Here is a 72,089-nt window from a genome sequence, read left to right on the forward strand (position 1 = left end):
CAAAAATAAGAAAGTAACGCGTCGAAACTTAAAAGGAACTAAAAACTAAGAATTAAAAGTTGCGTCTAAAAATATTAAAGCTTAAAAGAAATACTATATCCCAAATGGCAATAACTTAAAAAGGTACTAAAATATAAAAACGGCGTCGCAAAATTCTAAAGCATCTAATCTTAGTCTAAAGAAAAAGCACTTAAGGGATTTTACGGCAATGCCTAAAAATCTAGAAATAAAAATAACTATGGCAAAAATTAAGTTTAAAACTAAGTACGAGCGATAAAATACAAATATTACGCTAAACAAATAAAAAGATACAAAATATAAAAATAATCTTAAAGTTGTAAAAAGTACAATTTTTATAAAAATATTATTTTTATATTATTATTTTTATAAAAGTATTAATTTTATAATTTATAAAACTAATTAAACTTAAAAATACAAATTAAATAAATAAAACTAAACTAATTAATATTAATTAACTAATAAACCCTAATTAGGTTTTTAATAATAATAATTAAAATATACTCCGTAATTAATGCAGTTGCAGAGTCAAACCTGGCGTGTCAGTTGGCTTCATACGATCACATGGTTTTAAGGCACCCGGCTCATGCGATCGCATGGGTCTGGGTTCTAGGTTTTTTTTTTTTTTTAATTTTATATTGTTTTTCTAAAAATTATATACAATTATATTTTTACAAATATATATTAAAAATATAGCGTTTCACCGATTCCCCGGCAGCGGCGCCAAAAACTTGATGTTACGCGAGGGGTATATGAAATAGCTTATATTTTACTAGGAAATACTATTAAATACGATACAATTTTACATAAGATATTTATTTATTTATAGAATTGATATACCTAAACCTTGCTACAACACTATAGGCAGTGTACCTAATCGTAGAGTAGTATAGTTTTTAGTAAGTCCGGTTCGTTCCACAGGAAGACGACTTATTTTACACTATATTTTTAAACAATTATATTTGTACAAAATATATTATACATAGTAATAATATATAAAAGGGGGTTTACCGTTTAATGACCGGTTTGTCGATTTTTAAAACTTTAGTCGCAGTTAAAACCGAATGTAAAATATTAAATAAATAAAAGACTTAATTTAAAGCGTAAAGTAAATAACGATAATGAAATTGCGATAAATAAAAGTGCGATAAAATAAACTTGCGATAATTAAAAAGTACGATAATTAAAAGTGCAATTAAATACAATGACAATAAATAAAAGTGCGATAATTAAAAGTGCAATTAAATATGAAATAAAGGAATTATGCTTATTTAAACTTCCATAATCATGATGTTTGACGTGTTGATTTTAGTTTTATGCCTATGGGTTAATTGTTCTTTGTCCTGGATTATTTAATATGTCCGTCTGGTTTTTGTCCATAACAGTCCATCAGTCATAAATATAAAGTGCGAGTGTCCTCGTCAAATTATCCTTATACCCGAAGTCAAATATTCCAACTAATTGGGGACTTAAACTGTAACAAGGTTTTATTACTTTGTTTAATTATTACACCAGGATATCGACTGCGTGTAACCCAAGGTTTTAATACTTTGTTAACAATTACGCCAAGTGTCCTTGTACATAATTTCACCCCTGTTTTAATAATTCCATAGACTATTAATCCATTCCCGTGTCCGGTTAAATGAACGATTATTCGTACATATAAATATCCGCCCATCGTGTTCGATCAAGTGTATGTGGTTATTTATAGGTACATCCAATTGTAAATCTTTATATTAAAATTAACAAACTATCATTTAGTTAAACAAATATAAAGCCCATTAATAGCCCATAGTCTAATTTCCACAAGTGTCGTTCTTTTGTTCAAACCCCAATTATGGTACAAAGTCTAATTACCCAATTTTGGTATTTTAGCCCAACATCATGATTACTTCGTCTTAAATAAGCATAATAATAACTTAAGTACGAGACATTAATTTAAAAAGGAGAACATAGCTTACATTGATTATTTATCGCGTAGTGTTACACGGACAGAGCTTCGACTTCAAAACCCGTAAAATAACTTTTACATAACCCAAACTAATCTAATATAAAACTAAACTAATATATAATATATATATATATATATATATATATATATATATATATATATATATATATATATATATATATATATATATATATATATATATATATATATATTACTTATGGAGTATTATTATTATTATATTTATTATTCGTCGAATAAGCTGGCTATTTATAGAACCTGACCAACTTTTTCGGGCCATGCGATCGTATGGGATATGTGCCTTCTGGCCATGCGATCGCATGGCCGCCTGGGACAGCTCACATTTTTTTGTTTTCTTATTTACCGACGTTTTTATTTAATAATATAATATATAAATAATTTATATAATTATTTAAATATTATATTATATTCTTGTGCATAGTAGACTCATAATTTTTGGTCCGTTGCGTCGGCCGTTGATAGTTGGCTCAGGTCCCAGTTCCAGATTTTTGAACGTCCTTTCATATAATTTAATATCTTGTACTTTACGTTCCGCAACTTGTACTCTTGTCATTTTTAGATGTTTCTCATCAATAATTTGAACCACTTGGATTGTATCTTGTACATTTGAGCTTTTTGGACATTTTCGTCTTCAAATCTTCGTTTTCGCCTTTTATCTTCGCACTTATTTAGTTAAACGATTACAACTTAAAAATAGAATAATTACAACTAAAAACTTTACATATTGGAAGGATATTGATACTAAATATATGTTCATTTGGTGCACTATCAGTTTTGTTCAAAGACCCTCCCCTTGTTGTTGTCCCACTTACGCTTCTCACTACTACCCGATTCGGATTTAACCTTTTCTGGTTCTTTGCTGGTGATTTGGTTCATCAGGGTATGCGCCATGTGCATAGCTTCCGGGACATCAGCTGGTTTTGAAGAGGTGACATTTCCTTGGATGGACTTGGGAAGTCCCCACCAATACCATTCCATGCGCTTAAATTCCGGGGTAACCATCGTGGGAAACATCAAAGCTAGTTCCAAGTACCTTCGGTTATAACCGTCGAGATCGGTTCCCACAACCTTCAAATCCCAGAACTCAGCCTCCATTTTCTGTATCTCTGTCCTGGGGCAATACTCTTCAATCATGGCCCCCTTAAATTCCTCCCACGGGGTAGCATACGTCTCATCAATACCCTTAGCTTGAGCAAGTGTGTTCCACCAGGTTAAGGCGCCGTCCGACAGCGTACATGAGGCATACTTGGTTTTGTTCATCTCTGAACAGTTGCTTACACGGAACACAACTTCTAATTTCTCAAACCACCTTGTAAGTCCAACTGGCCCCTCAGTACCACTAAAATTGTGGGGCTTGCAGCTTTAGAATTCCTTGTATGTGCAACCGTTATGATTGTGTTGGATAATCGGTGGAGCTTGGGGGTTTATTTTCGCTATAGCTGCGGCTACCCGTTCGGCTATCATTTCTTCAATCTGTGCTGCTGTGGGCGTTGATCTTCCATTGGCCATTGATCTTCTAAACAAAATTTTGACTCAAGTCAAAATCCAGCATTCAAATAATAATAATAATAATAATAATAATAATACAGTATATGGTAACCACCATGGAATCAACACAACACATGTTAATTAAGTAATGCAACTAGATACAGATACCACAAAATCATCATACAATAACGTAAATGGAACATTGTACAAAAATTAAACAACCCAAAGTTCCATTCATTAATAAAAAGTTGCATACATTCGCATAAGATTCGTACAATACATGAGTGAAACATGAAACTACAAACGGGATTACATAAAGAAACCTAATACAAAAGCCCTATGGTGATGGTGGGTAAAGGATATCAATCATGTGGGACACCTGGTCCTCGAGCTCAGTTACCCGAGCACGGAGGGTATCCACCTCCCTTGTCAGTTCCTCGACAGAGGGATAGGCTGGTGGAGCAGGCGGTGCTGATGATGCAGGTGGTGCCGGTGGTGCCGATGATGTTGGTGGAGCTGGTGGTGCAGACGGTCCAGCACCAGAAGTAGATGCTGCGTAACGGGGAGCCTTACGTATGAATGGATCAGCAGGATACGTCACAAGCCGCTTACGGGAGGTAACTCTAACCAGTGTTGTAAAAGACGGCCGCAACGGGCGCCGCAATGGACGCCGCAACGGATTTGCCTTAGTATTGTTGCAACGGGCCTTGAAACGGCAAAAAAGACGGTCAACGCTTAAAAAATGGTCAACAACGCTAAAAAAGGGGAAAAACGGTCAAAGACGGAAAAAACGGTCAAAGACGGAAAAAAACGGAAAAAGGGTCAAAAACGGAAAAAAACAGTCAACTTTATATTTATATGTATAGAAATATATATATTTTTATATATTTATTTATAATTCAACGTTAGTCAACATCCGTTTCGACCCCGTTTTTTCCGTTGCAACATTTTGAGGTCGCTAACGTTTCAGCCCCGTCTCACGTCCTTTTCAACCTTGACTCTAACCTTCAGTCCATGTGCGTTAACGAACGACCTAACTCCGTTAATCCCTGGAATAACGGTGCCGTCAAAATGATACCGCTTCTTCGGCGGGGTAGAGGGTGGCTGCACGGGTGCCTCCTCAGGGTCCTTGTCGGAATCATCGTCGAAATCCTCATCGCTGGAATCGTCGGATGATGAGTCCTCAGAATCATTGGAAGGTGGATGTGCTCGGCCAGTAGTCATCAGTCGGTATCTGCCGGGTGGAATTGGCATGACACGTCCATCAGGAAGGCGTCTAGCCCAATGACCAGGCACATTCCAGAAAGGAACGTCCCCATATTCCCCAGGAATCACAGCACCACCGGAATGGTGCTGTGGCTCCGAGGGTCCTGGGATGAGTGGAGCTGGAATCTCCGGTGGATCCTCATGTCCGTCCGAGATGATCACTGGGTCGGGTGCATGGCTACTGTCTCTAGAGGACGAAGCGCCAGAGTCGCTGCAGGGTAAGGAGGACGGGATCTGTGTGTCGGCAGCAGTAGCAGGTGAGGTGACGGATGAGTCTGAGTCGCTCTCCAAAATAATAACGGGCAGGATATCCAACATTTGAACAAGGAAAAATAACTTTTTCCATGTCAGTAAGTCATATAGCAAGCACGTATTAGGCAAAGTAACTACGACAGTCTAGATCATCTATAGCAGTAAGTAGCATGGCAATAATGACAAGTATCATGCAATCGAAAGCAGATGGTAGCATGCAATAGTGAAATCATGTAGTAGCACACGGCATATAGCAGTAAAAGTATGCAGCAGCATGCAGCAAGTTCCGCAGAAACAAGTAAACTAGCAAGTTGTAGATTAGTCCTATTAGTGAATCCTACTCGGTCGGGTCTAGACTCGCTAATGCAACCTAATTCCCTACAACCAATGCTCTGATACCAAATGTGACGCCCCGTACAAAATCAACTTGTACGGATCATCAACGACAGGATCATTACAAGGTCAAACACTATATGTTGTTTTAAAAGAAGTTTGCATTCATAAGAAAAGGTGATGTCTTAACCAACATCAAATATTTTACAACGAAAGTATGCTTCTATGAATAGAAGCAATTAATGATAGTACGTGAACCAATGGTCGTTATGAATACATTGTTCAAAAGTAATAAAGTTTGAATGCAAAATAAACGTTTCATACGAAGACATCTCTAATAAGCGCAGCGAGAGTCTACAAATCATGACAACTACAGCAGAAGCAACCAAACCTTAAGCACCTGAGAAAAACATGCTTAAAAACGTCAACACAAAGGTTGGTGAGCTATAGTTTAACGTAACAGTAATGTAAGGTAGGCTACGAGATTTCAGTGTTTCAAAACAGTATGAAAAGTATATGTATAACCGTGGGCACTTGGTAACTAACTTAACGTAAATAACACCCCCTAAAAGTACACTTGGCGAGTTCGTAAGTTTACAAAGTATTAAACACCCATTAAATGCTAGCGCTACTAGCTCGAGTGGGGATGTCAAACCCCATGGATCCATATCTAAGATTCGCGTTCACCGGTTCAAAGACCAATGACTAAACGTTACCGAGCTAAGGGGAAAGTTTATGCTGTTGTATAACCCACACATATAATAAGTTTAAGTACTCGTGCCTAGTATGTAAAATGTAAAATGCGCATGTATTCTCAGTCCCAAAATAGTTAAAGTAAAAAGGGATGCTATAACTCACAGTGGAAAGTAGTAAAAGTCGATACGCGGGAATAGTAAGCAAGTGGTTGGTCCGGAAGGTCCTCAACCTAAGTCAAAAGTTACTAAGTCAGTAAATTGTTCCCAAAGGTTTAAAAGTATGTAAATTAGGTCTTAAGTATCATCATCATTCATCATCAAACAAAAAGTGTAAAGTAAGTTTCATTCAAGAATAGAGTTTGAAATAAAGGCTGACTTCGTTCAGTCGCCATGACCTCTATACAAACTTAAATGAGGTGAAACCAGTGGCCATGGCTCCGTATATGAGTTCCCTAGAGGCTGACCAATTTCCAGAACCAAACTCGTCTTCGCTTGATCGTGACTTTCGGATGGCCATAAATCCTAAACCGTAACTCGGATTAAGACGAGGTCTAAACGGAAAATCATCTACTTGAACCGAAATAGCTGGAAATAAACTTTTACAGTAGCCCAAGTTAATGATAATTTCCAGAAAATAGTAAGTAAGGTGTTCCGGTGGGTTCTTGGTGCTTGATGCTCATCACGGTTCTCATCCTTGATGCGTATAGCTTCAAGTGTACAACTCGTTGATGTGTTTGCATCATCTTAACCAAGTTTTGACCATCATAACACTAGTGTAAGTCTAAGATATGTAGCACAACTCACTTAAGAGTTGTATGAAGGTTGATGAACGAAAGTTACATCACGATCTTAGATCCGACACATACATGAGTTCTAATAGTAATATTAAGCTACAAACTTGAAAGTAAACTAAATAAACGAGATCTTAAGTTGTAGAACTTAGATCTTAGTTAGATCTTAAAGATCCTACGCTAGAAAGTCTAGATCTAGTGTTCTTAAGTTAGATCCTAAGTTATAGAACTTGGATCTTCACTTTAATGAAACCATAAGTTATGAAACTTAGATTTTCATCTTGTAAAATGTATGTAAGCTTATAAGCTCTTATTTACAACAAAATTAGAAGACCATAAGCTATAAAAACTTAGATCCAACATAAGTGTGTGAAGTTATAACTAGAAAGTTATACTTCCATGTTCTTGAACTTATAAAGTTAACTTTAGTTTCAAGAAATATGAGATCAAGTTTAACTAGTAATACTTGACCAAATTAACAACATCACAACTTTAAAGTACTTACAAAAGAAAGAAATAAACTAAAGTTACAAGTATTATGTTCATGTTTGTTTCATACTTAAGAAGATTCAAGTCAAGCTTGGATCTTAAGAATTTAAGTCTACAAATCATGAACACAAGTATGATGATAAAGTTTATGAACTTTAAATCTTATAACATTTAAGTGTAGAACCATAAACTAACAAGTTTAGATTCTTGTTCTTGGTTTTTCATCAAACAAAGATGGAAGTAACCAAGATTACATGAAGATACAAGTTATAGAACTTGATCTTTAACAACAACAAACAACAATAACTACAAACTAGTAAAATGATGATGAATGGTGGCGGTTTTAAAGAAGAAAAAGAAGAGAAAATAGAGTCTTGTTACTTACAAGTTTGAGAGAAAAATGAAAGTAAATGAAAGTGTGTAAATATAGAGTGTGTGTAAAATGAATAATACTTGCAAATAAGTAACCAAAAAAGGATTTGAACCTCCCTCCTCCCCATGTTGGCCGACGGTTTGAGCATCAAAAGAGTAAGGGTCAAATGTCACTTTCAAGTGTGGGAGAATGGTGTAAGCTTACAATAGATTAAAGTTAAATTGTATGGGGAAGAGTTTCTAGCATGCTTGTAAGATTTGTCTCCTAATTAGCTTAATTAATCATGTTCTTAACCTTAATGAGTCATTAGCATAATGTTGGGTTCCTAATAGTCCATTAAGAAAAGTAGGGTGGGCTTCCAAGTCCATTAACATGAGTCCATGCAAGTTAGTAACAATTAAATAAACAAAGCCCAAGTAATTAACTAGTAACATTAGTTAATTAAAAATGATTAATAATAATTAACCATGAATGTAAATAATATTCAAAATATTATTCGTGAAAAGCATGTGTGTCACAAAGACGAGTCAGGGCATGTAAAGTCAATTACGATAACAAGTAAATGTTTAAAAATACATTTATTAAAACGCAAGCATTAATAATAAATATTATTAATACAAGTTGGAAAAATCCAGGGTCGTTACATTACCCACCTGTTAAAGAAAATTTCGTCCCAAAATTTTAAGCTGAGGGAGATGGAGTAGTTGGGAAAAGGTGAGGATACTTCTGCATCATTTGATCCTCTCGTTCCCAGGTAAACTCAGGTCCTCGTTTGGCATTCCATCGTGCTCAGACGATCAGAATCTTGTTGTGTTTCAAAGTTTTGACCTCACGGTTCATAATTTCAACAGGCTCTTCCACGAAGTAGAGTTTGTCATCAATCGTAAGTTCCTCCAATGGTATGACATGTTCCAGTTCAACAAGACACTTCTTCAAATTCGATACATGAAAGGCAGGATGAACTGAGCTCAATTGATTCGGAAGATCCAGACAGTAAGCAACGGGTCCAACACGCTCCAAGATTTCAAAAGGACCAATGTATCGCGGGTTGAGCTTCCCATGTTTTCCAAAATGGATCACACCTTTCCAAGGTACGACTTTCAACATTACATGGTCACCCACGTTGAATTCAAAGTGTTTACGTTTAAGGTCGGCATAACTCTTTTGGCGATCACGGGCCGTCTTGAGTCTCGCTTGAATTTGGACAATCTTCTCAGTTGTATCATGGACTATCTCGGGTTCGGTGATTTGCATTTCTCCTACCTCGGCCCAAAAAATAGGAGAACGGCATTTGCGGCCATACAACGCTTCAAAAGGTACGGCATTAATACTCGAATGATAACTGTTGTTGTAAGAGAATTCGGCTAGCAGCAAGTGCCTTTCCCAAGCCTTTCCGAAATCAATGACACATGCACGCAACATGTCTTCCAAAGTCTGAATCGTGCATTCGCTTTGTCCGTCGGTCTGCGGGTGATACGCAGTACTCATATCGAGACGAGTCCCCAAGGCTTCTTGCAAAGAACGCTAAAATCTGAAAGCAAAACGGGGATCGCGATCTGAGATGATCGATAAGGGCACACCATGATGAGATACAACCTCTTTTATGTGTAGTTGAGTGAGTCTCTCCATCGTATCAGTTTCCTTCATGGCTAAAAAGTGTGCAGATTTGGTAAGACAGTCAATGATAACCCAAATGGTATCGTATCCGCCCACCGTCTTTGGTAGCTTCGTAATGAAATCCATTGTTATCCTTTCTCACTTCCATTGCGGGATTTCTGGTTGTTGAAGTAACCCAGAAGGCCTCTGATGCTCGGCCTTAACTTTCGAGCAAGTCAAACACTTCCCAACATAAGTTGCAACGTCCTTCTTAAGATTAGGCCACCAATACTGTTCCTTAAGATCGTGGTACATTTTACCGACTCCTGGGTGAATCGAATATCTCGACTTATGGGCTTCATCTAATATAAGGCTTCGTAAATATCCATAACGGGGTACCCAAATTCTTCCGGCATAGCATCGGAGTCCACTCTCTTTAACTTTAAATCGAGAAACGAGAATGTTCAAGTATTCATAAGATATATTCTCCTCCTTGAGAGCCTCATCTTGGGCTGCTAGGATCTGGCTATTGAGGTTCGAATGAATGGTGATGTTCAATGCCCGAACACGAAGAGGTGCCATCCTCTCCTTTCGGCTCAAAGCGTCAGCTACAACATTGGCCTTGCCAGGGTGATAACGAAGTTCACAATCATAGTCGTTCAGTGTCTCGATCCATCGACGCTGTCTCATATTTAGTTGCTTCTGATCGAAGATGTGTTGGAGGCTTTTATGATCAGTGAAAATAGTGCTCTTTGTTCCATAAAGGTAGCGTCTCCACTGCTTTAATGCAAAGACAACGGCTTCAAGCTCGAGATCGTGTGTTGTGTAATTTCGTTCGTGAATCTTCAGTTGACAAGAGGCGTAAGCGATAACCTTTGTTCGTTGAATCAGTACACAACCAAAACTACTTTTCGAAGCATCGCAATAAACGACGAAATCGTCACTGCCTTCAGGAAGTGATAAGATAGGTGCGGTGGTTAACTTCTTTTTCAAGGTTTGAAATGCTGATTCATGTTCGGGTTCCCAAATGAACTTCTTCCCTTTGTGAGTCAGCGCTGTCAAAGGACGCGCAATCAGAGAGAAACCTTCAATAAATCTTCGGTAGTAACCGACGAGGCCTAAAAATTGGCGGATATGAGTCGAAGTAGTGGGGGTTTCCCACTTGCTGATAGCTTCAATCTTTGCGGGATCAACTTTGATACCTTGATCACTCACAACGTGACCCAGAAATTGGACTTCCTTCAACCAAAACTAACACTTGGAGAATTTTGCATAAAGTTGCTCTTGTCTCAAGATTTCCAACACTAGACAAAGATGTTGCTCATGTTCTTCTTCGCTTTTAGAGTAGATGAGGATATCATCTATGAAGACGATAACGAACTTATCCAGGTATGGCTTGCATACACGATTCATGAGATCCATAAATATAGCAGGGGCGTTGGTTAAACCGAATGGCATCACGAGAAACTCATAATGACCATAACGAGTTCTGAATGCAGTATTCATCACGTCGCTCTCTTTCACCCTCAACTGGTGATAACCGGATCGCAAATCGATCTTAGAGTAAACGCTCGATCCTTGCAATTGGTCGAAAATATCGTCGATTTGGGGAAGAGGATACCGATTCTTGATCGTCAATTTGTTGAGTTCACGGTAGTCGATACACATGCGGAAAGATCCATCCTTCTTCTTCACAAATAAAACAGGAGCGCCCCAAGGCGAGAAACTTGGTTGGATAAATCCACGGTCTAGCATTTCTTGTAATTGGCTCTGCAACTCTTGCATTTCGGAAGGTGCGAGTTGATAAGGTGCGCGAGCTACAGGTGCAGCTCCTGGCACTAAATCGATCTGAAACTTCACTGCTCTCGGTGGCGGTATTCTAGACAATTCTTCTGGAAAGACATCGGAAAATTTGTTCACGATTCGTACGTCATCCACGCTCTTCACCTCAGTTTCTAATGTTTTCACATGTGCTAAAACAGCAAGACGTCCTTTCTTCATGATCTTTTGCCCTTTCATGCAACTAATGAGATTCAGTTTCGAGCTACATCTCTCTCCGTAAATAATCAGTGGCTCACCATCTCCGTGTGGTATACGAAGAGCTTTATCTTCACAGATAATGTCGTCCCTTATCTTGGTCAACCAGTCCATACCGACAATAACATCAAAGCTTCCCAATTTAATGGGTATCAATTCAATCTCGAAATCTACACCAGCTATATTGATAATAGCTCCCCGGCTAATTTGGTCAACTTTCTCAAGTTTTCCATTGGCTACCTCAACAAGCATACTCTCCTTTAAAGGAACTAACGACCAATTTATCTTAGAGCAAAAGTGTCTACATACGTAACTCCTATCGGCACCAGTATCAAATAGGACAGAAGCTAATAGATTGTTGATAGTGAATATACCTGTAACCAAGTCGGGGTTTTCACGGACATCCCTTGCGTTTACGTTGAAAGCTCTGCCACGCGGTGGTCCGCATTCCTTTCGCTTATTGGGACACTTATTTCTGAAGTGGCCCGTCTGTCCGCATTCATAGCACTTTCTCGGTCCAGTAGGATTTGTCTTCACATTCAGGGTGGTGATCTTGCTGTCTTTGCCAATATGCCCAGTCCTTTTACATTTTTCGCAGACCATGTTGCAGTACCCGATGTGATGCTTGTAGCATCTATTGCACTGCGGCAGACTACCCTTGTATTTAGAGTTTGAGCTAGGGTTGGGGTTCCTTCCATCATTGTGCCTCTTAGCAGGGTTTTGTTCAAAGACCCTCCCCTTGTTATTGTCCCACTTACGCTTCTCACTACTACCTGATTCGAATTTAACCTTTTCTGGTTCTTTGCTCGTGATTTGGTTTATCAGGGTATGCGCCATGCGCATAGCTTCCGGGACATCAGCTGGTTTTGAAGAGGTGACATTTCCTTGGATGGACTTGGGAAGTCCCCACAAATACCGTTCCATGCGCCTTAATTCCGGGGTAACCATCGTGTGACACATCAAAGCTAGTTCCAAGTACCTTCGGTTATAACCGTCGAGATCGGTTCCCACAACCTTCAAATCCCAGAACTCAGCCTCCATTTTCTGTATCTCTGTCCTGGGGCAATACTCTTCAATCATGGCCCCCTTAAATTCCTCCCACGGTGTAGCATACGTCTCATCAATACCCTTAGCTTGAGCAAGTGTGTTCCACCAGGTTAAGGCACCATCCAACAGCATACATGAGGCATACTTGGTTTTGTTCGTCTCTGAAAAGTTGCTTACACGGAACACATCTTCTAATTTCTCAAACCACCTTGTAAGTCCAACTGGCCCCTCAGTACCATTAAAATTGTGGGGCTTGCAGCTTTGGAATTCCTTGTATGTGCACCCATTATGATTGTGTTGGATAACTGGTGGAGCTTGGGGGTTCATTTCCGCTATAGCTGTGGCTACCCGTTCGGCTATCATTTCTTCAATCTGTGCTGCTGTAGGCGTTGATCTTCCGTTGGCCATTGATCTTCTAAACAAAATTTTGACTCAAGTCAAAATCCAGCATTCAAATAATAATAATAATACAGTATATGGTAACCAACATGGAATCAACACAACACATGTTAATTAAGTAATGCAACTAGATACAGATACCACAAAATCATCATATAATAACGTAAATGGAACATCGTACAAAAATTAAACAACCCAAAGTTCCATTCATTAATAAAAAGTTGCATACATTCGCATAAGATTCGTACAATACATGAGTGAAACATGAAACTACAAACGGGATTACATAAAGAAACCTAATACAAAAGCCCTATGGTGACGGTGGGTAAAGGATGTCCATCATGTGGGACACCTGGTCCTCGAGCTCAGTTACCCGAGCACAGAGGGTATCCACCTCCCTTGTCAGTTCCTCGACAGAGGGAGAGGCTGGTGGAGCAGGTGGTGCTGATGATGCAGGTGGTGCCGGTGGTGCCGATGATGCTGGTGGAGCTGGTGGTGCAGACGGTCCAGCACCAGAAGTAGATGCTGCGTAACGGGGAGCCTTACGTATGAATGGATCAGCAGGATACGGCACAAGCCGCTTATAGGCGGTAACTCTAACCTTCAGTCCATGTGCGTTAACGAACGACCTACCTCCGTTATTCCCTGGAATAACGGTGCCGTCGAAACGATACTGCTTCTTCGGTGGGGTAGAGGGTGGCTCCACGGGTGCCTCCTCAGGGTCCTCGTCGGAATCATCATCGGAATCCTCGTCGCTGGAATCGTCGGATGATGAGTCGTCGGAATCATCGGAAGGTGGATGTGCTGGGCCAGTAGTCATCAGTCAGTATCTGCCGGGTGGAATCGGCACGACACCTCCATCCGGAAGGCGTCTAGCCCAATGACCATGCTCATTCTGGAAAGGAACGTCCCCATATTCCCCTGGAATCACAGCATAACCGGAATGGTGCTGTGGCTCTGAGGGTCCTGGGATGAGTGGAGCTGGAATCTCCGGTGGATCCTCATGTCCGTCCGAGATGATCACTGGGTCGGGTGCATGGCTACTGTCTCCAGAGGACGAAGCGCCAGAGTCGCTGGAGGGTAAGGAGGACGGGATCTGTGTGTCAGCAGCAGTAGCAGGCGAGGTGGCGGATGAGTCTGAGTCGCTCTCCAAAATGATAACGGGCGTGATATCCGACATCTGAACAAGGAAAAATAACTTTTTCCATGTCAGTAAGTCATATAGCAAGCACGTATTAGGCAAAGTAACTACGACAGTCTAGATCATCTATAGCAGTAAGTAGCATGGCAATAATGACAAGTATCATGCAATCCAAAGCAGATGGTAGCATGCAATAGTGAAATCATGTAGTAGCACACGACATATAGCAGTAAAAGTATGCAGCAGCATGCAGCAAGTTCCACAGAAACAAGTAAACTAGCAAGTTGTAGATTAGTCCTATTAGTGAATCCTACTCGGTCGGGTCTAGACTCACTAATGCAACCTAATTCCCTACAACCAATGCTCTGATATCAAATGTGATGCCCCGTACAAAATCAACGTGTACGGATCATCAACAACAGGATCATTACAAGGTCGAGCACTATATGCTGTTTTAAAAGAAGTTTGCATTCATAAGAAAAGGTGATGTCTTAACCAACATCAAATGTTTTACAATGAAAGTATGCTTCTATGAATAGAATCAATTAATGATAGTACGTGACCCAATGGTCATTACGAATACATTGTTCAAAAGTAATAAAGTTTGAATGCAAAATAAACGTTTCATGCGAAGACATCTCTAATAAGCGCAGCGGGAGTCTACAAAGCATGACAACTACAGCGGAAGCAACCAAACCTTAAGCACCTGAGAAAAACATACTTAAAAACATCAACACAAAGGTTGGTGAGCTATAGTTTAACGTAACAGTAATGTAAGGTAGGCCACGAGATTTCAGTGTTTCAAAACAGTATGAAAAGTATATGTATAACCGTGGGCACTTGGTAACTAACTTAACGTAAATAACACCCCATAAAAGTACACTTGGAGAGTGCGTAAGTTTACGAAGTATTAAACACCCGTTAAATGCTAGGGCTACTAACCCTAGTGGGGATGTCAAACCCTATGGATCCATATCTAAGATTCGCGTTCACCGGTTCGAAGACCAATGACTAAACGTTACCGAGCTAAGGGGAAAGTTTATGCCATTGTATAACCCACACATATAATAAGTTTAATTACTCGTGCCTAGTATGTAAAACGTAAAATGCGCATGTATTCTCAGTCCCAAAATAGTTAAAGTAAAAAGGGATGCTATAACTCATAGTGGAAAGTAGTAAAAGTCGATACGCAGGAATAGTAAGCAAGTGGTTGGTCCGGAAGGTCCTCAACCTAAGTCAAAAGTTACTAAGTCAGTAAATCGTTCCCAAAGGTTTAAAAGTATGTAAATTAGGTCTTAAGTATCATCATCATTCATCATCAAACAAAAAGTGTAAAGTAAGTTTCATTCAAGAATATAGTTTGAAATAAAGGCTGATTTGTTCAGTCGTCACGACCTCTATACAAACTTAAATGAGGTAAGAACAGTGGCCATGGCTTCGTATATGAGTCCCCTAGAGGCTGACCAATTTCTAGAACCAAAATCATCTTCGTTTGACCGTGGTGACGGTTTAAGTGCGAGTAGGTCAGAAATTTCAGCACAACATTAAAAGGGTGTAGTGACTTTCGGATGGCCATAAATCCTAAACCGTAACTCGGATTAAGACGAGGTCTAAACGGAAAATCATCTAATCGAATCGAAATAGCTGGAAATCAACTTTTCCAGCAGCCCAGCTTATTGATCAGTTCCAGAAAACAGCAAGTAAGGTGTTCCGGTGGGTTCTTGGTGCTTGATGCTCATCACGGTTCTCATCCTTGATGCGTATAGCTTCAAGTGTACAACTCGTTGATGTGTTTGCATCATCTTAACCAAGTTTTGACCATCATAAAACTAGTGTAAGTCTAAGATATGTAGCACAACTCACTTAAGAGTTGTATGAAGGTTGATGAACCAAAGTTACATCAAGATCTTAGATCCGACACATACATGAGTTCTAATAGTAATATTAAGCTACAAACTTGAAAGTAAACTAAATAATCGAGATCTTAAGTTGTAGAACTTAGATCTTAGTTAGATCTTAAAGATCCTAGGCTAGAAAGTCTAGATCTAGTGTTCTTAAGTTAGATCCTAAGTTATAGAACTTGGATCTTCACTTTAATGAAATCATAATTTATGAAACTTAGATTTTCATCTTGTAAAATGTATGTAAGCTTATAAGCTCTTATTTACAACAAAATTAGAAGACCATAAGCTATAAAAACATAGATCCAACATAAGTGTGTGAAGTTATAACTAGAAAGTTATACTTCCATGTTCTTGAACTTATAAAGTTAACTTTAGTTTCAAGAAATATGAGATCAAGTTTAACTAGTAATACTTGACCAAATTTACAACATCACAACTTTAAAGTACTTACAAAAGAAAGAAATAAACTAAAGTTACAAGTATTATGTTCATGTTTGTTTCATACTTAAGAAGATTTAAGTCAAGCTTGGATCTTAAGAATTTAAGTCTACAAATCATGAACACAAGTATGATGATAAAGTTTATGAACTTTAAATCTTATAACATTTAAGTGTAGAACCATAAACTAACAAGTTTAGATTCTTGTTCTTGGTTCTTCATCAAACAAAGATGGAAGTAACCAAGATTACATGAAGATACAAGTTATAGAACTTGATCTTTAACAACAACAAACAACAATAACTACAAACTAGTAAAATGATGATGAATGGTGGCGGTTTTAAGGAAGAAAAAGAAGAGAAAATAGAGTCTTGTTACTTACAAGTTTGAGAGAAAAATGAGAGTAAATGAAAGTGTGTAAATATGGAGTGTGTGTAAAATGAAGAATACTTGCAAATAAGTAACCAAAAAAAAGATTTGAACCTCCCTCCTCCCCATGTTGGCCGACGGTTTGAGCATCAAAAGAGGAAGGGTTAAATGCAACTTTCAAGTGTGGGTGAATGGTGTAAGCTTAGAATAGATTAAAGTTAAATTGTATGGGGAAGATTTTCTAGCATGCTTGTAAGATTTGTCTCCTAATTAGCTTAATTAATCATGTTCTTAACCTTAATGAGTCATTAGCATAATGTTGGGCTCCTAGTAGTCCATTAAGAAAAGTAGGGTGAGCTTCCAAGTCCATTAACATGAGTCCATGCAAGTAAGTAACAATTAAATAAATAAAGCCCAAGTAATTAACTAGTAACATTAGTTAATTAAAAATGATTAATAATAATTAACCATGAACGTAAATAATATTCAAAATATTATTCGTGAAAAGCATGTGTGTCACAAAGACGAGTCGGGGCATGTAAAGTCAATTACGGTAACAAGTAAATGTATAAAAATTCATTTATTAAAACGCAAGTATTAATAATAAATATTATTTATAAAAGTTGGAAAAATCCAGGGTCGTTACATTACCCACTTGTTAAAGAAAATTTCGTCCCGAAATTTTAAGCTGAGGGAGATGTAGTAGTTGGGAAAAGGTGAGGATACTTCTGCATCATTTGATCCTCTCGTTCCCAGGTAAACTCAGGTCCTCGTTTGGCATTCCACAGTTAGTAGTAAATATATAGATCGATACATCACCTTGAAATAATCAAGACATAGTATACACGTATTGTATAAGACTCAATCATGACCTATAATACCGCTATTGTAGTTACACGTATTGTGTATGTGGTGTCTTTTGATTTATCCAACGTATTGTGTAACCATGACATGTTAGAATACATGTATAATACAAGAAAAGTTAGCTAATATATGGTTAGTATAGATTTTTGTAAAATCATCACGTAGTCATTTTAGCTATTTTTAACCAATATTGTTTTGCTCATAATTTCTTCATTATAAATCCGTTTTAAGTGAATCAAATTGCTATGATTTCGTAACAAACTGAAATTTGTAAAACTAAACTGAAAAAGTGGTGGTTTATAGTCGGAGTTACAGGTTACATGCCTATTTTTAAAGAGGTAGTCATTTCTGACGAAAGAACGACATCTTGATCACCATTTTGAAAGACATACTTCTACTTTGTGTTTAACCATGATTTTTGGATATTTTATCATGTTCATATGAAATATCATTTTCCCAGAAGAACAAATTTTAAATCGAAGATTATGATAGTTTTTAATTATCCAACCCAAAACAGCCCCCGGTTTTACTACGACGGCGTATGTCCGGTTTTACGGTGTTCTTTGTGTTTTCAAGTTTTAAATCATTAAGTTAGCATATCATATAGATATAAAATATGTGTTAAGTTGTTTTTAAAATTCAAGTTAGAAGGATTAACTTTGTTTGCGAACAAGTTTAGAATTAACTAAACTATGTTCTAGTTTATAAACTCTTATATAGATAGCTATAATAATATGAACTGAACAAGAGTTTTGGTAAGGCTAATACCTTGATTTAAGAAAGGGAAGTAGTTAAATATGAAGAGGATTTCTAGAGCTTGAAAGACTCCTTGAAAAGGTGCTTAAAGATAACCAAACTTAGAAGCAAAACTTAAATCAAAGGAGGTGTTCTTGATTACTACTTCTATGGTGTTTATGGATTGTTTTTGTAACTAGTTTTTGTTGTAGATAATGAAGGCTTATTAGAACTTGAAGAGAGGATATTAGAGAGTGTTTTTAGAGAGAAATAATAAGAGAATACTTGGAAGAGAATTGAAAGTAGAATGGATGTAAATTTGTGTAAAAAAAAAATACCATGTAAGGTCTTTATATACTAGTTGTATTTTGTTGTTTTATGATAAATATCTAGGATAAGTTAAATATCATGAGGTCATGCATGACATAATAAGATTGATGATGTCATGCATGACATAATACATCAATCATGCAAGTTACTATTGGTATATACGAATAGTAAATACTTTATATTGTCTTTTTTGACTAATATCTAATATAAGTTAAATTGATGATGTCATGTATGACATAATAAGATTGATGATGTCATGCATGACATAATACTCCACTAATACAGATTTTTATTAGTATATATCAATAGTAAATACTTCTAGAAGGTTCGTATAATACGTGTATATATATTGTATGAATACGAGTAGGATTCTTGAGAAAAATGAACGAAAATACGAGTATAGCTATCCTTTATATGTTTTTGTATATTATTAAGTGTATTTAATGTGACGACCCGGGAATTTCTGACCAAATTTAAACTTAATCTTAATATGATTCGACAAGATAAGCAAAGTCTGTAATGTTGAGTCTCATAATTCTGAACTGTTATCATGTATTAAGTTACCCTTTAACGATTCCCGACGATTCACGAACAATTTTGTGTAAATAAATATGTAAATATAAATGTAAGTGTATATATAATAATATTTGGAAATAATAAAATATAATTTAAGCATTAAAGTTAAATATGTAAAATAAGATGTAAAATAATTAAAATGAATTTATGTATATAAATATATGACTTCTATACTTAATTGATAATTGTATGTATAAATACTAAATACTCAAAAATGTTATTATATAATATATTACATATAATTAATTACAAATGTATATTATTAATGAATTAAATTTAATTAGAAGTTTAAAATATAGTTGTTATACTTACTTTCATTATTATTATTAAAAAAATTAATATTAATATTAATATTAGTATCAGTAGTAGAAATAGTATTATTTTCAATATATAATGTATACATATAAAAATTTGATATATATATATATATATATATATATATATATATATATATATATATATATATATATATATATATATATATATATATATATATGAATTGTTATTATTCATTAGTATTAAACTTAGTATTTTTAATAAAATTTTCATTTATTGTTATTATCAATACTATCATATTACTTCTATCATTAGTATTATTGTTATAAAAATAATACAATTTATTAGTATATCATTAATAATATCTTTATCATTTTTATAGTTAATATCATTATTATTATAGAAATAAAATAATTTATTAATAATATCAATACCATTATAAACAGAAGTATAACTATTTGTATCAGTATTCTAAATACTATTATAAAAAATAATTATTAACAGAATTATTATGTTATTATTATTAATTGATATTATCTGTATTATTATTATTTAGTATTATTAATATAATTATTATTATTGATATATTTATATTTATAAAGTATTAATATCAATTATATATAAAATTTTGAAAACCAGATTCAATTATAGGAATCAGTTGCACGTCCCTATCTATTTCTATTATTTTCTTTAGCTCGATTCCTTCTATCTCTAATCTGGTTGCAAGTGTGAATTCAATCACAGATGAAAACGAATTTGGGTCATTATCTGCTTTATGTATTTTTTATTTTTTTTCTTCCACTGATTAATTGTTGCATGTCGAGTTCCTTTACTATAAAACAAGCAAATAACACATACTATTAGATAAAAACTATTCTGTTGTTTCACAATTACGATCATATATCAACTGTAAGTATTTAATTCGATTGAATTAAACACATTCAAAAGACACCCATCTAAATACCTCTGTTCTTAACCGTTTTTCCAATACATCGAGTGTGAGCTTAATTTAAGAATCCTTTAATATAGTTTTGTTGTAAACCTTTCGTTTAATCTATCTGTCAAGTTTCATCTTTCAAATCTTCTTAACGAATTCAAATTTTAAAGTCAAAGTTCTAATTTCAAAAAGTCAACATATGTTCTTCCTCCAAATTCGAACTGGATTCGATGTTTCTGAATCAATTGTTGATTTGACAAGTTTCTAAGGATGATATGAAAACTTTTTCATGTTATAAACGTAATCTAAAACGGCTTCAATTTCAAAATCACGGTTAGTGTTCATATTTTTTTTTTTCAAACAGTCGCTGTTTCTTTTCATTTTTTATTGTTTCCGGTTCTGTTAATTTAAATCATATAAATAAATTGTTTTCTGTTTCTATTACAAATCATAAAACCATTTTTTTCAAGTTTTGTTGATGTTGATAAATGGAAACCTGGTCGACTAATCCATGGAAGATGATGACAGACAGATAGGTGTTTTATTTAATACTTTGGGGTATAAATTATAGAAAGTACGAATGGAGCAATGGTTTAAGTGGACGTTTGGTATGCGAGTGGTCGCGGGTTCGAGTCCCGGCTTGGGCGATTTTTGATATTTTTTTGAGCCTTTAAGGTAGTAACCTATTTTTTTATTATTATTATTATTATTATTATTATTATTATTATTATTATTATTATTATTATTATGTTTATTATTATTATTATTATTACTAGTAGTATAATTGGTAATGTAACTTTAATTATTATCATAACTATCAGTATCATGACTATTACTATTATTATTATTATCATCATAAGTATTATAATTAATATCATTATTATTATTAGTATTACTAATATATGTATTATTATTATTAATAAAAGTAATGGGATTAGTATTATTATTATCATCAGTACTAAATGTATCATTATTGTTAAAGTTACAATTTTTGTTAAAATCAGTATCACCATTGAAATTAACATTTTTAACAAAATCATCAATTTATTATTGAAATTATTATTACTATTATTATTAAGAATTATCATGAGTTTATCAAAATTAGTATTATTTCATCATCATTATTATTATAACTTTTAACACTAATAACATTATTATTATTATTATTACAATAAAATTTGTTATTAAAATACTTATATAAAACATATATAAAAATATATAGATATAAAAATATAACCAATTGAAATAATATAAATATTAATATATAACTTACTCGATTACAAATATGTATATTAATAAATATACAAATGGTATAGGTTCGTGAATCGGAGGCCAACCCTACTTTTGTTCAATGACGTCATATGTATTTTTACTACAAAATACAGTATGGTGAGTTTCATTTGCTCCCTTTTTAAGTGCTTTTGCAATATATATTTTTGGGACTGAGAATACATGCGCTGATTTTATAATTGTTTTACGAAATAGACACAAGTAATCGAAACTACATTCTATGGTTGGATTATCGAATCGAATATGCCCCTTTTTAGCTTGGTAGCCTAAGAATTAGGGAAAAGGCCCCTAATTGATGCGAATCCTAAAGATAGATCTATGGACCTTGACAAGTCCCATTCGGGTTACGAATGCTTTAGTACTTCGATTATCATGTCCAATGAGAGTCTCGGAATGATGGGGATATTCTATATGCATCCTGTTAGTTCGGTTATCAAGCGTTCACCATATGAATAATTTTTATCTCTATGCAGTTTGCGAAATGCCTGATATGAGATGTATATTTATGGAAAAATAAAATCTTGTGATCTATTATATTATTGCAAATGTTTGATTATGATAAACTAATGAACTCACCAACCTTTTGGTTGACACTTGAAAGCTTGTTTATTCTCAGGTATGAAAGAAATCTTCCACTGTGCTTTTGCTCATTTTAGAGATATTACTTGGAGTCATTCATGACGTATTTCAAAAGACGTTGCATTCGAGTCATTGAGTTCATCAAGATTATTATTAAGTTAATTATAGTTGGATATATTGTGAAATGGTATGCATGCCGTCAATTTTCGATGTAATGAAAGTTTGTCTTTTAAAAACGAATGCAATGTTTGTAAAATGTATCATATAGATGTCAAGTACCTCGCGATGAAATCAATTGTAATGTATTCGTCCAGATGGATTAGGACGGGGCATTAGAGTTGGTATCAGAGCGGTGGTCTTAGCGAACCAGGTCTTGCATTAGTGTGTCTAACTAGTAGTTGTTTAGATGCATTAGTGAGTCTGAACTTCGACCGTGTCTGCATGTCAAAAGTTTTACTTATCATTTCGTGTCGAAAATTACCTGCTTATCATTCTTAGGGAATCACTTGCTTATCATTCTTAGTCTAGACACATCATACTGCAATAATTGCATGAATAGAGTATAGAAAAAATTCATATCTTATCGTACCTGCTAAATCATATCTTAGCATATCTGTTACTGTAAACCTTGCCTGACATATTCCGTAAATTCCTCAGTAACTTATGGGATTTTAGTATTATATATGCATATGTAAATCATGTATTGCAGGGTACTAATCTACATCCTATAATCTATTTCTTATCGAAAATCCTTCATCTGATCGTACGAGATGAATCCCTCAACCAGTTTGAATTCCTCGGATTCCGACAGCTATTCCGATATGGATATCCACCTGAGCTCCGAAAGCATGCGTCACTAGAATGAATCAACCAGTCATTCATCCCCAATTCATCTAATGAGTTCGTAGTCGACTTAATCAACGAAAACGAGAAGAAGGTAATTCCTTTCCACCAACCAAATTTCCCTCTTGGCAATGAACCTGAAACACTTACCGGCGAATCAGTCCAAAACACCATTTTCACCCTCATTTCCAAAGTATCTGTCACAATTATATACTATCTCAGATTCTAGATCTTATTCATCCGCTCGTCCGAACCGACAATCATCCCGGAGTAATAGCAGAAGTCAACGAGCTTCGTGCCCAAGTTATAGCCTTGGAAAATATGGTACAAAACTTATCAGCTTCAGCAACATCACCAGCACCAACAGTACCACCAAAAACCAAAGTTTCAACATCACATGCCTCAACATCTCATTTTGTACCCCGAGTATAATCTTCGTTATACGTATCGTTCTACATCCTTGATCTTCGTTCGACATGATGATTGTGTAATCTCTGGTGTTTTAGAGATTATATATACTTGTTCTAACGGTAAATCAAATGAGTTTAATATCATATTAACTCATTAAACCCACGATTACATCTGAAGAAAATATATATGTTTTCATAAAGATTGTAATTAAAAATTCTTCTGTACAAACTGTTAATGGTGAAAATATTTTAATGGGTAGGTAATACCCGATGAATATTTAGATTTCACATTAATAAGTTAAACTGTACATTCTTCGAATCTAATTCAACAGTCATTTACTATCCTACTTATATCCACGGATATACGTATCCGTTCACCGCAGAATAACCATTTTCATTCAATTTCATATTTGGATTTTGATCTATCAGAATCCAACAAGTGGCATAATGAAGAAAACATTGGACTAAATAAATTTTGTTAGAAACAAACAAATTAATTATGAGAAATTTTGTTAAGAAACCACGCTAACTATTTCTAGCTAACTGTTCCTAGCTAACTGTTAATTCCATACTACATTTCATTTACCGTAATTTATTTATCGCAATTTAATTATCGCAATTTATTTATCGCAATTTTATTTATCGTCATTTAATTTCTGTTATTTATTTTACGCATTTTAAATATCGGGACAAGTATACAAGGTTTTGACATATCATATCGACGCATCTATATATATTATTTGGAATAACCATAGACACTCTATATGCAGTAATGTTTGAGTTAGCTATACAGGGTTGAGGTTGATTCTACAATAATATATATACTTTGAGTTGTGATCGAGTCTGAGACATGTACTCGGGTCACGATACATATTAATTAATTCGAATATTATGTATTAAACTATATATGAATTAGTGGACTGTTAACTGTGGACTATCGACTGTGGACTAATAACATTGGACAACTAAAATAAATTAAAATATTGATTATAACATATGAAACTAAACATTTCTTCAAGTTTGCCACTTGATTTCAGCTTAAACCTCATTTGTATCTCGACGATTACAATCTGCGTTCAAACTTTTCATGATTCTTAAAAACACCTCAATCGAGAGGATGAACCAACTGTATCTCATCTACGGAAGGAAAGATCTATGCATATAGTTATGCACCTGAAAAACTCTCGAAAACTGAGTAAACGTTTAACACGTAGCTGTGCTAACTCCTTTAGCGTTATTATTACCCAAAACAACTTCGCAATTCCTTTTCGAAGTAGCAAATTTTGTCACAGCTCCATCAAGACAATTTTGACTTTTCATCCAGAGTAACCTTATTATAACCCTATCATATACTCATCCGCATCGTGTAACGAGAATTACTATACCAATTACCGGGAATTAGCAATCAGTATTTTAAAATCTCGCAGCATGTCTACATCAACAGCTATAAGTATACATATAATCTTATCTCCTAGAATTATGACCTTCCATTCTGAAATTCTGATAAACATCCCGTCTGCGAATCAATACTCTGAATTTCGAAAAAGCTAAATGAAGCAACAAAAACTCTAGACGACCTTACCAGTCGAAAGTTTGATGATAAAGAATAGTATATATTTGCAAAGCTCAAAAAAGTTGGAATTGGAAAACGGATTGAGCAAACCATGAAGGAGAACAAGGACAAATACAAGGACCAAACCCTGTAGTTAAAGAATCCTGATGATTCTGTTTCTGATGAAATCTTTAGCGAATACCTTACTCCTTAATCGCTCTAAATCATTGTGAATAATTTTCTTCATCACACTTTGAATCTAAAATTCTAAGATATCATCGTATCTTTCATTATAAATATCCTCTATATTTCTAAAGATATTTTCATAACTAATTTTATCTGAAATCAATTACCTCTCTGCGCTATCTGTATTACATCAGTAAGGAAATTATTTTAGTTTCTAAATTCTGAAAAATTTGAAATTTAAAATATGAATATTTTTGAAGTAGTGTTGGGAACTGATGTATGAGTTAGTATAATATAATGACACTTGATCAACGTGATTATATTACAGTAAGTCATGCTGAGTTTCTAATGAAACGTGATGATTCACAGATTATAACGTCATCATGTGTCATGTTACACGACTCTTACATTCTATCTAATCTCTGGACATATCAAGAACATATCTTCCTGATAGTTCTATATTTTCTCTTGAATTCTGGTAATTTAACCAATCAAGATCGTGCTATTACAATTTCTCTCTTAAGAACATTAGTCATGTTCATTCGAAACTTCATACCTACGAATTCTGGACCATTATTCGCTTGACTTAAAGTCGGGAAGAGAAAACAAAAGTATGGAACCCCAAAATATAAAGGAAATAAAAAGGGTGGATTCATAATGAAATATCAGACAGAGCAATTGAATCAGATCATCGCATTTAACCAAAGAGGATTCTAATTTCCTTAATTATCGAAGAACCAAATCTTACTACGAAGATTTTCTCTAAATCCCTTGAATTCCGGAAATCAACTGTATCTACGTCAAGAGATATGACGAAACGTTATTTTCTCATTTCACTCTTTTGTGATAACTTCACTCGTACGCTTCACATAAATAAATTGTTTAATCCATATTACTCGCTGATGATAAAACTCTAATTTTCAGCTCGTATGCATCATGAAAATATACTTATTGTTAGCCATGACCACCTCACTCAAATTTCGAGATGAAATTTCTTTAACGGGTAGGTACTGTGACGACTCGGGAATTTCCGACCAAATTTAAACTTAATCTTAATATGATTCGACAAGATAAGCAAAGTCTGTAATGTTGAGTCTCACAATTTTGAACTGTTATCATGTATTAAGTTACCCTTTAACGATTCCCGACGATTCACGAACAATTGTGTGTAAATAAATATGTAAATATAAATGTAAGTGTATATATAATAATATTTGGAAATAATAAAATATAATTTAAGCATTAAAGTTAAATATGTAAAATAAGATGTAAAATAATTAAAATGAATTTATATATATAAATATATGACTTCTATACTTAATTGATAATTGTATGTATAAATACTAAATACTCAAAAATGTTATTATATAATATATTACATATAATTAATACAAATGTATATTATTAATGAATTAAATTTAATTAGAAGTTTAAAATATAGTTGTTATACTTACTTTCATTATTATTATTAAAAAAAATTAATATTAATATTAGTGTCAGTAGTAGAAATAGTATTATTTTCAATATATAATGTATACATATAAAAATTTGATATATATATATATATATATATATATATATATATATATATATATATATATATATATATATATTTATATGAATTGTTATTATTCATTAGTATTAAATTTAGTATTTTTAATAAAATTTTCATTTATTGTTATTATCAATACTATCATATTACTAATATCATTAGTATTATTGTTATAAAAATAATACAATTTATTAGTATATCATTAATAATATTATTATCATTTTTATAGTTAATATCATTATTATTATTGAAAATAAAACAATTTATTTATAATATCAATACCATTATAAACAGTAGTATAACTATTTGTATCATTATTCTAAATACTATTATAAAAATAATTATTAACAGAATTATTATGTTATTATTAATTGATATTATCTGTATTATTATTATTTAGTATTATTAATATAATTATTATTATTGATATATTTATATTTATAAAGTATTAATATCAATTATATATAAAATTTTGAAAACCAGATTCAATTATAGGAATCAGTTGCACGTCACTATCTATTTCTATTATTTTCTTTAGCTCGATTCCTTCTGTCTCTAATCTGGTTACAAGTGTGAATTCAATCACAGATGAAAACGAATTTGGGTCATTATCTGCTTTATGTATTTTCTATTTTTTTCTTTCACTGATTAATTGTTGCCTGTCGAGTTCCTTTACTATAAAACAAGCAAATAACACATACTATTAGATAAAAACTATTTTGTTGTTTCACAATTACGATCATATATCAACTGTAAGTGTTTAATTCGATTGAATTAAACACATTCAAATGACACCCATCTAAATACCTCTGTTCTTAACCATTTTTCTAATACATCGAGTGTGAGCTTAATTTAAGAATCCTTTAATACAGTTTTGTTGTAAACCTTTCGTTTAATCTATCTGTCAAGTTTCATCTTTCAAATCTTCTTAACGAATTCAAATTTTAAAGTCAAAGTTCTGATTTCAAAAAGTCAACATATGTTCTTCCTCCAAATTTGAACTGGATTCGATGTTTCTGAATCAATTGTTGATTTGACAAGTTTCTAAGGATGATATGAAAACTTTTTCATGTTATAAACGTAATCTAAAACGGCTTCAATTTCAAAATCACTGTTAGTGTTCATAATTTTTTTTTCAAACAGTCGCTGTTTCTTTTCATTTTTTTATTGTTTCCGGTTCTGTTAATTTAAATCATATAAATAAATTGTTTTCTGTTTCTATTACAAATCATAAAACCATTTTTTTCAAGTTTTGTTGATGTTGATAAATGGAAACCTGGTCGACTAATCCATGGAAGATGATGACAGACAGATAGGTGTTTTATTTAATACTTTGGGGTATAAATTAGATAAAGTACGAATGGAGCAATGGTTTAAGTGGACGTTGGGTATGCGAGTGGTCGCGAGTTCGAGTCCCGGCTTGGGCGATTTTGATATTTTTTTGAGCCTTTAAGGTAGTAACCTATTTTATTATTATTATAATTATAATTATCATTATTATTATTATTATTATTATTATTATTATTATTATTATTATTATTATTATTATTATGTTTATTATTATTATTATTACTAGTAGTATAATTGGTAATGTAACTTTTATTATTATCATAACTATCAGTATCATGACTATTACTATTATTATTATCATCATAAGTATTATAATTAATATCATTATTATTATTAGTATTACTAATATATGTATTATTATTAATAAAAGTAATGGGATTAGTATTATTATTATCATCAGTACTAAATGTATCATTATTGTTAAAGTTACAATTTTTGTTAAAATCAGTATCACCATTGAAATTAACATTTTTAACAAAATCATCAATTTATTATTGAAATTATTATTACTATTATTATTAAGAATTATCATGAGTTTATCAAAATTAGTATTATTTCATCATCATTATTATTATAACTTTTAACACTAATAATATTATTATTATTATTGCAATAAAATTTGTTATTAAAATACTTATATAAAACATATATAAAAATATATAGATATAAAAATATAACCAATTGAAATAATATAAATATTAATATATAACTTATTCGATTACAAATATGTATATTAATAAATATACAAATGGTATATGTTCGTGAATCGGAGGCCAACCCTACTTTTGTTCAATGACGTCATATGTATTTCTACTACAAAATACAATATGGTGAGTTTCATTTGCTCCCTTTTTAAATGCTTTTGCAATATATATTTTTGGGACTGAGAATACATGCGCTGCTTTTATAATTGTTTTACGAAATAGACACAAGTAATCAAAACTACATTCTATGGTTGGATTATCGAATCGAATATGCCCATTTTTAGCTTGGTAGCCTAAGAATTAGGGAAATGGCCCTAATTGATGCAAATTCTAAAGATAGGTCTATGGACCTTGACAAGTCCCATTTGAGTTACGAATGCTTTAGTACTTTGATTATCATGTCCGATGAGAGTCCCAGAATGATGGGAATATTCTATATGCATCCTGTTAGTTCGGTTATCAAGCGTTCACCATATGAATGATTTTTATCTCTATGCAGTTTACGAAATGCCTGATATGAGATGTATATTTATGAAAAAATAAAATCTTGGGGTCTATTATATTATTGGAAATGTTTGATTATGATAAACTAATGAACTCACCAATCTTTTGGTTAACACTTGAAAGCATGTTTATTCTCAGGTATGAAAGAAATCTTCCGCTGTGCATTTGCTCATTTTAGAGATATTACTTGGAGTCATTCATGACATATTTCAAAAGACGTTGCATTCGAGTCATTGAGTTCATCAATATTATTATTAAGTCAATTATAGTTGGATATATTATGAAATGGTATGCATGCCGTCAATTTTCAATGTAATGAAAGTTTGTCTTTTAAAAACGAATGCAATGTTTGTAAAATGTATCATATAGAGGTCAAGTACCTCGCGATGAAATCAATTGTAATGTATTCGTCCAGATGGATTAGGACGGGGCATTAGATTTAATACTTTTAAGGTTGTATTTATACTCATAATACATTGTATGTAAATACATTTTAACATAAGTTAATTACGTCGTATAAATAGTAACAAATATATTGTTCGAAAACTCTCTAAATTAGTAGTATGAAAATGTATATATAATACCTTGTTAATATACTTAAAGAGATATTTAATTATCATATTTTAAATTAAATATATATATATATATATATATATATATATATATATATACACACACATATATATATATAATTAATACAAGTTATGACGTTCGTGAATCGTAGGAATAAAAGGGTGGTCAAATGCTTATATAAAACTCTTTCCGGAGATTCAAGACTTATTAAAATTCATTGCTTATCAAGTCAGAATTATTAAATCATGTAAATAATATAATCAAGTAGGCGAAAAAATCTGGGTCGTCACATTATGAAAATATCTTCAGAAATATCGAGGATATTTATAATGAAAGATATGATGATATCTTAGAATTTTTAATATCAGAAGATGATGAAGAATATTGTCCGCAAGGGTTTAGAGTCAGGAGCAAGGTATTCGTTAATGAGTTCAGCAGATACTGAATCATTTGAATTCTTTGAAGGCAGGTTTAGTCTTTGTGATTTGTCCACAGCCTCCTTCATAGTTTGCTCAATCTGTTTTCCAATTCCAAACCTTCTCTTTTTCTGAGCTTTGCCAACACACTATTCTTTATCATCAAATTTTTGACTGTTAAGGTCGTTTACAGTTTTTGTTGCTTCATCTGCATTTTTCAAAATTTCGAGAACTAGTTCGCGGTTTAGGGTGTTTTTCAGAAACTTCACATTCGAAGTATGTAAGTCTTGGAGATAGACGTTATATGTATATATACATAACTGTTGGCGTAGAATTGCTGCGAAATTCGAGAATAATTATTCAAGCTATTTGGTATGACAACTAACATTACAAGATGTAGATGAGTACATGATAGGGTTTCAATGAATAAATATAGTGATTTTTCGGAGAGGCTTAAAGATCAATGAAGTTGTTGGTAAGTTTACTGCTAATGTGGCGAGATATAAAAGGTTCCCCGGTAACGATGACGAAGGGAAAACTTATATATCAAAGTTATAATAAGGCCTATTCGAATGAAAGGTCGATGTTGATTTGCTGGAGATATGACAAAATTGACTACTTTGGAGAGGGATTGTAAAGTTATTTTCGGTAATAACAACTCCAAGAGATTATAGATGCGTTTTAAACTTCTACTTAGGTTCCGGGAGTTTTTCAAGTGCATAACTGTGGATAACATGTGGTTGGATCATCATCATCTCGATTGTTTCTTAATTGAGATATTTTCAAGAATTATGCAGGGTTTGAACGCAGATTGTAATCGTCATTTTTTTTCTGGGTTTTATGAATAGGAGTGATGTTCTAGCATAGTTTTGAAATTAAAGTACAGCTTTGAAAGATGTAGGGATCTAAGAGTGATGATATCGTTTATATCTCGACTTGGATTCTGATATGTTAAAATCATAATATGTAATTGAATTTGAATGAGTATGGTTGTTTTGATTTCTATGAAAGAATATATCTCGTTATGAAAGTAGTGAGTATAGTTGATGATTTGTTGAATCAGAATCGAAGAATGTAACATATTAATTGTGGATTTATATATCTTTCGGGTATTACCTACCCGTTAAAATATTCTCACCATTAACAGTTTGTACAAAAGAATTTTCTTAATTACAATCTTTATGAAAATATACCTACATATATATATTTTTTAGATGTAATCATGGATTTAATGAGTTAACATAATATTAATCTCATCTGGTTTTCGACTAGGACTAGAACATATAATCTCTAAAACTTTTAGAAACTACATATTCCATGCAGAATATTTCTTCGATGAGGTTATGAATCAATACTTCATCGTTTGTTATTCTTGGTATTCCTTGGTATCTACATGGCGTATGACACTGGTGTTCGTAGGACGGATTGTAAAGTTGAGGTTTACGACGCGATTGTGGTTGGTGGTGGTAATGGTACTGTTGGTGTTGGTGATGGTGGTATTGTTGATGCCGATGACGCTACTGGTGCTTGTAATCTTTGCACCATATTCTCCAAAGTCACTACCCGAGTGCGAAGCTCGTTGACTTCTTCTATTACACATGGATGATTGGCGGTTCGGACGAGCGGATGAATAAGATCCAGAATTTGAGATAGTATATAATCATGACGAGATACTCTGGAAATGAGAGAGAAAATGGTATTACGAACAGATTCGCCGGTAAGTGCTTCAGGTTCCTCGCCAAGAGGGGAATGTGGTGGATGGAATGGATCACCTTCTTCTTGTCTCCAATGATTAAGTAGACTACGAACCCATCCTCAATTCATCCAGAATAGATGATGGCTGATTGGTTGATCCATTCCGGTCACACTGCTTTCGAAGCTCGAGTGGAATCCATATCGGAATATCTGTCAGAATCTAAGGAATTTGAACTAGATACGGGATCCATCTTGTGTAATTAGGGAAATGATATTTGATATGAAATAGATTATAGAATTTAGATTGGTACTCCTCAATGCATAATTTACATATGTATATATATAATACCAAGATCCCATAAATTATGGAGGAATCTTCGGAAGATGTCTGGAAAAGTGTACAGTAACAGATATGCTAAGAAATGAATTTTGTCTATACACTATCTATGCAATCAATGCAGTAAGACGCGTTTACACTTAAGATGATAGACAAGTAATTTCTGACAAGAAATGATAAGCAAAACTTGGTAAAAACAGATACGTCATAGTCCAGACTCACTAATGCATCCTAACAATTACCAGCTAAACACACTAATGCAAATTCTGGTTCCCTATGACCTCAAGCTCTGATACCAACTGTGATGATCCATCCAAATCCCTTTTGGACGAATACATCATTCATCGATTTCACAGTGAGGTACTGACCTCTACATGATACGTTTTGTAAATATTGCATTCTTTTGAAAAGGCCCACCATAATTGAATATCAAATTCCAAGGTTTTTGACATTTGATGATTTCTACATATAGACAATCACCGTAAATAATAGTTTACAATACTACATCCGTTGATAATCAGTCAAAATAAGATACATGGTGATGATTTTGTGAATGCAACTTTTTCTCGAATAAAGCATGTATGACTCCATGCACATAGCTTGTATAACAGATAAGTAAACAGCGGAAGACTTCTAGGAACTTGAGAATAAACATGCTTAAAAGTGTCAAAACAAAGGTTGGTGAGTTCATAGTTTTAATGTTGCGCATAATCTGTATATAAAGGTGGATCACAAGATTTCAGTTGTTTCATCCAGAAACATTTATCAAAATATTCTACAAAATTGAGCATCCTGGTAACTAAACTTTAACGTCTACATAATAAGTACCCTGTTTTAACATACATGCAACCAACATGTACAATACACGCAAACCAACATGTACTAACCTCAAATAGCATACTTCTATTTTATAGTTCAGGCTAGGATTTCTATACCTGGAACAGATGGGGATGTCAAGCCCTATGGATCCATATATAACTACTCGCGCCCACCAGTTCTTATAACCGGCAGTTACTAGTTACCAAAGCTAAGGGATTTTCGGTTCAAACTCGGTGTAGAATTTAGTATGTACTTGTATCCATTGCGTTTAAAATAAAGTGCATGTATTCTCAGCCCAAAAATATAGATTGTAAAAGCAATTAAAAAGGGAGCAAATGAAACTCACCTTAGCAGAACATAAGGTCATTCACCGAAATGTGACCGAAACTCGGAATGCAAAATAACCGTAGATCTCAACCTAGAGAACATATGTTGGTCAATACATGTCTAACAAGCTAGGTCAGGTCATAGTGTATCACAATCCTAATGCTTGAGACCGACATGCAGAAGTTAACAAAAGTCATCTAAAAAGTCAACCTGACCCAATATGATCTTTAAATCTATACATGTTTATTAACATAGTATAAGTCTTGATAATTGAACGAATTTATAGTTTATCAAACTCAAAATATTATTTATTTCGGGAGCTATATTATATTTGAATTATCATGGCAATCGAACATGATTTTCATATAGTTTTTCAATACTTGAAAAATCAGATTATAGTGTTTATAAAGCTCTAAAACATGATAAGACAGTCAACTTTGACAATTGTTCAACAAGACGAAACGTGCCTTATATAGAAATTCATTTATTCGATTAGTAATATTTGAAAATCTAATTTATCAATCTTATAAACAAGTTGTTTAAATATCAATTACAGATTCAAAAGCAATTTCAATTAATGTTAATTATAATTTAGTTTACCATAACTTTTAATTCGTTCCTCGAAAATACACGATTTCTAAATGAAAAGTTATTAATTGTTCGACAGCTTTCCAACGACATGCATATTATATACCTTTTATCAATAACATATGTATCAAATTCGTGATTCATCATAAACTATCTAACGACAAAATTAAAGCATACAAGCATGCATAAACATATATACTCGAGCACTAGACATGGATACACTATTAATATATAAAAGATAAGATATAAATGCTTACGTATCAATATTGTGATTCAATATTGCAGAAAAGTACGTAGACGCAACGGAGATGATAAACACTAGTTTGACTCACGAGCAATACCCTCGAACTATACCCATAACCTCCATAGCTATAATCCATAATTTCCTTAGCTCTATCGCGCTCGAAAAACCCGTTTTGAAATAATACGCTCATGACCTCGTCGTAATATTTTATGTATAATACTACTAATAATATTACTCCTAACCATAAGATTAATAATAATATTAATCTTAATAATAATAATAATAATAATAATAATAATAATAATAATAATAATAATAATAATAATAATAATAATAATAATAATAATTTTAATATAATACAGAGGGAGTAAGATAGAAAGAGAGATGAGTGTGCGTAAAACTGATTTCGACTAAGCTTTATAGAGTTGGCCAGCAAAGAGGTGCCATGCGATCGCATGGCTTCCTAAACCATATCCCATGCGATCGCATGGGAAAGTTTGACAGCACACAATCGTTTTGTTGTTTTGCTTGTCGACATAATTAAATAAATATATAATATATATAATTTATATTAATTAATTATATATTATATTATATTCTCGTGCCTAGTTAACTTGAAATTTTAGTTCCGATGAATTATACATTGAAGCTCGACTTATGTCCCGTTTTCGGTTTTTTCGAACGACGTTTCGTACGCTTAGAAAACTAGCATTTTACGTTTTGCGACGTGTACCTTTATCAATAATTAGACTTAATCATCGGTAGACTATATTACTCGAAGTATAACTTATACATTTGAGTGTTGTGGTCATTTGCTTCTATAAATCAAGATCTCGATATTCATTAACGTGATAATATTAATTAAAATCCAAAACGTTTTTGTATCCAATTAAAATCATATATATATATATATATATATATATATATATATATATATATATATATATATATATATATATATATATATATATATATATATATATTGAAAATAAAAAATGTACATTTATATATAGTTAAAATATTTTTATAATATTTAGTTTTTCAAAAACAATTATATTTCAAAGTATAAATTAGATCGTTTACGTAATAGAAAATATTATATCATATAACGTTTTCAATTTAAAATTTTAAATAGATATAGTTCATTTATGTACTAGCGTTTTAAATATCAATCGCATCACTAAGCGAGTGTTACTATCGTGTGGTTACTAATTTGAAAACATATGTATTTAATGAACACGTTTTAAATACACGTTGCAAGTTATTTATATATTTAGTTCTAACAATTAACATTTCGACTTATTGTATATATTCAAATTCATTCTTTAAAAGATTTCACCTATGTCATAAAACGTTTTCAATATTATGAAAACTAATAATTATCTTATCAAAAGACACAAGGCAATCATTGTGTTGAAAGTTAATCTCTACAAACCTTTATCCAGTTATCGTTAATTGACCTATTTGTTCTTACTTATAAACCACTTTATCATTTTTCCGAATATTGTTAAAATGGAAAGATTTCTCAAATCAAAGTGGACCTCTCAACAGAGGCTCGTAATCATATCACAATGTATCTTGATAATTCAATCATTTGATATTATCTTATAATTTCGTCGTCAAATACGATCATGTAAAGTATTATACCTAATACTTTGTTAACGTTTTCAAGTTATAATATATATATATATATATATATATATATATATATATATATATATATATATATATATATATATATATATATATATATATATATATATATATATATATATATATATATATATATACGTATATATTCCAATCCAATTATAATGGTTCGTGGATAGTCAGGGTTTGGTCAAGGTTAAATGAATGTATGAACATAGTTTAAAATTTTTGAGATTCAACATTACAGACTTTGCTTATCGTATCGAAAACATATAAAGATTAAAGTTTAAATTTGGTCAGAAATTTTCGGGTTGTCACAACTTAATAAAGTATACTCCCTCCGTTCCAGAATTATTATCAGAGTTGACTTTTTATTGGATTTAAAATATTTTTATGAGTTATCAATTATGTCCTTTATTGAATGAGTTATTTTAATTAAAAAATTTACTTTAAAGAGTAATTAGTAAATTTATTTCTATGGTAAATGTTACATTTCTAATTAAAAAACGTTTAATTAAAAATTAAATGATTTTTTATTATTATTTAAAATAAAGGATAATATTTTGGGGACTAACTAATGTTAGTTTGTTTGAGTGATTAAACGTGTAATACTTTGAAACTACAATGACTAAAATTGTAAGAAAAAAAAAGTCATAATGACTAAAGTTGAAAATTTTGACAAACTACGGTGACTATCCGTATAATTAACTCTAACATAACGAGAGAACCTGTCCCTCACTTCTTGTAGGGTTAAAGTGTAAATTATCCATAGTTGGGTGGTAAAAGTTAAATTAAAACTTAGACTTAGAAAAAGAGTAATTATCCTTTTGCGTTAAACTTATCCTTTTGCCCATGGTTCTATAATTAGTATATCCTTTTGCGTTTTTTGAGAAGTGTCTGTTTCGTGTATAGTTAGTTTTGTTGGGTTCGTAAGATTTTTTCGAGTTGAACGGTGGTCTCTGAAAAATTTAACTCGCACCGAACGAGAAGATAGGACTCGTTATAAATTCGGGTGAAATTAGTTTCTTTAATTTTAATAAAATTATCTATTTACACTTTTTATCCCCGAAAAAGTGTAAATTTGAAGGGCCGTTGTGTAAATATAGCCGAAGTTGAGGGACCGTTTGTAATGTGAACGCAAACTCAAAACGATAATTTGATATAACTGAATCGACGTAATCGGCCACCACTTTTAGTATGTAAGTATTAAAATTAATAATTAATATTAATATTAATAATATTAATATTAATATTAATAGTAATATTAATAATATAATGTATTAGTGATGGTACGAAAAAAACAAAAGAAAAAAAGAAGTGGAGTGGTACACTAGTAGCAGCCTTAACAATCTCTTGGGTCTTTCCTTTTAAAACAAAAAACGTCAATGCTTACCTATACCAATTATGCTACTCCATAGTACAGTATATTGTAATATGTAAGCATCGACAAAATATACGAGTCCATACCCTTAATAAGTCTTGCTCCTTAACAACAGATAATCTTCAATCGATCTCCAAATTAATAAAATTACCATAATGTTGGTTGATCAATTGAAACAAGTAATAACGATAGAGCCAATGACTTGGCGTTATCGAAGTCACCTTTACAACCTCGAGGTTAAAAAAACACTGAAACAAGTAATAAGTTTGATTAATTTTTATTGTCGGAGTGGTGATCGTGTAGTACTAAAATTTATCCATACACTCACAAACATGTATTATAATGTTATACTGTACAACTCGTTAAAACAGTTTTGATGTTTTTTTTACGGCCAAAGAATAAAATAATATTAAAAATGATCTATATCAAGACGCTAAAGGATGATTACAAAGGCATAGACAACCACATGTTCCAATTTGAAACTAAGTTACCTCTATTTTTAATCCAACGAAATGAAAACAATCTAATTACATCAAATAAGCTACTTCTAGAACAAAACGAATCGTGAAAGACAACACTGTTTCTAAATTGATTATACAAAACATTAAACTATGTAGAACATCAAATTTTGTAAAATGATAATTTACTATAGTTGTATTTAAACTATACTAAAGACTAAATTGATTATACAAAACATTAACTTAATGTATTACAACATGACTTGTTCGAATAATAAGGCACTCTATTCATTGTTCGAGGAAGATTCCTTAGCGCATGTTCTAGAGAATTACATGTTAATAGAATATATCAAGAATCGTCTACAAGAATCAAGATACCAGCAAGCCTAGCTTGGAACAAGTGGGAGAACATTAGATTAATACACATCATTTGGAAGCTTCTTAAGTATCGTGGATTATTATTTATTACTTAATTGTGAGATGATGATGATAATACTTAGCACCTTATTCCTAGTGTCAAATAATGGATGCTTGTTAGGTAACCATAAAGACAAAGTTTAACTTGATAACTATGAGCGTCTAAAAGTAGTACAAGTATACCCAAAACCGTAAAACTCTCCTACCTTAATTAAAAACATGCCTATTATTATTATGGATAAGTATAAATTAAATATTGTTGATTATTATTTTACGATGGCTGAAAAAACAAGAAGAACCTAATATGACTTGGAAAAAGTCATATTAACTTTTAATGGAGAAAAATATATGCTTACGAGACTTTGTAAAAATATAAACACACGTTTTAAAGGGTTGACTTTGAAAAAGTCCAATTTTGAAAATTACCTACTCTACTAGTTAGTTGTATATCCTTTACACCAAACTGCTACCTTACTGCCATAATTCTTCTGTTTCGAGTTCAATTCCTTGCCTGTTCCAGATTAATGTTTATGGGTTCTATGTATAAGCTATACATTTATAACTTTGTACATACGAGGTTATATTTGTTGGAGTTAATCGGTTTGTGTGTCCGATATCGAAAAGTAAAAGAAACAAAATGTATGTACATAAGGGAAATCTTTCTCTATTACCGATTGATTTTAGATACTAAAGTAATCTTGAGCTTATTCTTTAAAAATATTTTTAAAACTATCTAGTTTTTATATGAAATCTTATCAGAATCTCAATTCTTATCTTTAACTGAAATTTGAAATTGTAGTGGAAAATTAATTTAGAATGGAGGGTATATACATTATGTTTAATTAGATTAAACTAAAATTAAGTTGAAAATAGAAAATAATAGTGGGCAAACTATTACTAGTAGTAGTAGTAGCAGCCATGTCGGTATCTTGATGGTTTCCTATTAAACAAAAAAGGACAACAATACCCTTGTAACTTCACTCCCACTCTTGTTGACCGAACGCCGACTTTTACTGGTCGTCTACCCACTCAACATGTACCCTCCAACTGCCTACTAAATCTCACACGTACTTTGAAAGTTTGAATCATTCATTTTTTTTTTTTTTTTGTGTTTTTTTTTAATATAACTTTCTTCTTGCATTAAATAAAACAATCACAATCACACTAAGACATACTCCCGCCGTCTCAATTCTATTATCCATATTTTTTTTTTTGAGATGTCAATATTAATTGTCTACTTCCATAAATAGAAAAAATAATATGATAAAATTCTTTATGTGTGTTAGTTGCATCTTATAATATTTAAAATACATATTTTTTAAATATAATATATTTAAAATTTGTAATATATAATATTTACAATTTATGATATAATATAATATATTTTTTATATAATGTAAATAAATATAATCTAATATATGTGTATATTTACTTCACCTTTTTTAAAAAATATTTAAAAATATTATGAGTTCACCTTAACATGTAACACATGAGACGTTACAAATATATTAATTATACCTTATATCTAATTGAGAGAGTCCAAATGAATAGTACTATTTGGGCTATCTCAACCTCACACTAAGGCCCCCAAACTTTATTCAATGCATGAATCGGCCCCCTCCGCAATACTACTATTTGGACTATCTCAATCTCACACTAAGGACCTCAAACTTTATCCAAAGTACGAATCGGCCCCTCCCCAATTTTCCTAAAAAAACCCACACCCTCGAGAAAATACAAAACACCCCTCAACCCTACCCTTTACCCCGACCCGACCCGACTCGCCTTCCCGTTATTATAACTATAATAATATTATATAATATATTTCGCCATTTCACCTTTTTTTTCACCTTTTTTTTCATTTTCCAAAAAAAAAAAAAAAAACTCAAACTTTGTTCATAAATTAAAACACCCCCCTCCCTAAACAGGGGAATAAAGTGTCAAATAACTATGTTCATAAAAAATCTTAACTAAACTCCACTCAAATATTCAACGAGTCATAAATTCTCGCTCGCAACGAGTTAAATTTTTCCGACACCATCGTCAAACTCGAAATAATTTTAGGAACACCATGTCACTAACTATACGCAAAATGGAATCTTTTTAAAAAACGCTAAATATTTGAGGTACTTTTCATACACGTTGATTTTGCGTTAAATTTTTAAAAGTCGACAATTCCATAGCGAAATGCGGAGATGCACATAGCACATATATTGTTAATTTAAAATAACATTTAAATCTTTCACGGATTATACTTTTTAGTTCGACTCGAGTTGCGATTCAACGACATCATCGTTAGCCACGAAATAATTTTACAAACTAAACGCACTAAAATACATTGAAAACCGAACCCCGGCGCGAAGCGAGGGTTCGTAAACTAGTTAGTTCTACAACCTTCTGTTTATTATTTTTACACACATTAACTTCATCATTTCCAATATACAAATAATTAGTGATTTTTTACCTTTTAGCTTCATAAACAAGTTGAGCAATGTTAACATATACGGAGTGTATAAACAAACTATAAATTTACAAGTATGAACGAATACTCACTCTTATAGTGACAAATGGACGATATTTAAAGTTAGAACTTAGAAGGTAAGGACTCATCATATTGAACATGACTATTGAATATATTAGTCAACTATGTTTTGGTACTACATTTCCCCCCTATAAATATACATATACACATACACTCACAATTATACCAAAACAATATTCACTACTACTAATACTTTACAACACTTCATTTACAAGACTACCATTTCACACACAAATTCATTAACACATACAAACATATTACACAAATGGCACTTGAAGCTTTAAACTCTCCGGCAACAATGGCGCCGGCGGCACCATCATTCAACTACCCTGCGACCACCATACTTCAAGATTCTTGGAATAAAGGCAAACGTTCAAAAAGACCACGAACCACCACCACCACCACCACCACAAATAGCACCGATGATAGTGACGTCACCACTCACCCCACCGAAGAAGAGTACTTGGCTCTTTGTCTCATGTTACTCTCACGTGGAACCACCACCACCACTACCACTGCCACCACCCAATCACCACCGTTACCACCACTACTGACGTCACACAAATGTAATGTTTGCAACAAACAATTTTCATCTTATCAAGCACTTGGTGGGCATAAAGCTAGTCACCGGAAAAACCCCTCCGACGACCACCATAACAACCACCCAACAACCTCCACGTCAGCCACCACAACCGCTAGCGCGTCAACTGTTTTGAAACCTAGTGGCAGGGCCCACGAGTGTTCTATCTGTCACCGTTCATTTCCCACCGGTCAAGCACTTGGTGGTCACAAACGACGGCACTACGACGGGAACATCACCGGCGCAGGAGCTGCAGCTAGTGGGGTTACGAATTCTGGAAAAACTAGCTCGTCTACGCATAGTCAACCGCGTGATTTTGACTTGAATTTGCCGGCGTTCCCAGAATTCCGATTGGGCTTGAACGTTGACTATTTAAAGAAAAGTCAACCTTTTATTGATGAGCAAGAAGTTGAAAGCCCTCATCCAGCCAAGAAACAGCGATTCACGAATTTCTAATATGATCTGGCTGAGTCATAACTTTGATTCTTATTTTATTATTTATTGTTCATAGGTTAATTAATTTATGTAACATACTATATACGATTGATTTGATTCATTATTTTATTTAATTTAATGGAAAAAATGATTTATTCTTTTTAAATTCTCTATGCCTCGATTACTTGATTTCAATTGGTCACTTAATATTAGTATATTAGTATTATTACTAAGTTAAAATCGTTTACGTTTACAATATACTGACATTAAAATATAATTGACATTATCATATAATTGCAGTATGCGTGTAACAAATGAGGGATTAAAACAGAGAGAGTCCTATAAATATAAATTAATATTTAATATGTAACATACTCTGTAATAAGTAACAAATGAGGGATTAAACGAGTGAAAGTTCTATAATCATAATTTGTAACTTTTTTTCTTTTCTTTATTATGTTATCTAGTTGCAGTTACTACATCTTTATGTAAATTTAGTATACTTTAAAACAGATGAATTTGTTGACCAAGTATAATTTATTTGATTGAGTGGTGGAAATTATTTAAACGACAACTTGGCATCTGGACAGATGCCTAACCCCGCATGTGAATATATCACTATACGTCTATAACCCATGGGGCGGCCATCTAAATTCTATTCCGGCAATATGTGTTAGATAATGAAACCCGTGATTATTATTGATTACATCAGTCACTATTTATAGATTACACACCCTAGTAAAACCCTTGTTGAAGAATGAAATCTCGTCGGTTATTGTGTATTATTCATTCACTTTTTATAAAGATTACATAAAACCATAGAAACCCTAAACTCACAAACGGGCTGGGCTATACTAAACAGGCCTAACCAAATCTCTAGTCTAACACTCACTCGCAGTCCGAACGGCGAAATCGCGAAAGTTCGGATTGGAAAGAAACACGAAACACAATAAGAATAAATAAAAACACAAATTTCTCTCTAATTTGTTGTATCGAATTGATTGATAATCGCTGATAGGTTGCGTTGCTTGATTGCGTTTCCTTTTCCGTAACGTTTTTTTTTTCTTGTGCGTCGTGGCTTGCTTGCCTAAGGATTGAGCAGAACTTGGGCATAGAACTTTTATCGTTGATACAATCGTCTTCAACGCTCAGAAAGAGTTTTTTTTTTTCCTGGGTTTAGAACCTAGTCAAGCTAGGCGGCTCAGCCCCACGCCGATTTTACGGTTGCAAATTAAGAATAATAGAAAATAGGTAAAAATAGAAATTATACAAAATTTTATTTTTGCAGTTCGGTCAAAAGTCAAACAAGGAAAGAATTTTTTATTTTATTTTTTCGTAGCGTAAAAAAAAATTGTCAAATAGAAAAGCTTAGTGGCAAGTTTGAGATTCATGAATGAAAAGGGTTTACACGTATGCGACGGATAAAAGAACATTGCGGGTGAATTTGTTATTTATTCACCGATTGGAAAGAAGGAGAAATAAAAGGAATAATCAGGTTTCTTCACCAATCCTTTTTTTTAGTACTGCGGCTGTTTACGATTTGGCGATTACGATTTGATGAGTAGTTTTCATTTGAGGCCGTGGTCGGCAATTTATGCACCACCGAGCAAATAAAGCGGAAAAAAAAGAAAATTAATTGTATAAGGTTTTATAAAGAGTAGATAAGAAGAAGAAAAAAAAAACGTAGAATGAAAAGAAAAAGAAAATATAGTATGATAGATTTGAAGATGTTAGAACGAGTGGTAGTGGAGATTGTTATAGGTGGAGGCGCTTCCACCAGGATCATATGGCTCCGATACCATGTTGAAGAATGAAATCTCGTCTGTTATTGTGTATTATTCATTCACTATTTATAGATTACATCACACCCTAGTAAACCCTAATCCCACAAACGGGTCGGGCTAATACTAATAAGCCTATGCTAATATATTGTCTAACAATATGATATTAGAGGACTCATTAAGTTTGAGATTGTGAAATTGAGTCTTACAAAAAAAAAAAAGTGTGTTTGATGTAAAATAAGAAAAATGATAAACATATGGTAGAATCATTGAGAAACAACTTGGTACTAAAAAAGGTGGAAATTTTCATTTGGAGATCGAGAAAAAAACGTATTCCAACTTTAATTGAGCTTGGCAAACGTGGGATCGATCTTCACTCCGTTCATTGCCCTCTTTGTGACGACGGGTGGAATCGGTTGATCACGCCTTGCTCTTTTGTATGCTGTGTTCGAGATTTGGGAAAAAGTGTTCAATTGGTAGGGTTTAATGTTTTCTCTTCGGCTAGTTTGTGCGAGATTCTTCAAGGTTCAACAAGTGTTACAATGTCGGATTCGGGCTTCAAAATTTGGCAAGCGGTCATTTGGTTTTGTTGTTATCTCATATGGTGGAACCGAAACCAAACGGTTTTCAACAAAAAATGTTGGACCTCTCCAGTTGCGCTATGTGAAATTCAAATTAAATCTTTCGAGTGGATCGCAAAAAGATGCAAGATAATACATATCGATTGACACTCTTGGTTTCATAATCCTCAATCACTAATTATGTAACTATTCGTGTATTTTTGTTTATGTTGGCCTAACGCTTGTTTGGTTAACACTGAACATTCGTGTTGTAATTTCGCGGTTTCATTAATAAAATTGTTGCTTCTCAAAAAAAAAAAAAAAAAAAAAAATGATAAACATAGTCATAGTCATAATTTATTGCTTTTCAAACAAAAATAAAAAATCTTAAATATGATATACTTAAATATAACTCGGATCACGTTTATCATTCTAAAAACAGTTAAAAATAAAAAAATAAAATAGAAACTGGTCTTAATTAATCTGGCAAGACGGGTTTAGTTCAATGACTAAACCTTTGGACACGTATATAATATAATACTCCGTACAATATAAAAAGGTTCATGAATCATGACTTTTAGTACAAGTCCAATTCTTCACCTGCAAGTAAATTGTGTTAATGAATGGTTATTACCCTTTATTTTCATTATGATATATTATAGTGCAAATAGCCTTTAAATAGGCATCTAACCCTAAAGGGTGTACATGAGATGGGCTAGGCTTATATAAACAATAATATAGATGGGCTTATGTCTAACAACCCCCCGCAGTTGGAGCGGGAGACTGGCGAACACTCAAACTGGATCTAAACTCATCGAAGAGAACATATGGAAGACCTTTGGTGAAGATGTCCGCATATTGATATCTAGAAGGAACATGTAAAACCCGAACCTGACCCTTGGCAACTAAATCCCGAACGAAATGAATGTCAATCTCAATGTGTTTTGTCCGTTGATGTTGAATTGGATTGTTGGCGAGATAGATAGAACTTACATTGTCACAGTAGACCAGAGTAGCTGATGAGAGAGGGCAGTGAAGTTCACGAAGTAGATTACGAATCCAGCAAGTTTCTGCAACAGCATTCGCAACCCCACGATATTCAGCCTCAGCACTGGACCGAGACGGTGTGAGTTGGCGTTTTGACGACCACGATAAGAGATTGTTACCGAGAAATACCCAATATCGTGAAGTCGAGCGTCTGGTGACAGGGCAACCAGCCCAGTCAGCATCAGAATATGCAACCAAAGATGTAGGAGATGAAGCGAATAACTGGAGCCCAAGGTCTATAGTCCCCTGAATATAGCGAAATATCCGTTTGAGGGCTGTAAAATGAGGCTCTCTAGGATCGTGCATAAATAAACAAATCTGATGAACTGCATAGGAGATGTCAGGACGAGTAAAGGTAAGGTACTGTAAGGCACCTGCAAGACTGCGATAGAGAGTAGGGTATGTTACAGGGGGTCCATCAGTTGTAAGTTTGGTACCAGGATCAACCGGAGTCCTGCAAGGATGACAAGGTGTCTTGAATGCACGTTCAAGGATCTTGGTGGCATATTGTTTCTGAGAGAGGAACATCCCAAAGTCATTACGGGAGACAGAGATACCGAGGAAGTAGTTCAACGGGCCAAGGTCAGTCATTGCAAATTCCCTATGTAGCGAGGTAATAATCCGTTTAAGTAAACCTGTGGATGAAGCAGTTAACATAATATCATCAACATATAAAAGTAGATATGCGAAATCTGAGCCCTGCCGGTAAATAAATAGCGAAGTGTCACATTGGCTGTGATGAAACCCAATCTTTTGAGCATAACCTGCAAAACGTTGAAACCATGCACGAGGGGCCTGCTTGAGGCCGTACAAAGATTTCTGCAATAAGCAGACGTGATCAGGATATCGGGGATCCCGAAACCCAGGTGGCTGATGCATATAGACTATCTCAGATAGTTGACCGTGAAGAAAGGCATTCTTGACATCAAGCTGATGAACTAGCCAATGTCTAAAGATTGCCAAACTAAGAACAGTACGGATAGTGGCCGGTTTGACTACCGGGCTAAAAGCCTCATCACAATCTATACCAACATGTTGACTACGACCGTTTGCAACGAGTCGAGCCTTGTATCTGCTCAAAGTACCATATGCATTAAACTTGTGCTTAAATAGCCACATGGAGCGAACTATGTTCGTGTCCGATGGGCGAGGCACAAATCTCCAAGTACTATTGTTAATTAAAGTATTATATTCATCAGTCATAGCATGTTTCCAGTTGGAATCTTTTAGAGCATGAGTGTATGTAGGAGGAATAGGAGAGATAGTAGAGGTTAGAAGGTTGAGACGTTGAACAGATTTGGTGGTTCCGAGGTGAGTGCGAGTAATCATAGGGTGAGTGGATGTGGAAGCTGTGGTAGTCTCATTAGGAGGAGACTGTGGCTCCGCGAGAATGATGTTGTTGGAATTATTTGATGAAGGGTTAGTAATAGATGTTTCAAGGTGGAATGATTGAGAGAAGAGATTCGGTGGGGGATCAAGAAAGGCATATAAGGGAGGTTGAGTAGGTGTCATAGATCCGAAAGGGAAGACGATTTCATCAAAGGTTACATGACGAGATATAATGATTTTGTTGGTGGAAAGGTCGAGACAACGATACCCCCGGTAGTTAGAGGGATAGCCAAGGAATATTCAGGGAGAGGATCGTGGAGCAAGTTTATTTATAGTATTGAGATGGGGGTAGCAGAGACATCTGAAGACGCAAAGGTATGAGTAGTTTGGTTGGGTATTGAAAAGACGAGTGTGTGGTATTTCGTGGTTGATAGCAGAGGATGGGAGAATATTGATAAGATAAATAGCCATATGTAAGGCTTCAACCCAATAGGAGGGAGGAAGATGAGCTTGAAAAAGAAGGGTGTGAATGAGGTTATTAATGGTGCGAAGCATTCGTTCGGATTTTCCCTTTTTTTGAGAGGTTTGGGTGCAAGAGAAGCGTGGCTGGATACCATTTGATTGAAAAAGTTGATGAAATGCGGTGTTATCGAATTCGCTACCTTGGTCACATTGAAAATCCTTGATTTCTTGGTTAAATTGAGTTTTTACATATGTTCTGAATTGAATGAATTTATTAATTGCATCAGATTTGTGTGTAAAGGAAAAACCCATACATAATGCGAAAAATGATCAAGAAATATAATATAGTATTTTAAACCACTAAGACTAGAAATAGGAGAAGTCCATAAATCAGAGTGAATAATGTCAAAAACAGACTTAACATTAGAACTAGAAATAGAAAAAGGAAGCCGAATATGTTTGCCAAGTTGACAAGCATGACAAAGTACATGTGGCATCATTTTATGACAAGAAATGTTTTTATTGGAGATAAGTCTACGAAGCACGTCGTTCCCGGGATGACCAAGATGTAGTGACCCGAACTTTTCCATGTTTATATATATTAATTGAGATTTATATTTACATGATTAAATATTTTCAACATGTTAAGCAATCAAACTTGTTAAGACTTGATTAATTGAAATATGTTTCATATAGACAATTGACCACCCAAGTTGACCGGTGATTCACGAACGTTAAAAATTGTAAAAACTATATGAAGACATATATATATGGATATATATATAGTTAACATGATACTATGATAAGTAAACATATCATTAAGTATATTAACAATGAACTACATATGTAAAAACAAGACTACTAACTTAATGATTTTTAAACGAGACATATATGTAACGATTATTGTTGTAAAGACATTTAATGTATATATATCATATTAAGAGATATTCATACATGATAATATCATGATAATATAATAATTTAAAATCTCATTTGATATTATAAACATTGGGTTAACAACATTTAACAAGATCGTTAGCCTAAAGGTTTCAAAACAACACTTACATGTAACGACTAACGATGACTTAACGACTCAGTTAAAATGTATATACATGTAGTGTTTTAATATGTATTTATACACTTTTGAAAGACTTCAATACACTTATCAAAATACTTCTACTTAACAAAAATGCTTACAATTACATCCTCGTTCAGTTTCATCAACAATTCTACTCGTATGCACCCTTATTCGTACTCGTACAATACACAGCTTTTAGATGTATGTACTATTGGTATATACACTCTAATTATCAGCTCTTAGCAGCCCATGTGAGTCACCTAACACATGTGGGAACCATCATTTGGCAACTAGCATGAAATATCTCATAAGATTACAAAAATATGAGTAATCATTCATGACTTATTTACATGAAAACAAAATTACATATCCTTTATATCTAATCCATACACCAACGACCAAAAACACCTACAAACACTTTCATTCTTCAATTTTCTTCATCTAATTGATCTCTCTCAAGTTCTATCTTCAAGTTCTAAGTGTTCTTCATATATTCTACAAGTTCTAGTTACATAAAATCAAGAATACTTTCAAGTTTGCTAGCTCACTTCCAATCTTGTAAGGTGATCATCCAACCTCAAGAAATCTTTGTTTCTTATAGTAGGTTATCATTCTAATACAAGGTAATAATCATATTTAAACTTTGGTTCAATTTCTATAACTATAACAATCTTATTTCAAGTGATGATCTTACTTGAACTTGTTTTCGTGTCATGATTCTGCTTCAAGAACTTCGAGCCATCCAAGGATCCGTTGAAGCTAGATCCATTTTTCTCTTTTCCAGTAGGTTTATCCAAGGAACTTAAGGTAGTAATGATGTTCATAACATCATTCGATTCATACATATAAAGCTATCTTATTCGAAGGTTTAAACTTGTAATCACTAGAACATAGTTTAGTTAATTCTAAACTTGTTCGCAAACAAAAGTTAATCCTTCTAACTTGACTTTTAAAATCAACTAAACACATGTTCTATATCTATATAATATTCTAACTTAATGATTTAAAACCTGGAAATACGAAAAACACCGTAAAACCGGATTTACGCCGTCGTAGTAACACCGCGGGCTGTTTTGGGTTAGTTAATTAAAAACTATGATAAACTTTGATTTAAAAGTTGTTATTCTGAGAAAATGATTTTTATTATGAACATGAAGCTATATCCAAAAATTATGGTTAAACTCAAAGTGGAAGTATGTTTTCTAAAATGGTCATCTAGACGTCGTTCTTTCGACTGAAATGACTACCTTTACAAAAACGAATTGTAACTTATTTTTCCGACTATAAACCTATACTTTTTCTGTTTAGATTCATAAAATAGAGTTCAATATGAAACCATAGCAATTTGATTCACTCAAAACGGATTTAAAATGAAGAAGTTATGGGTAAAACAAGATTGGATAATTTTTCTCATTTTAGCTACGTGAAAATTGGTAACAAATCTATTCCAACCATAACTTAATCAACTTGTATTGTATATTATGTAATCTTGAGATACCATAGACACGTATACAATGTTTCGACCTATCATGTCGACACATCTATATATATTTCGGAACAACCATAGACACTCTATATGTGAATGTTGGAGTTAGCTATACAGGGTTGAGGTTGATTCCAAAATATATATAGTTTGAGTTGTGATCAATACTGAGATACGTATACACTGGGTCGTGGATTGATTCAAGATAATATTTATCGATTTATTTCTGTACATCTAACTGTGGACAACTAGTTGTAGGTTACTAACGAGGACAGCTGACTTAATAAACTTAAAACATCAAAATATATTAAAAGTGTTGTAAATATATTTTGAACATACTTTGATATATATGTATATATTGTTATAGGTTCGTGAATCAACCAGTGGCCAAGTCTTACTTCCCGACGAAGTAAAAATCTGTGAAAGTGAGTTATAGTCCCACTTTTAAAATCTAATATTTTTGGGATGAGAATACATGCAGGTTTTATAAATGATTTACAAAATAGACACAAGTACGTGAAACTACATTCTATGGTTGAATTATCGAAATCGAATATGCCCCTTTTTATTAAGTCTGGTAATCTAAGAATTAGGGAACAGACACCCTAATTGAAGCGAATTCTAAAGATAGATCTATTGGGCCTAACAAACCCCATCCAAAGTACCGGATGCTTTAGTACTTCGAAATTTATATCATATCCGAAGGGTGTCCCGGAATGATGGGGATATTCTTATATATGCATCTTGTTAATGTCGGTTACCAGGTGTTCACCATATGAATGATTTTTATCTCTATGTATGGGATGTGTATTGAAATATGAAATCTTGTGGTCTATTACTATGATTTGATATATATAGGTTAAACCTATAACTCACCAACATTTTTGTTGACATTTTAAGCATGTTTATTCTCAGGTGATTATTAAGAGCTTCCGCTGTCGCATACTTAAATAAGGACGAGATTTGGAGTCCATGCTTGTATGATATTGTGTAAAAACTGCATTCAAGAAACATATTTTGTTGTAACATAATTGTATTGTAAACCATTATGTAATGGTCGTGTGTAAACATGATATTTTAGATTATCATTATTTGATAATCTACGTAAAGCTTTTTAAAACCTTTATCTATGAAATAAAGGTTATGGTTTGTTTTAAAAATGAATGCAGTCTTTGAAAAACGTCTCATATAGAGGTCAAAACCTCGCAACGAAATCAATTAATATGGAACGTTTTTAATCAATAAGAACGGGACATTTCAGTTGGTATCAGAGCGTTGGTCTTAGAGAACCAGAATTTTGCATTAGTGTGTCTTATCGAGTTTGTTAGGATGCATTAGTGAGTCTGGACTTCGACCGTGTTTACTTGAAAAATGATTGCTTAACAAATTTTGTTGGAATCTATATATTTTTAACATGTGAATATTATGTGATATATTAATCTCTTAACGCGTTTGATATTATGTGATAGATGTCTACCTCTAGAACAAGTCCCATTGACTCACCTAATAATAATGAAGATTCAAATGTAAATTGGAATGATTCGTGGACTGATTCACAAGTTCCCGAAGAGGAACCGGAAGAAGAGTCAGAACCGGAAGAAGAATCGGAACCGGAAGAAGAATCGGAACCGGAAGAAGAATCGGAACCGGATGAAGAAATAGAACCGGTGGGGGAAATAATAAAACGGTTAAGTAAAAGAAAATCCTCAACCAACCGACCAAGGTTAATTATGGTCAATGGTGTTTCCGCCAAGGAAGCAAAATATTGGGAGGATTACCAATTCTCCGATGAATCGGATTCCGACGAGAATTCCGACGATGTTATAGAAATTACCCCAACTGAATTTAAAAAGGCAAAAGAAAATAATAAGGGAAAGGGCATAAAAATAGAGAAATCTAATTCCAACCCCGATGAACTTTATATGTATCGTCAACCCCCGAAGTCCTTAAGTTGTAACAATGACCCGGGAACCTCTAAACTACCAGGTTTTTCTAAACCAATGTGGAAAACGACGGCTCGTATTAGGGGAACATCATATATCCCTAGAAACTTGGCAAAACGAACCAAAACCGAAGAAAAAGAAACAAGTGAGTCGGAATAAGATAGTTGTATTCGTGTGGTGTAATATATGTAATATAGTGTGCTTATGCTTTATGATATATGTAAAAATTGCTTGTATTAATAAGTATTTTTTTTATGAATCTAACTCTTGTCTATTTTACAGTATAAAAACACAAAATGGATAGACAACCCAATATTTTAAGAGACCTACCCGGAGACATGATTGATGAAATCTTGTCTAGAGTCGGTCAGAATTCTTCAGCACAACTATTTAAGGCGAGATCAGTTTGTAAACATTCGAAGAACGTTCCAAGAATGCCTTGGTTTATAAAAGGCTTTCGTTCGAAAGATGGGGGATATCACATTGGGAAATCCATAAGTTACGATGTGTTTACTTTGACGCATATATTGCGGGGAACCCAAATGCTATTCTACGCAATGGGTTAAGAAATTATTTTGACTCAATATATCCGAATATTGGACTTCGTGATTTAGAAAAAGCGGCTAACATGCAACATAAAGAAGCATGTTATGCTTACGGATTAGTAATGTTCGCTTCTCACCAAAGTGAGAACAAGAACATCGGCCTACAACTATTAAACAAAACGTTCCCACAAGTGACGGAGTCGGTAATTGGGGTAAGAAATGAGGTTTTTAGATTGTTACAGGACTGTTGGACATTACGTAACCCTCGTCCCTTTGACGACGTTACAACACGCTGTCTTATCAACGGCCATAACGGTTATGTTCCACAAGACCAAGGATGGGAAGTAATCCTAGTAAAACCAGAATGCATGACTTGTTTCTGGACGTATGAATTACGTGTCTTTATTGCCTTTGCTGAACGACTTGTGTACTAGCTAGAATTATCTTCACAACCATCTTGTATCAAATTTATTGTGTGCTATATTTCATGCTATATGTAAAATAAGCGGTATTGTAAGTTTGTAAAATATTGTGTAAATGTTTGAACGCGAAATATTATTATAATCAGTTTTTCATATAGAATTGTAGTAGTTGAATTGTATATTAGCTACTAAGTATGAACTTAACGGGTAGGTACTACCCGAATTTAAACTTATAAAACGCTAATATGAAGAAAAAGCTTTTATAAATGAGTTCATATTATGCTACGAAATACTATTAACTACTCTTAATATTCTGTATGATTAACTTGTTCCATTTGACTATTTTGAAGGAAATGGCACCGACTACTCGACACACCGTGAATATGAATGAAGAGGAATTCCGTACTTTTCTAGCTTCAAACATAGCCGCAGTACAGGCTGCGCTACATACCAACAATAACCTTGGATCTAGCAGTACAGGAAATCGTGTAGGATGCACATACAAAGAATTCACTGCCTGCAAACCTTTCGAATTTGATGGAACCGAAGGACCGATCGGATTGAAACGGTGGACCGAGAAGGTCGAATCGGTGTTTGCCATAAGTAAGTGTACTGAAGAGGACAAAGTGAAGTACGCTACGCATACCTTCACAGGTTCTGCGTTAACATGGTGGAATACCTATCTAGAGCAAGTGGGACAAGATGATGCTTACGCACTACCGTGGTCAGTATTCAAGCACTTGATGAACGAGAAGTACCGTCCCAGAACTGAGGTCAATAAGCTCAAGAAAAAACTTAGAGGGTTACGAACCCAAGGATTTGATATTACCACGTACGAAAGATGATTCACAGAATTGTGCCTATTGTGTCCGGGAGCGTTAGAAGATGAGGAAGAGAAGATCGACGCGTTTGTGAAAGGATTACCGGAAAGAATCCAAGAAGATATAAGTTCACACGAGCCCGCCTCCATATAACAGGCATGTAGAATGGCTCACAAACTAGTGAACCAGATTGAAGAAAGAATTAAAGAACACACTGCTGAAGAGGCCAATATGAAGCAAGTCAAAAGAAAGTGGGAGGAAAACGGTGATAAGAATCACCAATACAACAACAACAGCAATTACAACAATAATCGCAACAATTATCCCAGCAATCGCAACATCAATCGCAACTACAACAAACGGCCCAACAACAACAACAACAACAACAACAACAACAACAACAACAACAGCAACTACAACAATCATCCCAACAACAATAATAACCGCAACAACAACAACAATCAGAAGCAGCTATGCCAAAGGTGTGAAAAGTATCACTCGGGGTTCTGCACCAAATTTTGCAACAAGTGTAAAAGAAATAGTCATAGCGCGGCGAAGTGTGAGGTCTACGGACCAGGGGTTAATAGAACGAAAGGAACAAATGGTGTCGGAACGAGTAATGGCAGAGCAAGTAGTGTCGGAGCAAGTTATGCCAATGTAGTTTGTTATAAATGTGGAAAACCGAGCCACATTATTAGAAATTACCCGAACCAGGAGAATACGAATGGACAAGGCCGCGGAAGAGTTTTCAATATTAATGCGGCAGAGGCACAGGAAGATCCGGAGCTTGTTACGGGTATGTTTCTTATTGACAATAAATCTGCTTACGTTTTATTTGATTCGGGTGCGGATAGAAGCTATATGAGTAGAGATTTTTGTGCTAAATTAAGTTGTCCATTGACGCCTTTGGATAGTAAATTTTTACTCGAATTAGCAAATGGTAAATTAATTTCAGCAGATAATATATGTCGGAATCGAGAAATTAAACTGGTTAGCGAAACATTTAAGATTGACTTGATACCAGTAGAGTTAGGGAGTTTTGATGTGATAATCGGTATGGACTGGTTGAAAGAAGTGAAAGCAGAGATCGTTTGTTACAAAAATGCAATTCACATTATACGAGAAAAAGGAAAACCCTTAATGGTGTACGGAGAAAAGGGCAACACGAAGTTACATCTTATTAGTAATTTGAAGGCACAAAAACTAATAAGAAAAGGTTGCTATGCTGTTCTAGCACACGTCGAGAAAGTACAAACTGAAGAAAAGAGCATCAATGATGTTCCCATTGCAAAAGAATTCCCCGATGTATTTCCGAAAGAATTACCGGGATTACCCCCACATCGATCCGTTGAATTTCAAATAGATCTTGTACCAGGAGCTGCACCAATAGCTCGTGCTCCTTACAGACTCGTACCCAGCGAGATGAAAGAACTGCAAAGCCAATTACAAGAACTTTTAGAGCGTGGTTTCATTCGACCAAGCACATCACCGTGGGGAGCTCCTGTTTTGTTTGTCAAGAAGAAAGATGGTACATTCAGGTTGTGTATCGACTACCGAGAGTTGAACAAACTTACCATCAAGAACCGCTACCCACTACCGTGAATCGACGACTTATTTGATCAACTACAAGGCTCGTCTGTTTATTCAAAGATTGACTTACGTTCCGGGTATCATCAAATGCGGGTGAAAGAAGATGATATTCCAAAGACTGCTTTCAGAACACGTTACGGTCATTACGAGTTTATGGTCATGCCGTTTGGTTTAACTAATGCACCAGCTGTGTTCATGGACCTCATGAACCGAGTGTGTGGACCATACCTTGACAAGTTTGTCATTGTTTTCATTGATGACATACTTATTTACTCAAAGAATGACCAAGAACACGGTGAACATTTGAGAAAGGTGTTAGAAGTATTGAGGAAGGAAGAATTGTATGCTAAGTTTTCAAAGTGTGCATTTTGGTTGGAAGAAGTTCAATTCCTCGGTCACATAGTGAACAAAGAAGGTATTAAGGTGGATCCGGCAAAGATAGAAACTGTTGAAAAGTGGGAAACCCCAAAAATTCCGAAACACATATGCCAGTTTTTAGGACTAGCTGGTTACTACAGAAGGTTCATCCAAGACTTTTCCAGAATAGCAAAACCCTTGACTGCATTAACGCATAAAGGAAAGAAATTTGAATGGAATGATGAACAAGAGAAAGCGTTTCAGTTATTAAAGAAAAAGCTAACTACGGCACCTATATTGTCATTGCCTGAAGGGAATGATGATTTTGTGATTTATTGTGACGCATCAAAGCAAGGTCTCGGTTGTGTATTAATGCAACGAACTAAGGTGATTGCTTATGCGTCTAGACAATTGAAGATTCACGAGCAAAATTATACGACGCATGATTTGGAATTAGGCGCAGTTGTTTTTGCATTAAAGACTTGGAGGCACTACTTATATGGGGTCAAAAGTATTATATATACCGACCACAAAAGTCTTCAACACATATTTAATCAGAAACAACTGAATATGAGGCAGCGTAGGTGGATTGAATTGTTGAATGATTACGACTTTGAGATTCGTTACCACCCGGGGAAGGCAAATGTGGTAGCCGATGCCTTGAGCAGGAAGGACAGAGAACCCATTCGAGTAAAATCTATGAATATAATGATTCATAATAACCTTACTACTCAAATAAAGGAGGCGCAACAAGGAGTTTTAAAAGAAGGAAATTTAAAGGATGAAATACCCAAAGGATTGGAGCAGCATCTTAATATTCGGGAAGACGGAATCCGGTATAGGGCTGAAAGGATTTGGGTACCAAAATTTGGAGATATGAGAGAAATGGTACTTAGAGAAGCTCATAAAACCAGATACTCAATACATCCTGGAACGGGGAAGATGTACAAGGATCTCAAGAAACATTTTTGGTGGCCGGGTATGAAAGCCGATGTTGCTAAATACGTAGGAGAATGCTTGACGTGTTCTAAGGTCAAAGCTGAGCATCATAAACCATCAGGTCTACTTCAACAACTCGAAATCCCAGAATGGAAATGGGAAAACATTACCATGGATTTCATCACTAAATTGCCAAGGACTGCAAGTGGTTTTGATACCATTTGGGTAATAGTTGATCGTCTCACCAAATCAGCACACTTCCTGCCAATAAGAGAAGATGACAAGATGGAGAAGTTAGCACGACTGTATTTGAAGGAAGTCGTCTCCAGACATGGAATACCAATCTCTATTATCTCTGATAGGGATGGCAGATTTATTTCAAGATTCTGGCAGACATTACAGCAAGCATTAGGAACTCGTCTAGACATGAGTACTGCCTATCATCCACAAACTGATGGGCAGAGCGAAAGGACGATACAAATGCTTGAAGACATGCTACGAGCATGTGTTATTGATTTCGAAAACAGTTGGGATCGACATCTACCGTTAGCAGAATTTTCCTACAACAACAGCTACCATTCAAGCATTGAGATGGCGCCGTTTGAAGCACTTTATGGTAGAAAGTGCAGGTCTCTGATTTGTTGGAGTGAAGTGGGGGATAGACAGATTACGGGTCCGGAGATTATACAAGAAACTACCGAGAAGATCATCCAAATTCAACAATGGTTGAAAACCGCCCAAAGTCGACAAAAGAGCTACGCTGACATTAAAAGAAAAGATATAGAATTTGAAATTGGAGAGATGGTCATGCTTAAAGTTGCACCTTGGAAAGGCGTTGTTCGATTTGGTAAACGAGGGAAATTAAATCCAAGGTATATTGGACCATTCAAGATTATTGATCGTGTCGGACCAGTAGCTTACCGACTTGAGTTACCTCAACAACTCGCGGCTGTACATAACACTTTCCACGTCTCGAATTTGAAAAAATGTTTTGCTAAAGAAGATCTCACTATTCCGTTAGATGAAATCCAAATCAACGAAAAACTTCAATTCATCGAAGAGCCCGTCGAAATAATGGATCGTGAGGTTAAAAGACTTAAGCAAAACAAGATACCAATTGTTAAGGTTCGATGGAATGCTCGTAGAGGACCCGAGTTCACCTGGGAGCATGAAGATCAGATGAAGAAGAAATACCCGCATCTATTTCCAGAAGATTCGTCAACACCTTCAACAGCTTAAAATTTCGGGACGAAATTTATTTAACGGGTAGGTACTGTAGTGACCCGAACTTTTCCATGTTTATATATATTAATTGAGATTGATATTTACATGATTAAATATTTCCAACATGTTAAGCAATCAAACTTGTTAAGACTTGATTAATTGAAATATGTTTCATATAGACAATTGACCACCCAAGTTGACCGGTGATTCACGAACGTTAAAAATTATAAAAACTATATGATGACATATATATGGATATATATATAGTTAACATGATACTATGATAAGTAAACATATCATTAAGTATATTAACAATGAACTACATATGTAAAAACAAGACTACTAACTTAATGATTTTTAAACGAGACATATATGTAACGATTATCGTTGTAAAGACATTTAATGTATATATATCATATTAAGAGATATTCATACATGATAATATCATGATAATATAATAATTTAAAATCTCATTTTATATTATAAACATTGGGTTAACAACATTTAACAAGATCGTTAACCTAAAGGTTTCAAAACAACACTTACATGTAACGACTAACGATGACTTAACGACTCAGTTAAAATGTATATACATGTAGTGTTTTAATATGTATTTATACACTTTTGAAAAACTTCAATACACTTATCAAAATACTTCTACTTAACAAAAATGCTTACAATTACATCCTCGTTCAGTTTCATCAACAATTCTACTCGTATGCACCCGTATTCGTACTCGTACAATACACAGCTTTTAGATGTATGTACTATTGGTATATACACTCCAATGATCAGCTCTTAGTAGCCCATGTGAGTCACCTAACACATGTGGGAACCATCATTTGGCAACTAGCATGAAATATCTCATAAGATTACAAAAATATGAGTAATCATTCATGACTTATTTACATGAAAATAAAATTACATATCCTTTATATCTAATCCATACACCAACGACCAAAAACACCTACAAATACTTTCATTCTTCAATTTTCTTCATCTAATTGATCTCTCTCAAGTTCTATCTTCAAGTTCTAAGTGTTCTTCATATATTCTACAAGTTCTAGTTACATAAAATCAAGAATACTTTCAAGTTTGCTAGCTCACTTCCAATCTTGTAAGGTGATCATCCAACCTCAAGAAATCTTTGTTTCTTATAGTAGGTTATCATTCTAATACAAGGTAATAATCATATTCAAACTTTGGTTCAATTTCTATAACTATAACAATCTTATTTCAAGTGATGATCTTACTTGAACTTGTTTTCGTGTCATGATTCTGCTTCAAGAACTTCGAGCCATCCAAGGATCCGTTGAAGCTAGATCCATTTTTCTCTTTTCCAGTAGGTTTATCCAAGGAACTTAAGGTAGTAATGATGTTCATAACATCATTCGATTCATACATATAAAGCTATCTTATTCGAAGGTTTAAACTTGTAATCACTAGAACATAGTTTAGTTAATTCTAAACTTGTTCGCAAACAAAAGTTAATCCTTCTAACTTGACTTTTAAAATCAACTAAACACATGTTCTATATCTATATAATATGCTAACTTAATGATTTAAAACCTGGAAATACGAAAAACACCGTAAAACCGGATTTACGCCGTCGTAGTAACACCGCGGGCTGTTTTGGGTTAGTTAATTAAAAACTATGATAAACTTTGATTTAAAAGTTGTTATTCTGAGAAAATGATTTTTATTATGAACATGAAACTATATCCAAAAATTATGGTTAAACTCAAAGTGGAAGTATGTTTTCTAAAATGGTCATCTAGACGTCGTTCTTTCGACTGAAATGACTACCTTTACAAAAACGACTTGTAACTTATTTTTCCGACTATAAACCTATACTTTTTCTGTTTAGATTCATAAAATAGAGTTCAATATGAAACCATAGCAATTTGATTCACTCAAAACGGATTTAAAATGAAGAAGTTATGGGTAAAACAAGATTGGATAATTTTTCTCATTTTAGCTACGTGAAAATTGGTAACAAATCTATTCCAACCATAACTTAATCAACTTGTATTGTATATTATGTAATCTTGAGATACCATAGACACGTATACAATGTTTCGACCTATCATGTCGACACATCTATATATATTTCGGAACAACCATAGACACTCTATATGTGAATGTTGGAGTTAGCTATACAGGGTTGAGTTTGATTCCAAAATATATATAGTTTGAGTTGTGATCAATACTGAGATACATATACACTGGGTCGTGGATTGATTCAAGATAATATTTATCGATTTATTTCTGTACATCTAACTGTGGACAACTAGTTGTAGGTTACTAACGAGGACAGCTGACTTAATAAACTTAAAACATCAAAATATATTAAAAGTGTTGTAAATATATTTTGAACATACTTTGATATATATGTATATATTGTTATAGGTTCGTGAATCAACCAGTGGCCAAGTCTTACTTCCCGACGAAGTAAAAATCTGTGAAAGTGAGTTATAGTCCCACTTTTAAAATCTAATATTTTTGGGATGAGAATACATGCAGGTTTTATAAATGATTTACAAAATAGACACAAGTACGTGAAACTACATTCTATGGTTGAATTATCGAAATCGAATATGCCCCTTTTTATTAAGTCTGGTAATCTAAGAATTAGGGAACAGACACCCTAATTGACGCGAATCCTAAAGATAGATCTATTGGGCCTAACAAACCCCATCCAAAGTACCGGATGCTTTAGTACTTCGAAATTTATATCATATCCGAAGGGTGTCCCGGAATGATGGGGATATTCTTATATATGCATCTTGTTATTGTCGGTTACCAGGTGTTCACCATATGAATGATTTTTATCTCTATGTATGGGATGTGTATTGAAATATGAAATCTTGTGGTCTATTATTATGATTTGATATATATAGGTTAAACCTATAACTCACCAACATTTTTGTTGACATTTTAAGCATGTTTATTCTCAGGTGATTATTAAGAGCTTCCGCTGTCGCATACTTAAATAAGGACGAGATTTGGAGTCCATGCTTGTATGATATTGTGTAAAAACTGCATTCAAGAAACTTATTTTGTTGTAACATATTTGTATTGTAAACCATTATGTAATGGTCGTGTGTAAACAGGATATTTTAGATTATCATTATTTGATAATCTACATAAAGCTTTTTAAAACCTTTATCTATGAAATAAAGGTTATGGTTTGTTTTAAAAATGAATGCAGTCTTTGAAAAACGTCTCATATAGAGGTCAAAACCTCGCAACAAAATCAATTAATATGGAACGTTTTTAATCAATAAGAACGGGACATTTCACAAGACGTTGATGCCAAGTAGAGGGAAAAGTGATAAGAGCTTGCGGAAGCGGTTGCGTTACAGGATAAAGATCCCCCGTACTATCACATCGGAGGAGGAGGTGGCGTGTCAGGTAATCCTTCACACAAAAACCAAACGGGTCAAACTCAACAGAAACTTTGTTATCACGAGTAAATTGACGAACAGAGATTAAAATTTTAACAATATTAGGGGTAACGAGAACGTTATTTAAATGAAGGGGTTGATGAGTAGTAGGTAACATGCTATGGCCAGTATTGGTAACCGGGATGGTGTTCCTATTACCTACTGCAACATATGGATATTTGCAATGATTAAAAATAGTACTAAGAGAATTAGTGCATGATGTAAGATGTGAAGACGCACCAGTATCCATGTGCCAGCCAGCAGCACCATAATCTTGAAGTGTCATTGCGCTAAAGGCGTTGGGAAGAATAGTTTCTTACGATTGTGTCTGAGGATCAACAACAAAAGAACCATAAGTATTGGGTGCATTATATGAATTGTTAAACCCTGGTGGGCTAGTAAAAAAGGCAGATTGGGCCTGAATGGGCCTGCTCGCTGCAGAGGGTCCATTTGGCAAGTAATGTTGCTGTTGCACATGCCCACGAGTAAATTAAGCACCCATATGAGACCCACGACTTGCTAAAAGTTGTTGCTGATTTGCAATGATAGATAGAAGTTGGGCCTGGGTCAGGCTGTTGGGCCGTGTATTGTTATTAGACCCACGTGACTGTCAAATGTGATTAGTGGATCCCTGGTGCCCAAACTTGCAACGATCACCAAACTTACAGTACCCTTTCAAAAAGTGTCGACATATTTGAGACTGAGTGGGTGATTTTAAAGATGAATTAGTACTTTGAGCCAATAAAACTGATGGGTTTGAGGAGTTTGCTTCAGATGGTGAGCGAGACATTCGATTATTGGTCATTTCTTCCATCGTAAACATGCTACGAACCATGTTTAAATCTGGAAAAGTTTCACGATGTAAAACAATACGAGAAAGATGAGGGTATTTATTTGTCAAACCATTTATTGCGTGCATAACGAGATCGCTATCATCAACAGTAGACCCAAATTCTTTAAGTGTGCAGCTATTTGATCAAGTTTCCTGAAGTAAGCTTCGATGGTCATGTCCCCGATTTTGAGACCTCGAAGCTCAGCATTTAATTCAACAGTCTTCAATCTTTTATTGTCTAGAAAATTTTTTCGAGAGTTTGCCAAGCATCGAAAGCAGTAGCGGGCTCAGAGTTTAGTACCCGTTCTAAGAGGGATTCTGATATTTTGAGGTAGATCTGATATTGCTTTAAACATACATAAAATTCGACGCAATATCATTTATATTGCATCAGCTTTTATCGTTTACTAAGACATTCAAATGTATAAATCACGAAAAAACGACAAAAGATAATACGAGCTCGAAGTTTGAAGAAAAGACGATAAACGATGGATTTAAACCAAATATATATCGAGATTACATTACCCGAATACAAGTTCAAGATGAGCAAAGAAAAAGAGTTCAAATGAAGAGGTCCAAATCGATAAACGTCAACGCGGGATCAAAAGAGAACAAAACATAAAATAAAAACAAGAAAACTGTCGGCTATTCTTACGCGAACCGTGTGAAGACCTACGCGAAATGCGTAGTATTTAACTCTTACGCGGATCGTGTGGACTCCTACGCGAAACGCGTAATATCTTGACCAGATTCAGATTCAAATGTGTATGGGACGGTGGCTTTTGTATTTTATATGGATTCTTTTTTTTAGTGGTACAGCAAGAAAGCAAATATGCACTCATTTCTCCTACTACACAATTCACAAGATGTTATAATAGGGAGTACTTATACAAAGACCAGACAGAGGAGTACGATATATATTTTTCAAGAAAGAGAGCAGAGAGCAAGAGAGATATTACAAAATTATTACTGTCTTTGCATTTTTTTTTCAAGTACTACGTATTATTTTCAGTTCCAAGGTTCAATATTTAAGATAGTTTCAAATATTAAGAGTGTATTGTTCGTGATTAAGGGTATTATTGTACGCGCAAAAGGGGTGTTGTTATTGTAATTTTCTACCATTGAAGTTAATGAAAGTGAAGAATTTTTAGTAAGTATATTCTGTTAAAAATTATTGTTATCAATTTTTATAGTTATTGTTATGTTTGCATATTTATATTTTTATGTTTACCCTAGTATAATGAGTAGCTAATTTCCCTAGTGTTTGCTTAGATGTAGAGCCCCTAGTGAAATGAATTGTTATCAATTGTAAAAATTAAAATGTAACTTTAGTATTTTTAACATTGAGCCTAATTAAAAGAGCCATTATTATGTATTTGGATTATTTAACCCTTGTCACTTAATTTGTTAGATTAAAATAACGAAAGTTATTTTTATTTATATAAATTAAGCTTCAACATTAAAAGTGATCTAGATGAACTTATAATTAATTTATTAACACTAAATTAAAAAGTAAGGTTCGGTGGTTTGGGTAATATCACTAGTCTTATAATAATGAAATTGTGATTTGGGTTTTGGCGAAGGTCAAAACTGGGTTGGGTCTCAATTTAAACACTTAAGGACTAGTAACTATCTAAATATAATCCAATGAAAATTAGATTTAATTTAGTTAGTCAAAACTTATTATTTATTCGAAAGGAAAATATAAGTTTTATACTAAACATTTTAATACGAGCTTAAACTTAAAACAATCCATGGATCTAGAGGTGACACATTTAAGTAAACATTCCCATTTTATTTATTGTTAATTATTATTTTTATTATTCACGTATATTTATTCAGTAAAACTAAAAAGAAAAAATACACAACATTATAATTTCAGTGTATTCGTTACTGTTTTGTCACCTGTATTATAACATACGCGAATCGCGTACAACTCTACACGATACGCGTACATTTCAAACCATACGCGAAACGCGTATTATACTACGTGAAACGCGTAAGTATAATACGGGTACTGTACGAATTAGGTTAAAATTTAGGGTTTAATTATTTTATTATTATATTTAAGTTGTTAGTTTATAATTAGTATTAATTTATATTTAGTAATTAGTTTATAACTAGTTAAATATTATAATTTCTATTAATTTATATTAATATAGTTAAAATATGTTACTTAGTTAATTTAAATAAATTTATATTATAATTGCTCAAAACAAAATTCTAAACAATTAGTTTTATTAAAAAGTTATCATTTTATTAATTATCAATTAGTAATAAACTTATTAGTATGATTTCAATTAATTCACTTTTAAATTAATAAATATAAATAATGTATTCGTATATATTAATAAGTAGTTCAATTAAATTAGGATTAAGTTATATTTTATTATTATTATGTAGTATTATCAATTCCTAATCCAAAACTCCCTTAAAATAAGTTTAACTTCAAAGACTATTAAAAACCATTGAACACTGTCTCCCTGTGGAACGAACCGGATTTACCAACAAACTAAACTACGCGGATAGGACTAGTTGCCTATATATGTGTGAAATCAACCTAAATTCATTAAAACACCACATATACAATAAATCAATTCGTGTAACAAAATAACTCAAATCCGTTCATAAATAAAGGTACTGTTTCAACACATCAACTTTTTGGCGCCGCTGCCGGGGACAGTTACGTTTAAAAGATTTTAATAAACTTTAGGTTATTCGATCCTTTTATAGGAATTTATTCCTAGAAAAGCTGTTAATGTTGTGATAGAAATTAATGCATGAATTTACGTTCCTCCAACACTGAATTAACTCCTCCATATCCTGAACCCGAAAGAGAATTTCACGAACGCTTAAGAGCTCAAGAAGTAGAATCTCTTGCCGAGGATTTAGAATCACTTTCATTAGATTCTAACTCTGAACCAGATATTCAACAAATTATAGAACCAGATATGGCTGTTACAAATCAAACGATGGAAGCATTAATGAAGGCGACAAGAACAGGTCAAGGCCACGCAATCATCCAACCTACGATGACTGACGGCTTTGAAATAAAAGGTCAATTCCTTCACATGGTGACTAATACATGCCAATTCGGTGGAGCTCCAAATGAGGATGCTAACGAGCATCTTCGTAAGTTTGTAAGCATTTGTAAACTATTCAAAATTAAGGATGTCTCCGATGAAGTCGCATGTTTGAAAATCTTTCCTTGGTCCTTAAAGGACGATGCAAGAGATTGGCTAGACTCATTACCAGAAGGTTATATCGAAAACTGGAATGACATGATGGACAAATTTTTGTCATAATTCTTCCCTGCTTCAAAAGCAGCAAAATTGCAAAGTGATATAAATCATTTCAAACAAAAACTAAACGAAACCCTTTATGAAGCTTGGACCCGAATGCTTAGGGTATGTCCTCAACACGGGTTGAATACATTCCAAAAAGTTTAAATATTTTATAAAGGAGTAAATGTTTCTACTAGAAAAGATATCGATGTTGCAGCCGGTGGTTCGATAATGAAGAAAACACCAGAAGACGCTCACACAATCATTGCCGATATAGCAACACATTCCCATAATTGGCATCAAGAGATAGAATTCTCTAGATCATCAACCGTTGCTAATATTGAAAGCAATGATGAAATTGCTTCTTTAAAAGTACAAATGGCAAATCAAGTAAGACAAATTGAGAAAGTAACCAAGGAAATGCATGCTATCAGGGTAGGATGTGAAATGTGCCAAGGCCCCCATCTTACTAGAGATTGTGATAAAACAACGATGGAAGAGCAAGCAAATTTCCTAGGTTACTTGCGAAAAGGTGAAATGAATTTCAACGATTTTCCAGCGATAGAAGCAAATAACCGAAAATATCCTCCAATTAACAACTACCAAACAGGAGGACCTTCAGGTTTAAATAATAATAACTATCAAGGAGGAAATCCGGTTTACCAAAACAACCAGAATTTCCAAAATCAAAATCAAAATCAAAGAAATCCACCACCAGGTTACAATAACCAAAACAACCGAAATCAACCTCAACGAATTTATCAAAATAATTTCCAACACAATCAACCACAACCACAAGCACTTATACAACCACAACCCGAGAAGAAATCCGGTTTAGAAGATCTCTTAAGAGATTTTATGGTTAAGCACGAACAAACTGCGGAAATTCAAACTCAACAAATTCGAAACCAACAAGCTACGATTCAGAATTCAGAAAGAGATGTTGGAAGGATCTCACAGTTACTATCAGAAAGGCCACCAGGCGCTCTCCCCTCAAATACTCAAGTGAATCCCAACAACAATCAAACAAGGAATGAGCATGTAAATGCTATAACTACTAGAAGTGGTTTAACTGTTAACCCAGAAACTAGTAAGACCTCAGAAGTTCCTTTATCTTCTTCTAGTTTACAAGAACCTGTTGATATAGATGAACATGTTGAGAAAGAACAAGAAAAAGATGATCCACCTGAGATCATATCAAAGAAAATTGAAGAACCACCATTGAAGGTGCACAAAGCACCTATTCCATACTCGAAAGCATTAAAGAAAGACAAACTCGCGAGCCAATATCAAAAATTTGCAGATATGATCAAACAAATTAGCATTAACATGCCACTCGCGGAAGTTCTTAGGGGTATGCCAAATTATGGAAGGTTTATTAAGGATCTCATAGCCGATAAAGGTAAATATGAAGAAGTTTCAACCACATTCCTCAATGAGGAATGCTCAGCAATTTTGCAAAAGCAAAAGATGCCACCAAAACTTGGAGATCCTGGTAGTTTCATTATTCCATGTCTGATGGGAGATTCAGTAATGTACGATGCATTAGCTGACTTAGGCGTAAGTATCAATCTTATGCCACACTCCTTATACTTAAAACTAAACCTAGGTGATCTAAAACCAACTAGGATGTGTATGCGCCTAGCAGATAGAACTTTTAACTATCCTATTGGTATTACCGAAAACCTACCAGTTAAAGTAAATCATTTAATCTTTCCTGCCGACTTCGTTGTTCTCGAAATGGAAGAAGATAGCAAGGTTCCTCTAATTCTAGTGCGACCATTTCTAAATACCGCTGACGTAATTGAGCGTGTTAATGACAAAAAGCTTAGTCTAGGTGTAGGGGAAGATAGAGTTACCCTAAACATATATAAAGCTATGAAACAACCTATCTCTTCCGATGACGAATGTTATAAGGTAGATATTGTTGATTGTTGTGTCAAAAAAGAATTGCAAGAATTACTAAATGTCGACACCTCGAACTTCACCTCGGTGAGTGAAGGTGATGAATTCGATGTAGAACTTGAACTTGACGAATTATTAAAAGTAGTAATCGATGAAGATTGCTGTGAGGAAGAAATTCTCAAGGAAGATGAACCTTTTGAAGAAATTACTGATGGTAACAGGTTCCGAATTAAATCCTCCTTGGAAGAACCACCAACCTTGGAGCTTAAAGAACTCCCGGAACATTTGGAGTATGCTTATCTCCAAGGTACATCACAATTACCTGTTATAATTTCATCAAAACTTTCCGATAACGAAAAGAGTAGGTTAATGTCCATTCTAAAAACTCATAAGAAAGCAATTGCTTGGAAAACAACTGATATTCCAGGGATTAACCCCACTTATTGTACTCATAAGATTCTAATGGAAGAAGATTTTAAACCCGTGGTACAAAGACAACGAAGGTTAAACCCTAACATGAAAGAAGTCGTCAAGAAGGAGGTTATCAAGTTACTTGATGCTGGGTTAATATACCCTATATCCGATAGCCCATGGGTTAGTCCTGTACAAGTAGTACCCAAGAAAGGAGGTACAACTGTCGTTCTTAATGATGATAATGAACCTGTTACTACAAGAACAGTCACTGGCTGGAGAGTCTGTATAGACTACCGTCGTTTGAACGACGCCACAAGGAAAGATCATTTCCCACTTCCCTATATTGATCAAATGCTAGAACGTTTAGCGGGAAAAGAATATTATTGTTTCCTTGATGGATTCTCCGGTTATTTTCAAATTCCCATTGATCCAAAGGACCAAGACAAGACAACATTTACTTGTCCATTTGGTACATTCGCATATCGACGAATGCCGTTCGGATTATGCAACGCGCCAGGCACCTTTCAAAGGTGTATGATGGCAATATTTCATGACATGATAGAAGGAAGTATGGAAGTCTTTATGGACGATTTCTCTGTTTTTGGAGACTCCTTCGATTCATGCCTTTCCAACCTCGAGCGAATGTTAATTCGTTGCGAGGAATCAAATCTTGTTTTAAATTGGGAAAAATGCCACTTCATGGTGAAGGAAGGCATTGTTTTAGGACACAAGATTTCTCGAGATGGAATGGAAGTGGACAAAGCTAAGATCGATGTAATCTCAAAGCTGTAGTGACCCGAACTTTTCCATGTTTATATATATTAATTGAGATTGATATTTACATGATTAAATGTTTCCAACATGTTAAGCAATCAAACTTGTTAAGACTTGATTAATTGAAATATGTTTCATATAGATAATTGAACACCCAAGTTGATCGGTGATTCACGAACGTTAAAACTTGTAAAAACTATATGATGACATATATATGGATATATATATATATAGTTAACATGATACTATGATAAGAAAACATATCATAAAGTATATTAACAATGAACTACATATGTAAAAACAAGACTACTAACTTAATGATTTTTAAACGAGACATATATGTAACGATTATCGTTGTAAAGACATTTAATGTATATATATCATATTAAGAGATATTCATACATGATAATATCATGATAATATAATAATTTAAAATCTCATTTGATATTATAAACATTGGGTTAACAACATTTAACAAGATCGTTAACCTAAAGGTTTCAAAACAACACTTACATGTAACGACTAACGATGACTTAACGACCCAGTTAAAATGTATATACATGTAGTGTTTTAATATGTATTTATACACTTTTGAAAGACTTCAATACACTTATCAAAATACTTCTACTTAACAAAAATGCTTACAATTACATCCTCGTTCAGTTTCATCAACAATTCTACTCGTATGCACCCGTATTCGTACTCGTACAATACACAGCTTTTAGATGTATGTACTATTGGTATATACACTCCAATGATCAGCTCTTAGCAGCCCATGTGAGTCACCTAACACATGTGGGAACCATCATTTGGCAACTAGCATGAAATATCTCATAAAATTACAAAAATATGAGTAATCATTCATGACTTATTTACATGAAAACAAAATTACATATCCTTTATATCTAATCCATACACCAACGACCAAAAACACCTACAAACACTTTCATTCTTCAATTTTCTTCATCTAATTGATCTCTCTCAAGTTCTATCTTCAAGTTCTAAGTGTTCTTCATAAATTCCAAAAGTTCTAGTTTCATAAAATCAAGAATACTTTCAAGTTTGCTAGCTCACTTCCAATCTTGTAAGGTGATCATCCAACCTCAAGAAATCTTTGTTTATTACAGTAGGTTATCATTCTAATACAAGGTAATAATCATATTCAAACTTTGGTTCAATTTCTATAACTATAACAATCTTATTTCAAGTGATGATCTTACTTGAACTTGTTTTCGTGTCATGATTCTGCTTCAAGAACTTCGAGCCATCCAAGGATCCATTGAAGCTAGATCCATTTTTCTCTTTTCCAGTAGGTTTATCCAAGGAAATTAAGGTAGTAATGATGTTCATAACATCATTCGATTCATACATATAAAGCTATCTTATTCGAAGGTTTAAACTTGTAATCACTAGAACATAGTTTAGTTAATTCTAAACTTGTTCGCAAACAAAAGTTAATCCTTCTAACTTGACTTTTAAAATCAACTAAACACATGTTCTATATCTATATGATATGCTAACTTAATGATTTAAAACCTGGAAACACGAAAAACACCGTAAAATCGGATTTACGCCGTCGTAGTAACACCGCGGGCTGTTTTGGGTTAGTTAATTAAAAACTATGATAAACTTTGATTTAAAAGTTGTTATTCTGAGAAAATGATTTTTATTATGAACATGAAACTATATCCAAAAATTATGGTTAAACTCAAAGTGGAAGTATGTTTTCTAAAATAGTCATCTAGACGTCGTTCTTTCGACTGAAATGACTACCTTTACAAAAACGACTTGTAACTTATTTTTCCGACTATAAACCTATACTTTTTCTGTTTAGATTCATAAAATAGAGTTCAATATGAAACCATAGCAATTTGATTCACTCAAAACGGATTTAAAATGAAGAAGTTATGGGTAAAACAAAATTGGATAATTTTTCTCATTTTAGCTACGTGAAAATTGGTAACAAATCTATTCCAACCATAACTTAATCAACTTGTATTGTATATTATGTAATCTTGAGATACCATAGACACGTATACAATGTTTCGACCTATCATGTCGACACATCTATATATATTTCGGAACAACCATAGACACTCTATATGTGAATGTTGGAGTTAGCTATACAGGGTTGAGGTTGATTCCAAAATATATATAGTTTGAGTTGTGATCAATACTGAGATACGTATACACTGGGTCGTGGATTGATTCAAGATAATATTTATCGATTTATTTCTGTACATCTAACTGTGGACAACTAGTTATAGGTTACTAACGAGGACAGCTGACTTAATAAACTTAAAACATCAAAATATATTAAAAGTGTTGTAAATATATTTTGAACATACTTTAATATATATGTATATATTGTTATAGGTTCGTGAATCAACAGTGGCCAAGTCTTACTTCCCGACGAAGTAAAAATCTGTGAAAGTGAGTTATAGTCCCACTTTTAAAATCTAATATTTTTGGGATGAGAATACATGCAGGTTTTATAAATGATTTACAAAATAGACACAAGTACGTGAAACTACATTCTATGGTTGAATTATCGAAATCGAATATGCCCCTTTTTATTAAGTCTGGTAATCTAAGAATTAGGGAACAGACACCCTAATTGACGCGAATCCTAAAGATAGATCTATTGGGCCTAACAAACCCCATCCAAAGTACCGGATGCTTTAGTACTTCGAAATTTATATCATATCCGAAGGGTGTCCCGGAATGATGGGGATATTCTTATATATGCATCTTGTTATTGTCGGTTACCAGGTGTTCACCATATGAATGATTTTTATCTCTATGTATGGGATGTGTATTGAAATATGAAATCTTGTGGTCTATTGTTACGATTTGATATATATAGGTTAAACCTATAACTCACCAACATTTTTGTTGACGTTTAAAGCATGTTTATTCTCAGGTGAATATTAAGAGCTTCCGCTGTTGCATACTAAAATAAGGACAAGATTTGGAGTCCATGTTTGTATGATATTGTGTAAAAACTGCATTCAAGAAACTGATTTCGATGTAACATATTTGTATTGTAAACCATTATGTAATGGTCGTGTGTAAACAGGATATTTTAGATTATCATTATTTGATAATCTACGTAAAGCTTTTTAAACCTTTATTTATGAAATAAAGGTTATGGTTTGTTTTAAAAAGGAATGCAGTCTTTGAAAAACGTCTCATATAGAGGTCAAAACCTCGCAACGAAATCAATTAATATGGAACGTTTTTAATCAATAAGAACGGGACATTTCAGTTGGTATCCGAGCGTTGGTCTTAGAGAACCAGAAAATTTGCATTAGTGTGTCTTATCGAGTTTGTTAGGATGCATTAGTGAGTCTGGACTTCGACCGTGTTTTCTTTAAAAATGATTGCTTAATATTTTTGTTGGAAACTATATATTTTTAACATATGAATATTATGTGATATATTAATCTCTTAACGTGTTTGATATTATGTGATAGATGTCTACCTCTAGAACAAGTCCCATTGACTCACCTAATAATAATGAAGAGTCAAATGTAAATTGGAATGATTTGTGGACTGATTCACAAGTTCCCGAAGAGGAACCGGAAGAAGAGTCGGAACCGGAAGAAGAATCGGAACCGGAAGAAGAATCGGAACCGGATGAAGAAATAGAACCGGTGGGGGAAATAATAAAACGGTTAAGTAAAAGAAAATCCTCAACCAACCGACCAAAGTTAATTATGGTCAATGGTGTTTCCGCCAAGGAAGCAAAATATTGGGAGGATTACCAATTCTCCGATGAATCGGATTCCGACGAGAATTCCGATGATGTTATAGAAATTACCCCAACTGAATTTAAAAAGGCAAAAGAAAATAATAAGGGAAAGGGCATAAAAATAGAGAAATCTAATTCCAACCCCGATGAACTTTATATGTATCGTCAACCCCCGAAGTCCTTAAGTTGTAACAATGACCCGGGAACCTCTAAACCACCAGGTTTTTCTAAACCAATGTGGACAACGACGGCTCGTATTAGGGGAACATCATATATCCCTAGAAACTTGGCAAAACGAACCAAAACCGAAGAAGAAGAAGAAA

General features: G+C 33.7%; 1 protein-coding gene across 1 annotated transcript; it reads left to right on the forward strand.

Annotated features, from left to right (window-relative positions):
• Window positions 1-40,938: 40,938 nt before the first annotated feature.
• Window positions 40,939-41,945, forward strand: LOC139890910 (zinc finger protein ZAT10-like). Its single transcript, XM_071873835.1, has one exon. It carries the CDS (start codon window positions 41,027-41,029, stop codon window positions 41,795-41,797), a length of 771 nt encoding a protein of 256 aa, XP_071729936.1. The 5' UTR covers window positions 40,939-41,026; the 3' UTR covers window positions 41,798-41,945.
• The last annotated feature ends 30,144 nt before the right edge of the window (window positions 41,946-72,089 follow it).

This window comes from Rutidosis leptorrhynchoides, chromosome 2 (assembly GCF_046630445.1).
Source record: "Rutidosis leptorrhynchoides isolate AG116_Rl617_1_P2 chromosome 2, CSIRO_AGI_Rlap_v1, whole genome shotgun sequence".
NCBI lineage: Eukaryota > Viridiplantae > Streptophyta > Magnoliopsida > Asterales > Asteraceae > Rutidosis > Rutidosis leptorrhynchoides.

What these genes read in the sequence shown, in the direction of transcription:
- LOC139890910 (XM_071873835.1), top strand. Translation starts at nt 41,027, where the DNA reads ATGGCACTTGAAGCTTTAAACTCTCCGGCAACAATGGCGCCGGCGGCA.